General features: G+C 40.3%; 4 protein-coding genes across 4 annotated transcripts; all 4 read left to right on the top strand.

Annotated features, from left to right (window-relative positions):
• Positions 1 to 15,261: 15,261 nt before the first annotated feature.
• LOC308678565 (olfactory receptor 6X1-like) lies at positions 15,262 to 16,128 on the top strand (the record flags this gene model as incomplete). The annotated part of the gene is made up of 1 exon (XM_081345793.1): positions 15,262 to 16,128. One exon carries the CDS (start codon positions 15,262 to 15,264, stop codon positions 16,126 to 16,128), a length of 867 nt encoding a protein of 288 aa, XP_081201919.1.
• Positions 16,129 to 22,278: 6,150 nt separating this feature from the next.
• LOC308678564 (olfactory receptor 6X1-like) lies at positions 22,279 to 23,145 on the top strand (the record flags this gene model as incomplete). The annotated part of the gene is made up of 1 exon (XM_081345792.1): positions 22,279 to 23,145. One exon carries the CDS (start codon positions 22,279 to 22,281, stop codon positions 23,143 to 23,145), a length of 867 nt encoding a protein of 288 aa, XP_081201918.1.
• Positions 23,146 to 33,331: 10,186 nt separating this feature from the next.
• Positions 33,332 to 34,204, top strand: LOC308678563 (olfactory receptor 6X1-like; the record flags this gene model as incomplete). Its single annotated transcript, XM_081345791.1, has 1 exon — positions 33,332 to 34,204. One exon carries the CDS (start codon positions 33,332 to 33,334, stop codon positions 34,202 to 34,204), a length of 873 nt encoding a protein of 290 aa, XP_081201917.1.
• A 6,347-nt stretch (positions 34,205 to 40,551) lies between these two features.
• Positions 40,552 to 43,870, top strand: LOC308678562 (olfactory receptor 6X1-like; the record flags this gene model as incomplete). The annotated part of the gene is made up of 2 exons (XM_081345790.1): positions 40,552 to 41,103; positions 43,376 to 43,870. 2 exons carry the CDS (start codon positions 40,552 to 40,554, stop codon positions 43,868 to 43,870), a joined length of 1,047 nt encoding a protein of 348 aa, XP_081201916.1.
• Between the last annotated feature and the right edge of the window lie 28,219 nt (positions 43,871 to 72,089).

The following is a 72,089-nucleotide window of genomic DNA, read 5'->3' as shown; positions in this document are numbered from 1 at the left end:
TGTTGTGTTTAATTAAAGGCATAATAATTATTATTTTTGATAAGTAAGGCCAAAATGTCTGGATAGTGGCATCACAATACTTGGAGCAGAAGAGAAGACAAAGAGCTGAGCAAACCACAAAATTCAAAGACCTGCAAATAGAAGTAGAATGACAGTGGAAAAAGAAAGCAAAAAAAATAATAATAATAGTAATGATAGATGCCTTGGGTCCAATCCCAAAACATTTGGAGCATTATTTGAATGCCATTGACATTGACTAAATCCACATTAATCAACTACAAAAGGCAGATTTACTTGGAAGAGCTGAGATCCTGCAACAATACCTTTAATATTATTAAACAACAACATCTGTCTATCCCAGGTCCTTGAGATGGACTCAATAGATGGACAAAAATGCCAAATCCAGTCTAAACATCTGGATGACTGAGTGAACATCCATAAAAAGTTTTTTTTTTACCTCCAAACGATAGGACTATGAACTCTTATCTATTAGAGGAGGCATTATTAGTTTTTGATTGCTGATGTGTTTACACTGAACTTTTTTTTAAGGATGTATAAATGCTGCAGTGAATCAGTTCAAAATGCATGATTAAAACAAGGGCCAACAAGGGGTGGGATAAAAAAAAAGCTGTTTGCTTGCTTTTTGTGTTGACATCTCATTCAACACAACATAACAAAAGAACAGAGCTTAGATTGTATCAGTAGGGGCACCATATTGACTTTTTGACCTCCATTTTGAACAGGCCTGAATTAAAGCATGATTAAAAATTTCATAGAGAGATGGTTTGCTGTAGGGCTTAAGGCATCAGGTTAGAAAGTAGATTTTGCCAGTCAGTTTTCTCAGCCCTAGGAAAGAAGCAATGGCAAAAAAAACCCAAAAACATTCCTGGAATACTTGGTGAAGAAAACTGGAAGCTCTGGGCAGTCTCCAAAAATCAGACATGATTCAACAGAAGAAAAAGAAAAAGAAAAAGAAAAAGAAGAAGAAGAAGAAGAAGAAGAAGAAGAAGAAGAAGAAGAAGAAGAAGAAGAAGAAGAAGAAGAAGAAGAAGAAGAAGAAGAAGAAGAAGAAGAAGAAGATAATATTAACAGCATGTCAAAAATCCAACTGAGCAAAACACATATATTCATCGTTGCCTCAGTTTCATTTAGCCCCAACTTTTAAGACAATTTTGCATGGACATTTCCAGATGATAACCAGGAGTTCAGCTCAACTTGAATGAGAGTACAGAGAAGAGCAACTAAGATGATCAGGGGACTGGAGGTTAAACATTTAAGGAACGGTTGCTGGAATGTCTAGTTTAATGAAGAGAAGGACGAGGGGTGACATGATTGCAGTGTTCCAATATCTCAGGGGCTGCCTCAAAGAAGAGGGAATCAAGCTATTCTCCAAAGTACTTGAGGGCAGGACAAGAAGCAACAGATGGAAACTAATCAAAGAGAGAAGCAACCTAGAACTAAGGAGAAACTTCCTGACAGTGAGAACAATCAATCAGTGGAACAACCTGCCTCCAGAAGCGGTGAATGCTCCAACACTGGAAGTTTATAAGAAGAGACTGGACAGCCATTTGTCTGAAATGGCATAGGGTTTCCTGTCTGAGCATGGGCTTGGACTAGATGACCTCCAAGGTCCCTTCCCACTTTATTATTATTATAGATTGTACAGGTATTCCTCAACTTACCACAGTTACCATTCAAAGTTATAATGGCACTGAAAAAAGTGACTGTTTTCCACATATATGACCATTACCACATCCCCATGATCACATGATTAAAATTCAGATGCTTGGCAACTGACTCATATTTTTTGACGGTGGCAGTATTACAGAGTAATCTCCCTTTGTGACTCTCTGACAAGCAAATTCAATGGGGAAGCCAGATTCATTTAGCAACCGTGTTACTTTACAATTGCAGTGATTCACTCAACAACTTTGTCAAGAAAGATTGTAAAATGGGGCAAAATTCACTTAACAACTCTCGCGCTGAACAGCAGAAATTTTGGGCTCAACTGTAGCCATAAGTCGAGGCTACCAAAAAAGCCAACACAGTGCTAGGCTGCATTAACAGAGGGATAAAATCAAGATCAAGTGAAGTACTAATACCACCTTACAATGCTTTGGTAAGGCCACACCTGGAATACTGCATCCAGTTTTGGTCACCACGATGTAAAAAAGATGTCGAGACTCTAGAAAGGGTACAGAGAAGAGCAACAAGGATGATTGGGGGCCTGGAGACTAAAACGTATAGGGAATGGTTGCTGGAATTGGGTATGTGTAGTTTAACGAAGAGAAGGGTGAGGGGTGACATGATAGCAGTGTTCCAATATCTCAGGGGCTGCCACAAAGAAGAGGGAGTCAAGCTATTCTCCAAAGTACCTGAAAGCAGGACAAGAAGCAATGGATGGGAACTAGTCAAGGAGAGAAGCAACCTAGAACTAAGGAAAAACTTCCTGACAGTTAGAACAATTAACCAGTGGAACAACCTGCCTCCAGAAGTAGTGAATGCTCCAACACTGGAGGTTTTTAAGAAGAGAATGGACAGCCATTTGCCTGAAATGGTATAGGGTTTCCTGCCTGAGCAGGGGGTTGGACTAGATGACCTCCAAGGTCCCTTCCAACTTCTTCTTCTTCTTCTTCTTCTTCTTCTTCTTCTTCTTCTTCTTCTTCTTCTTCTTCTTCTTCTTCTTCTTCTTCTTCTTCTTCTTCTTCTTCTTCTTCTTCTTCTTCTTCTTCTTCTTCTTCTTCTTATTATTATTATTATTATTATTATTATTATTATTATTATTATTATTATTACTATTAGGAATTACTGGACCTAAATAATACAGGGATGACCATCAAGAAATCTCTATGCAACATGAAGAAGACTCCCTCTACGCACACATAAAGAGGCAGTTCTAGAAAAAGGCAAAACCAAACCAGTAACCTAACATTGCTAGGAGATATCCACGAAATCACCAAGACCTAAAGTCAACATGAGGGACACTTCTCCTTTTTTAAAAAAATAACAGAAAAACAACACATGAGGAATTTGCTCCAATCATGAACACCAAACCATCATAATCTGCTGCACTGATGATGTTATCCAGTTTGGTAATGAAACGTCTGCAAGCAAACAACCAAGGTCAGAAATCACCAAGGATCCCACAGTCACAATATATTGTATTGTGTTGTGTTGTGTTGTGTTGTGTTGTATTGTATTGTATTGCATTGCATTGCATTGCATTGCATTGTAGTATCTTTATTATACTAAAGTAAATTATATTTATTATACACTATATTATATCACAATATAGTATAGTATAGTATAGTATATTTATTATATCTTATCATATTATATCACATCATATCAATTATATTATATTATATTTGTTATATTGTATTATATTATATTAATTGTAGTGTAGTGTAGTGTAGTATAGTATTATATTAATAATATTACTATGTATTTAAATATTTTTATTTTTTTATATTTCATACTTCTTAGCCTGCCATCTCCCTCAAATATTATACAGATATCATTACTATTTGAGGCCTAAATACATCATCCTTTATGCATATGATGTTTCAGGATTTCTTCATTCAGAAAGAGGGAAAAGTTTAAATTATGGACTCAGGTGGAGACAAATTAAAGAAATCACTAGTTAATATTTCAAAACCTTTTGACTTCTAGATCTGTAGACATCTTAGCTCCCAGCTATTGACCATGCTGGAGAGGAATACTTTTTTTTTGTAAGTCTGGAAGATCTAGCAGGGAAAACTACATTATCATTCAATAGTTTCACTTTGGGTAGCCTAGATTTAAAACAAGAAAATTTAAAACAAAACCCCAAGCAAGTGGGCCCAGAATTTTCAGGAGGTTATAACAATGGATACTTGGGAAAAGATCTGGGTTAGAAATGTAAAATTTACACAGGCCCAAAATTTAAGAGAGAATTTTTATAAAATGTTTTATAGGTGGCACTTAGACCCTAAAAAACTAGCAAGTATGTATCCGAACTGCCAGCCCAAATGTTGGAGGTGTGTCTGTGAGGATGCAACGTATTTTCACATATGGTGGACTTGTAAAAAAGTCAAAGTTTTTTGGATTAAAATCTGGTGGAATATGCAGAAGATATTTAAGAAAAAAATAAGGTTTTCTCCGCAGTTGTTTTTGTTGGGTATTATTACAGATTTTACTGTTATAGATACTAAATTGATGTTGAACTTAATCACAGCAGCGAGACTTTTAGTAGCGCAATATTGGAAGAAGGAGGAACTGCCGACTATAGAAGAATGGACTTTAAAAGTTTCTAATTTGGCGGAAATGGCAAAGATTTCAGCATATTTGAAAGAACAATCGCAACAGAGATATATTGTGGAATGGAGAAGATGGATTGAATATATTCAGAATAAATATGGGACTAAAAAGTTTCATTTAGCATTTGAATAAGTAGTGGTTTTGTATGACGTATTATTAGTTATTTGTTATTTGTTAGTAATATAGTTATGATTATGGAGAGTTAAAGTGAGATAGAATTTAATGTTTTATTTTTGTTGTTAGCATATTTTAGCTTAACTTTGTAAAGTTTATACCCTGTATTCAGCTCTGGGAAGTCGGGGGGGGGGAGAGGTGGAGGGAGTTTTTTCTATTTAAAAAATGGATTGTAAAACTTTTCAATAAAAAAAAAACCAAGCAAGGAATGAAATTTAAACTGTTGAAGTTCTCTGGAAGTTGAGGCACCACTTTGTAACAATAGAAAGCATAACTATCAATTCATAATTATAGTAGGTGGCGGTTGGGCTAAACCACCACTTTTATGCTCTATTAGTCTGGATACATTCTCAGAATTCAACATCTGGGACTTTCAAGGTGCTGCTCGTACTTTGAAAGTCTCCGTGAAAACCAACGACATGCTATTTTGGAGTTACGAGAAAGCAGAAGCATGGGGAATTTGGGGAGAACATTGAAACCAAAAGCTTTGAACTTTGAGGGTAATTCAGAAACAGCAAAACTCTTGCGACAAATGTTCTTTCAAGGCACAAATGCTTTTTCTTGAGGATGAAAAAAAAATCTTAATGATTTATTTTCCCTTGATTAAAATGCAGGTGAAATGGGGAAAGAAGTATGTTCAGGTCAAAAAAGTCAAGATGGAAGCTATAACCATGTGATAGAAACTCTGCACATTTTTAACAGATGTGGCTTGAGCAATGCACATGAAAGGAGCAAGAATTTGATTAATTGCATGGTTGGGGCCACCATTTTGAATTTTTGGATTCCCTCATGGATAAGCCCACTCTGTACCTTAACGAAGTTGAACATGTTGCTCTAGTATATATGTTTGTGTTCCTATGTGTGTTTGTACTTTGTTCAGTATTTAAGCTGTTAACTTATATTAAAAACAACACATATAAAGACAATATCTCAGGGGCTGCCACAAAAAAGAAGGAGTCAACCTATTCTCCAAAGCACCTGAAGGCAGGACAAGAAGTAATGGATGGGAGCTTATCAAGAACTTATCAAGCTAATCAAGCTTATCAAGCATATCAAGAAGCAACCTAGAACTAAGGAGAAATTTCCTGACAGAGCACTTAACCAATGGAAAAACTTGCTTTCAGAAGCTCCAATTCTGGAGATTTTTAAGAGATTGGACAACCATTTGTCTGAAACAATATAGGGTTTCCTGGTTTGAGCAGGGGGTTGGACTAGAAGACCTCCAAGGTCCCTTCCAACTCTGTTATTCTGTTACATTTAGGCAGGAAAACTCAAATGCACATGTATAGTATAGGTGGTACCTTGCTCGATAGTAGCAACTGTTAGAGGGATCTCAGAGTCCTAGTGGACAATCACTTCAATATGAGCCAGCAGTGTGCTGCAGCTGCCAAAAAAGCCAACACAGTGCTAGGCTGCATTAACAGAGGAATAGAATCAAGATCAAGTGAAGTACTAATACCACTTTACAATGCTTTGGTAAGGCCACACCTGGAATACTGCATCCAGTTTTGGTCATCACGATGTAAAAAAGATGTCGAGACTCTAGAAAGGGTACAGAGAAGAGCAACCAAGATGATTAGGGGGCTGGAGGCTAAAACATATACGGAACGGTTGCTGGAATTGGGTATGTGTAGTTTAATGAAGAGAAGGACGAGGGGGGATATGATAGCAGTGTTCCAATATCTCAGGGGCCGCCACAAAGAAGAGGGAGCCAAGCTATTCTCCAAAGCACCTGAAAGCAGGACAAGAAGCAACGGATGGAAACTAGTCAAGGAGAGAAGCAACCTAGAACGAAGGAGGAACTTCCTGACAGTTAGAACAATTAACCAGTGGAACAACCTGCCTCCAGAGGTGGTGAATGCTCCAACACGGGAGGTTTTTAAGAAGAGACTGGACAGCCATTTGCCTGAAATGGTATAGGGTTTCCTGCCTGAGCAGGGGGTTGGACTAGATGACCTCCAAGGTCCCTTCCAACTTTATATTATTATTATTATTATTACATAAAAATCAAACCTAAAAACACTAGGCCACTCAAATTGTACTACCAATTAATCCTCTTAGTATCATCTCATAAGAAATTCAAAACAAATGTTAAAAAATAAAGGAAAGATTAAAAAAGAGGTATGTTTTGTGGAAGGTATTTTGGAGTTGGTTAAGGCATACAAATAGTTTAAGATATACTGTAGTACTGCACAGGACATACTAGTGCTACTAATAATTTCTCTCTGGTACAGTGATTGAACACATGAAGGAAGTCATGGATTCACATTCCCATCGTTCTTGCTCTTATTGTTGATATAATTATTGTTATTAGGGATTTCTGAGGTGATCACCACCTTGTGTGTGTGTGTGTGTATCTTAATGGAAACAACTCGTGATAGATGTGCATGGAATTTTGTGCAGTGATGGACATATATCTTAATTTTAGAGGTGCTGATGGTGGATGGGATAGTTATGTGGTGGAATCTAAAGCAGGAAAGGGCAATAAATACTCAAAGAAACAGCAGTGGACCCATTTCCGTAGCCCTCAGTTCCTCCTATAATCATCCTGGAAGCCAGGATTCATGATTCATCTCCTCATTTAGTGAGATGGGAAAGAAATGAAAAAAAGTAATGGAAGTTGCAAAGTTGGCATATCACTGTTTAAACATTGCATTAAGTGTTTGACCTCCCTGAGAAACTCTGCCCCAGTCATACGCATCATATACAGGTAGTCCCCAATTGTTATACCTCAAGGACTACTTGTAATGTACTCTCTTTGTAGTCTCTGTCCCTCTAAAAGAGTGTTACTCAACCTTAACAATTTTAGGATTGGTGAGCTTCAACCCCCAGAAATCCCTGGAGGTCAGGGAATTCTGGGAGTTGAAGTCCACCCATCTTAAACTTGCCAAAGTAAGTTGAGAAAGACTGCTCTAAAATGGAAGACTTCACAATCGGTCTGTGCCCAATTCCATGTGTATCATATGGATCAGAACCTCTGTGGTGTTATCCACATCACTGAGAGCAATTGGTAATATATTGACATTTGACACTGGGATGTACAAATTTTAGAAGCTTAATCAGCTTCCTTTTTTGTCTTAGGAAAAAAGCTGGTGAAGGTAATGGTCCATTTGTGCCAACAGATCCTGACAAAATATCTGGTACAATAAACCAGTTCTCCAAACATTTAAGTGTGTTACTTCTCTGTGGCTGGATCTTCTTTTACCATATTTCAAACTGCTCAGTGACCAAAGTCATCTATTCACCTATCCACCTATCCAGCTATCCAGCTACCCACCTATCCACCTATTCAGCTACCTGGCTATCCACCTATTCCATATATCCACCTATCCACCTACCTACCTATTCCATCTGTCCATCTGTCCACCTATCCAGCTATTCCATCTATCCATCTATTTGAGGGAAATATTATAGGATTTCCTGCTTGAGCAGGAAGTTGGATAAGAAGATCTCCAAGGTTCCTTCCAAATCTGTTATCTATCTATCTATCTATCTATCTATCTATCTATCTATCTATCTATCTATCTATCTATCTATCTATCTATCTATCTATCTATCTATCTATCTATCTATCTATCTATCTCTGTCTCTGTCTCTGTCTCTGTCTGTCTGTCTGTCTGTCTGTCTGTCTGTCTGTCTGTCTGTCTGTCTGTCTGTCTATCTATCTATCTATCTATCTATCTATCTATCTATCTATCTATCTATCTATCTATCTATCTCTGTCTCTGTCTCTGCCTCTGCCTCTGTCTGTCTGTCTGTCTGTCTATCTATCTATCTATCTATCTATCTATCTATCTATCTATCTATCTATCTATCTATCTATCTATCTATCTATCTATCTGAGGGATTTTGTACAACTTCTTCATTCATTCCAAACCCATGCCACCTAGAAGTGTTGGGCATGCAAAACTAATACTTTGTGGGAGCCACCAAGTTCCAGAAGATGACATTAGATAAATATTAGCTTTGTCAATTTTGAGGTGGGGGGGAAGTGAAGGAAGAACCTGCAGTTAATATGATAGTTTTGGGGAGTTTTAAGAACTTATTTCTCCAAATAAAAGTTTTTAATAGGAAACGATATTTGTTCTCTTAAAGTCAAGAGTAAGAAATGGCTATCTGCTAAGCCCCATCACAAGGAAGAATCAGGTGGTCTTCTCAGTTTCAGGAAGAGAACTAACATTTTAGATTTTAAGTTTCAGTTCAAGTACAGTTATCTGAAAATGAGAATTCATGTTGAAACTGTTCATGTCCAAAAGTGATTGACGAACAATCATGCTTTTAGTTCAGCCCTGCAGGAATAGGTGATATTTTGTTCATCATTCCAGATCTTTAACTCTTTGTTGATAATTTTTAAGCAGTGATCTCTAATATGTTATGGCATAATTTACAACAAACTCCTACCTTTGTATTTTGTGTGTATTTTTGTGTGTGTATATATGTGAATATGTTCATTCCTGTTCATTCACAGGAATACTCACACATACACACAAACAAACACACTACAGTACAGCATGTGATATTAAAAACAACAAAGTAGAATGAGCGATTAAAGGGTAATAATGTCATTTTTCTTTGTAGTGCTTTGCCTTGCATTTTTCAGTCTGCATAATTTTTAGGGTCCTTCATTTTATTCATGCCCACCCAGTCTTATTCCTAAATCACTGTTGAAGAAAATACTCATTTCCAGGTCATAGAACATAGAATAACAGAATTGGAAGGGACCTTGGAGGTCATCTAGTCCAACTCCTTGCACAAGCAGGAGAGTCTATACCATTTCAGACAAGTGGCTGTCCAGTCTCTTCTTAAAAACGTCCAGTGATGCAGCAGCCACAACTTCTGAAGGCAAGCCATTCCACTGGTTAATTGTCCTCACTGTTAGCAAGTTTCCCCTTAATTCCAGGTTGCTTCTCTCCTTGGTTAGTTTCCATCCATTGTTTCTTGCTTGCTTTCTGGTGCCTTTGTAAATAGTTTGCCCCCTCTTCTTTGCGGCAGACCCTCAAATACTGGAACAATGCTATCATATCACCCCTAGTCCTTCTTTTCACTAGGCTGAGACATACCTATTCCAATTCCTGCAACTGTTCTTCATGTCTTTTAGCCTACAGTCCCCTAAACAATTTTGTTGCTCTTTTCTGCACTCTTTCTAGAGTTCCAACATCTTTTTTTTAATATTGTGGTGATCAAAACTTTGTAAAGTGGTACAAATACTTCATGTGATCTTGATTCTATTCCTCTAATGCAGGGGTCTTCAAACTTGGCCCTTTTATGACTTGTGGACTTCAACTTCCAGAATTCCTCTGCCAGCATGCCTGGCTGAGGAATTCTGGGAGTTGAAGTCCACAAGTCATAAAAGAGCCAAGTTTGAAGGCCCCTGCTCTAATGTCAAATGAACAAGTTTTGACTTGACTCAGATGAACAGTGCAAGAATGTTGTCCTTCTCACATTCTGATTTTATTACTGAGTTCCCATAGTTTATTGCAGGTCATTTGCAGACTTCAGTGATCAATGAGAAAGAAACTTCCATTACATGATGAAGTTGTAGACTTGATTAGATATTACAAGATTTGAGAGAAGTTAAAACATTAAGTAACTTACTAGTGACATTATGGATAAAATTCCAGAAGGACAAAATCAGATAGGAGTAATTTTCCATGTCTCCTGGGAAATTGTCCAAAAGGATTTTTTTAAAAAATTGGGGGGGGAAATGTTTAAACCTTAAAACTCCTAACTTTTAACCTACTTCATGACTATCAAACAAGAATCTCAGAATGCCATCAATGATTAACTAGGTGGGGGATAGAAAAGAAAAGAAAGAGAATGAGTTTATGGAAAAGTGGATGCCCACTTATATATGAGCCAGCACTGTGTGGCAGCAGCCAAAAAAGCTAATACAATTCTTAGTTGCATAAACAGAGGCATAGAATCAAAATCACATGAAGTATGAGTACTGCTTTATAAAACCTTAGTAAGGCCAAACCTGGAATACTGCATCTAGTTTTTATCACCACATTACAAAAAAAGATGTTGAGACATTGTAAAAAGTGCAAAGAAGAGCAACTAAGATGATTACAGGCCTGGAGGCATATACATATGAAGCATGGTTTCAGGAATTGAGTATGGCTAGGCTAGAGCCTTGGTGGAGCAGTGGGCTAATGCCTCCTTAAGTAACACCAGCTGCCTGCAATTAGTGCAGGTTCGCATCCCACCAGGCTCAAGGTTGACTCAGCCTTCCATCCTTCCGAGGTAGGTAAAATGAGGACCCAGATTGTTGGGGGCAATAAGCTGACTTTGTAATAATGCCGCTTGGGGGGGCGGGCGAAAGCCCTAATAAGCAGGCATATACATAGAATGAAGGCTACTGCTAAGTTTGTAAGCCGCCCTGAGTCTTCGGAGAAGGGTGGGATATAAATGGAATTAAAATAAAAAAAAATAAAAAATAGAGAAAAGAAGAAATATGAGTGATATGAGTGATATGATAGAAACATTTCCAGTATTTGAGGGCCTGCCACGAAGTTGCATCTGAACTGTATCTAGGTCATAAAAAAAGCAGATGGCTTTCATCATCAGAAGTGTACATGGATAAATATTCCATTATACAAGCATTTCTTGAATATGATGACAACCAAAACAGGAATGTTGCTCCTTCAAGTGATGTGGTCATTAAATGAATCATCATGTGACCAGATCCAGTTTTTTTTAACCTGGTGTTAAGTAAATCATAAGGTCATTAAGCAAGCAAATTCAACCTCCCCCATTGACTTTGCTTGTCAAAAGTCATCTAGGAAGGTTGAAAATCACAATCAGGTGACTGAAAGATATTGCAACCATCACAAATGCAAGCTAATTGCCAAGTGCCCAAATTGTGAACACATGACTACAGGTGTCATAACTATGAGAACAAATTAGGGTTAGGGTTAGTCATGCAGCAGTCATAAGTGTGAAAAATGGCCATTAGTCATTCTACTCTACTCTACTCTACTCTACTCTACTCTACTCTACTCTACTCTACTCTACTCTACTCTATTCTATTCTAATTCCACTCCATGCCATATCTTCTCTTCTCTTCTCTTCTCTTCTCTTCTCTTCTCTTCTCTTCTCTTCTCTTCTCTTCTCTTCTCTTCTCTTCTCTTCTCTTCTCTTCTCTTCTCTTCTCTTCTCTTCCCTTCCCTTCCCTTCTCTTCTCTTCTCTTCTCTTCTCTTCTCTTCTACTCCACTCCACTCCACTCCACTCCACTCCACTCCACTCCACTCCCTTCCCTTCCCTTCCCTTCCCTTCCCTTCCCTTCCCTTCCCTTCCCTTCCCTTCCCTTCCCTTCCCTTCCCTTCTCTTCTCTTCTCTTCTCTTCTCTTCTCTTCTCTTCTCTTCTCTTCTCTTCTCTTCTCTTCTCGTCCAGTCCAGTCCAGTCCAGTCCAGTCCAGTCTAGTCTACTCTGTTCTACTCTGTTCTGTTCTGTTATGTTACATCATGTTACATTATGTTACATTACATAACTTTTTTCAGTGCTGTTGTGTAACTTTAAACAGTCACTAAGTTGAATTGTTGTAAGTTGAGGACCACTTGTAGAGTTAGTTAGAGGGCTACATATCCATTGAAACACTGGGAGTTAAAACAATCCAGATGGTGCTTTCAGGTTCATTTTAAACATTAAGTTTCAGTACAAGTGCAGACTTTTGAAAGTGAGAACAGGGACAAATGATCAATGTCCGAAAATATTACCACAGAGCCAGATGTGGATGTACAGGAACAAGAAAACTTTTAAATTTAGCACCTTGGCAACAGTGAATTATTTTATTTTTATTTTTTAATTCTGTCACGCTATCAGGTTATTTTTGGAATAAATTAAAGTATTTCTACATCCATGTATGTGTTATTATGCCTGTTTTCCTGTTTTTGCTAGTGCCTAAGTTCAGTCTTTCACAACTGGGGACACTTTTAGTTTTTTCAAGTGTCAAAAACGTTGGTATGCATTTTGATGCACGCTTTACTACACAGATACATTTTTGTCTGCAAACTCATATGTGAACAATTTTCACATATTATCTCTAACTGAATGCACTTATTGTTATGAATTTGTGACTTTTATAAAGATGCTTCCTTTAAGGCTACCCTCTTCATTAACTTTTCAAATTCATTACAAATTCAATTTTGAATAATTTAATTAAAGATCTACGTTCATTCAAAAAGGCAATATTAAAAAAAATTCACATTGAATTTGTATATCTAATCCCCCAAGAATGTTCAATAGCCCTTCTCCTTCCCTCCCTTCTTCCTTTATTCCTTCCTTCCTTCCATCTTTCTCTCCTTCCTTCCTTCTCCTTCCTATGTCCTTCCTTCCCTCTCATTCCCATCTCCCTCACTTCCTTCCTTTCTTCCTTCTTCTCATTCCCATCTCCTTCCTTCCTTCCTTCCTTCCTTCCTTCCTTCCTTCCTTCCTTCCTTCCTTCCTTCCTTCCTTCCTTCCTTCTCATTGCCATCTCCCTCCCTTCATTGCCTTCCCTTCCTTTCTCTTCCCTTCACATCCCATCTCATCCCATCCCATCCCATCCCATCCCATCCCATCCTATGCTATCCTACCCCATCCCATCCCATCCCGTAGAAAATAGGATTGGTAGCTTTTTTCTGCCCAAAATTAAACCCAGCCAAGAATTTTTAACTGAACAGTAACACTTTTAGTTCCCTAGGATCCCACCTTCAGCTTTTTTTAAAACAAACGAACAAACAAAAACCCTCAGCAATGTGAGCTCTGAACCTACTATGGGTATTTTTTTTTCCTTTTCACTTCCATGGAAAAAGAGAAAATTCCATAAGAAAAGTAGTACGGAAAGAAAAACATTATGTGGAGGAACCACAAATTATTTAATTTATTGAGCCTTCAAGACGGCATAATTAATCATATATACCCAGTACATAACAAATCATGGAGCAAAGGTTAATATTTGATATCACATGTTATGGTGATTCAAAATATTATTTTCTTAGCATCATGTCTGGATTCACATGGGAAATTAGAAGCAGACACCTCTGGAGATGTTATCCCAAGTGTCTATGAAAAATCACTCCATAACTTCTCATTTTTATAAACTAATGTCCAGAAAAGGCTTTAGTGCTAGGTAAAACATGTTTTTTTACCAGAGTGGATAACATGTTTCTTTGAAATCCACTGAAACCAGAATACCATGTTTGCAGCTCCAGAATCTCCATGAGAACTTGTAAAAAGAGGTTTTTTGTTATTACGTCTTATTCTTAATAATATTTGGATATGTGCGTGTGGAAATATGTTACTTGTGTTCTTCCAGTGGGTTAGGATGCAACCAAGATTACACAAGGAGAGGAAGAAACTTACTACATATTCATTTACAAGAATCTGTGTAGATGTCTACAAATTATTCCAAAGTTGCTTTTTCAAGAAGCAACTGGACCTTCTTTGTTTTTTTCCTTGAAGACCTTTCAGTTGAAGAAGATACTTGGATGAGATGTGAAACAACTTCAAGGAAAAACAAAGAAAGTCTAGTTGCCTCTGAAAAAGCATCTTTGGGACAACCACCATCTGGAAGACTGAGAATCTCCATAAAATGTCTATGAGCTAATGACCATGAATGTTATTATTTATTTGGTGGGACATTCTGCACTGATTTTGTTTAATATCTCAACATATTTCCTATTTGCAGAATATCATAATTTTCTACCTTACTTTCATAACTGCTTATCCAGTCATCATCTACATTTTCTTTCTTTCAGCAACACATTTGTGTTCCATATACAGATGAGTTTCCATTTACAAATGTTCTCCTGCTATTCTCAACATCTTCCATCAAACTCTGGATTTTGTTCATCAGTATTTTCTATCTACAGAAGATACAAAAGCTTTAAATGAAAGTCCTGAAATTCCAATAAATTAAATCTTGGCAATACTACAAGTGCATTTATCGTACTAAATGTGCTACTAGGTAATCCATCTGGTCCTGGTGATTTGAACTCGTCTAGGCTGAATAGGTGCTCACTTACCATTTTCTTGCCTATATTAACTTATAGATGATGATGATGATGATGATGATGATGATGATGATGATAATAATAATAATAATAATAATAATAATAATAATAATAATAATAATAATAATAATAATAATAATAAGTTGGAAGGGACCTTGGAGGTCATCTAGTCCAACCCCCTGTTCAGGCAGGAAACCCTATACCATTTCAGACAAATGGCTGGCCAGTCTCTTCTTAAAAACTTCCAGTGTTGGAGCATTCACCACTTCTGGAGGCAGGTTGTTCCACTGGTTAATTGTTCTAACTGTCAGGAAGTATCTCCTTAGGTTGCTTCTCTCCTTGACTAGTTTCCATCCGTTGCTTCTTGTCCTGCTTTCAGGTGCTTTGGAGAATAGCTTGGCTCCCTCTTCTTTGTGGCAGCCCCTGAGATATTGGAACACTGCTATCATGTCACCCCTCACCCTTCTCTTCGTTAAACTACACATACCCAATTCCAGCAACCGTGCCCTATATGTTTTAGCCTCCAGCCCCCTAATCATCTTTGTTGCTCTTCTCTGTACCCTTTCTAGAGTCTCGAGAACTTTTTTACATCATGGTGACCAAAGAAAGGTTTTACATGTTGCAAACACAACAGTAACTCATGAAAACTGTGTTTAGAAATTTACTTAAAGAGTAACTCAGTGAAGATCTCTTATTTTCCCACCTTATAGGAGAACATGAATTTGACCAACTGTACGAGAGCAGTAGAGTTTATCCTGGTTGGACTTCCAACCATAGAGCGAATGGAAAGTGCGATGCATGCTGGCATCTTTCTGCTCTACCTTCTTTGTCTGATGGGCAACGGACTCATCATTGTCATGGTAATTTTGGACCCCCATCTCCAGAAACCCATGTATTTCTTCCTTAGCAACCTGTCTTGCATTGACATTGGACACACCACAGCCTTTATTCCTAAACTGCTGGTCAACTATCTCTCTGCAAACAATTCCATCTGTTTCTACTGCTGTATCACACAACTGTTCTTTTACTTCTTCTTTGGCATTACAGAATTTTTCATCATCAGTTTGATATCTTTGGACAGATACGTAGCCATTTGCTTTCCTTTGAGATACACCACCATCATGACTTCTGGGGCTTGCTTTAAGCTGTCGATGTCCGCCTGGTTTGTGGTTCTTGTCTACACGATTTCTCAAGTAATAATGGTAGCTAACCTACCCTTTTGCACATTCAACATTATCGATCACTTCTTTTGTGATGCTGGACCTGTGTTAAAGATTGCAGGAGGAGATACACATCTCATTGAAGCCCTGGCTTTGCTTTCTACTGTAGTTGTGGTGATGTCTTCCCTGCTTTTCACCCTCATTTCTTACCTCTTCATCATCTTCACCATTCTCCGAATGTCTTCAACCGCCAGTCAGCAGAGGGCCTTTTCTACCTGCGCTTCCCACCTGGTTGTAGTTTGCATTTTGTATGGGTCAGTCTTTTTTGTCTACTTAAGACCAACTGTCAAGAACTCTTCCTTCAGTATAATCCGTTCTGTTTCTGTGGTGCATACTACCGTTGCTCCAGTGCTCAATCCATTTGTTTATACTATTAGGAACAATGAAGTGAAAGAAGCCATTTGGAAAGTGTTAAGAAAAAAAGACTCCAGCTTTCCCTAAAATCTAATCCTAGACTTCTTTGAGGGAGCAATCTCAATTATGCAAGAGGAGGAGTGGGTAAACTATCCACCAGCAATATCATACCATAACTTTACTCAAGGTAAGATTGAAGCAGCAACAGGTCAACATCCATAATCCAGAATTTGAAACTATGGTGATTCTAGCATCCATGGCTTCAATCCAAGTTGAATCGCAGGAAGAATTCACAATGGAAAGATAGATTTTGAATGTTCTTCAATCGTGACAAAAGTGATGTCAGTTTTCTTATGAACAGTAATATTGATCTGCTCTCTGGATTTGACTTGGGAATCCCTTTGGATTTTGTGGTGCAGTTTAATGAAGGAAGAACATTGGAATTAACAATAGAATTCTTTATTGGTCAAGGGTGAATAGACACACAAAGAATTTGTCTGCTGTGCATAAGCTCTCAGCATACATACAAGCAACAATTGATAAATCATGACCATAATCATAACACATAATCATAATCATCATAAATCCTAAGATTCAAACTCAGTGATAGTCATAAGATACCAAATAAGCAAACAACTTAAATCATAATGGGATACTAAATAAAGACAAGCAACATAAATCAGGAGATACAAGCAACCATGTTATAGTCATAAGAAACTAAGGAAATAGGAAATAGGAAAAATGAAGAGATGAGAAGGATAATAGGCAAGACAGCCCTACTAGGTGGTTTAACATCCTAGGGCATAAGACAGTGTTGTGGGAATTAGTTGTTTAGCAGAGTTATAGCATGGGGGCGGGGGTGGGAAAGTGTCTTTGTGCCTGATTGTTTTGGCATGCCATAGCATCATCTTGAGGAAAGAAGTTGAAACAGTGTAAGACCGGGATGTGAGGGTCTGTGGATATTTTCACAGCCCTCTTACTGTCTTTTGCAGTATACAGGTCCTCAATGGAAGGCAGGCATGTTGCAATTATTGTTTCTGCAATTCTAACTATCCATTAAAGTCTGTGTTCATCACTGGAGGTCTTTAAGAAGAGACTGGACAGGCACTTGTCTGAACTGGTATAAAGTCTCCTGTCTGAAAAGGGAGTTGGACTAAGATCCTTTCCAGCTCTATTCTGATTGGAGATTCAAAGAAAAGTTATCTACATTTTCTGATTACTCATTCCTTTTTCCAAGTGTTCCACAAACTAGAAATTCACACACATATAGAGGCACACAAGTACATAAAGCTCTTCTTCTATTTGCTTAGCTTAAATATAGGAATCTGGGACAAGGTCATTAAAACATATCATTTTATAATTGAAAAAAAACATTTTTTTCAGAAATGGGAAGATGCTTCTGTTCTCCTTTCCCATTGTGATTGCATCCTGGATTAAAATAGTTCCTCTTCCACTATCTGTTATTCCATCCATTTATCTCTAATTGATAAATTAATTATTTAAAACTTTAAATGTTCTTCTGGTCCAAAAATCCAGATATCTCTGACATGGGAACTGCAACTAGGTCATTAAAAAAAAAGCAGATGGCCTTCATCATCAGAAGAGTACATGGATAAATATTCCATTATACAAGTATTTCTTATGACCAAACCGAAACAGGAATTTTGCTCCTTTAAGTGATGTGGTCATTAAATGAATCATCATGTGACCAGAAACAGTTTTTTAACTTGGTTGTTGAGTGAATCACAAGGTCATTAAGCAAGCAATTTCAACTTCCCCCATTGACTTTGCTTGTCAAAAGTCATCTAGCAAGGTTGAAAATCATGATCAGGTGACTGAAGGATATTGCAACCATCACAAACACAAGCCAGGTGCCAAATGCCCAAATTGTGAAGACATGACCACAGGTGTCATAACTCCGAGAACAAGTTAGGGTTAGGATTAGTCACTTTCTCATCACTATCATAACTTTGAACCATCCAATATATACAGGTAGTCCTTGATTTATGATCATTAGTTTAACTAATGAGCATAAGTAAAGGATTACCTGTACTGTATATATTAAATTCATTTTTAACTGCCAAACCCCCTTTTAACTACAGAAGTAGTTCTATATAGGGTAAGAATATAGAGAAATTGGTGGCTAAGTGAATCTGGCTTCTACCAGACTTTGCTAATCAGTAGGTCATAAAATGTGATCACATGAGCTCAGGATATTACAATCATAAGTATGAGTCACCTGCCAAGGTTGTCAGTTTTGATCACATGATCATGCAGCAGTCATAAGTGTGAAAAATGTTCATAGGTCATTCCACTCTTCTCTTCTCTTCTCTTCTCTTCTCTTCTCTTCTCTTCTCTTCTCTTCTCTTCTCTTCTCTTCTCTTCTCTTCTCTTCTCTTCTCTTCTCTTCTCTTCTCCTCTCCTCTCCTCTCCTCTCCTCTCCTCTCCTCTCCTCTCCTCTCCTCTCTTCTCTTCTCTTCTCTTCTCTTCTCTTCTCTTCTCTTCTCTTCTCTTCTCTTCTATTCCACTCCATTCCATATCTTGATAGCAGTGTCCCAATATCTCAGGGGCTGCCACAAAGAGGAGGGAGTCAAGCTATTCTCCAAAGTGCCCAAAGGCAGGACAAGAAGCAATGAATGGAAACTAATCAAGGAGAGAAACAACCTAGAACTAAGGAGAAACTTCCTGGCAGTTAGAACAATTAACCAGTAGAAGAACCTGCCTCCAGAAGCTGTGAATGCTGACTGGACAGCTATTTGTCCGAAATGGTATAGGGTTTCCTGGCAGAGAGAGGGGTTTGGACTAGATGACCTCCAAGGTCCCTTTCAACTGTATTATTATAAAACTTTTACTCATAAAACATGAAACACAGTCAACTGAACACTCAAATTGACTGGCACTAATGGTTGACACGGGTTGCTGCCAGTATCCTAGGTATCAGCCAGGTATCTCCTTAAAATGTAAGATGTTCCGAGTAGTGCAGCTTTTTGTAGCTTTGCTGGAGTTATTGTAGGAAGCTGCAATTTCTTGATGTATTTTGCAAAGGTTTTGGACATCGTTCCCAGTGCCCCGATGACAATGGGTATCACTGTTATATGTTTCATCCATAATTGCGCAGATTCGATGGCCAGGTCACGGTATTTCATAATTTTTTCCAATTCTTTTTCTTCAACTCTGGCATCTCCTGGTACAGCGATATGAATCAACTGTATGCTTCGGTTCTTTATGACTGAGATATGTGGCGTGTTGTGTTCCAAATGGTGATCTGTCTATATTCAGAAGTCCCACAAGATGATGATGATGATGATGATGATGATGATGATGATGATGATGATGATGATGATTATCTTCTCTTCTCTTCCATTCTGTTCTGTTATGTACGTTACGTTCTTTACATTATGTTACATTACATTGCATTACGTTACATTACATCACTTTTTTCTAACTTTGAACAGTCACTAAGTTGAATTGTTGTAAGTTGAGGACCACCTGTAGAGCTAGTTAGAGGGCTACATATCCATTGAAACACTGGGAGTTAAAACAATCCAGATGGTGCTTTCAGGTTCATTTTAAACATTAAGTTTCAGTACAAGTGCAGACTTTTGAAAGTGAGAATAGGGACAAATGATCAATGTCCGAAAATATTCACACCGAGCCAGATGTGGATGTACAGGAACAAGAAAACTTTTAAGTTTAGCACCTTGGCTACAGTGAATTTTTTTTTTATTTTTTTTAATTCTGTCACGCTATAAGGTTATTTTTGGAATAAATTAAAGTATTTCTCCATCCATGTATGTTTTATTATGCCTATTATTTTATGCCTATTGTATCATATATTATATTAGTAATATAACAATCAAAAAGGGTTTGCTCTGTCATTTTTGTTTGTTTGTTTGTTTTCCTGTTTTTGCTAGTGCCTAAGTTCAGTTTCTCACGCTTGGGGACAGTTTTAGTTTTTTCAAGTTTCAAAAAAGTTGGTATGCATTTTGATGGACGCTTTTCTAAACAGATACATTTTTGTCTGCAAACTCATATGTGAACAATTTTCATATACGATCTCTAACTGAATGCACTTGGGATATTATTGTTATGAATTTATGACTTTTATACAGATGCTTCCTTTAAGGATACTCTCTTCATTACTTATCAAATTCATTACAAATTCAATTTTGAATGATTTAATTAAAGATCTCCGTGCATTCAAAAAGGCAATATTAGAAAAAATCATGTTGAATTTGCATATCTAATGCCCCATGAATGTTCAATAGCCCTTCTCTCTCCCTCCATTCTTCCTTTTTTCCTTTCTTCCTTCCTTTCTTCTTCCCTCCCTCCCACCCACCCCTCTCCCTCCCTCCCTTCTCATTCCCATCTCCTTCTTTCCTTCTCATTCCCATCTCCTTCCTTCCTTCCTTCCTTCCTTCCTTCCTTCCTTCCTTCCTTCCTTCCTTCCTTCTCATTCCCATTTCCCTCCCTTCATTCCCATCCCATCCCATCCCATCCCATCCCATCCCATCCCATCCCATCCCATCCCATCCCATCCCATCCCATCCTATCCTATCCTATCCTATCCTATCCTATCCTATCCTATCCTATCCTATCCTATCCTATCCTATCCTATCCTATCCTATCCTATAAAAATAGGATTGGCAGCTTTTTCCTGCCAGCCAAGAATTCTTAACTGAACAGTAATACTTTTATTTCCCAAGGATCCTACCTTCACCTTCTATAAATAAATAAATAAATAAATAAATAAATAAATAAATAAATACATACATACATACATACATACATACATACATACATACATACATAAATAAATAAATAACCTCAGAAATGTGAGTTCTGAAGCTACTATGGGTATTTTCCCCTCCTTTCACTTCCATTAAAAAAGAGAAAATTCCATAAGAAAAATAGTATGAAAAGAAAAAAAACATTATGTAGAAGAACCACAAATTATTGAATTTTCTAAGCCTTCAAGGCTCTGCAGAATTAATCATGTATACCCAGAAGATGACAAATCTTGGAGCAAAGGTTAATATTTGATCCATCCTTACATCAAGTTCATGCCATGGTGATTCAAAATATTGTTTTTTTAGCATCATGTCTGGATTCACATGGGAAATTAGAAACAGACTCCTCTGGAGATGATATCCCAAGTGTTTATGAAAAATCACTCCATAACGTCTCATTTCTATGATCTAATGTCCAGAAAAGGCTCTAAATACTAGGTAAAACTTTCAAAACCAATGAAACCAGAATATCATCTTTGCAGCTTGAAAATCTCCATGAGAACTTGTAAAAAGAGGGTTTTTTAAAATTATTACTTCTTATTCTTAAGAATGCTTAGATATGTGCATGTGGAAATATGTTACTTGTGTTCTTCCAGTGGGTTAGGATGCAACCAAGATTACACAAGGAGAGGGAGAGATTTACTAAATATTCATTTACAAGAATCTGTGTGGACGTCTACAAATTATTCCGAAGTTGCTTTTTCAAGAGGCAACTGGAGTTCCTTTGTTTTTCCTTGAAGACCTTTCAGTTGAAGAAGCTACTTGGATGAGATGTGAAATAACTTCAAGGAAAAACAAAGAAAATCTAGTTGCCTCTGAAAAAGTATCTTTGGGACAACCACCATCTGGAAGACTGAGAATCTCCATAAAATGTCTAGGAGCTAATGACCATGAATGTTATTATTTATTTCGTGGGACATTCTGCACTGATTTTGTTTAATATCTCAACATATTTCCTATTTGCAGAATATCATAATTTTCTATCTTACTTTCATAACTGCTTATCCATTCACCCTCTTCATTTTCTTTCTCTCTGCAACACATTTATGTTCTGTATCCAGATGACTTTCCATCTACAAATGTTCTCCTACTATTCTCAACATCTTCCATCAAACTCTGGATTTTGTTCATCAATATTTTTATGTACAGAAGATACAAAAGCTGGAAAGATGAATGTTAGTTTAAATGAAAGTCCTGAAATTCCAATAAATGAAGTCTTGGCAATAATACAAGCACAATTACTGTACTAAATGTGCTACTAGGTTTTACATGTTGCAAACACAACAGTAACTCATGAAAACTGTGTTTAGAAATTTGCTTAAAGAGTAACTCAGTGAAGATCTCTTATTTTCCCACCTTATAGGAGAACATGAATTTGACCAACTGTACGAGAGCAGTAGAGTTTATCCTGGTTGGACTTCCAACCATAGAGCGAATGGAAAGTGCGATGCATGCTGGCATCTTTCTGCTCTACCTTCTTTGTCTGATGGGCAACGGACTCATCATTGTCATGGTAATTTTGGACCCCCATCTCCAGAAACCCATGTATTTCTTCCTTAGCAACCTGTCTTGCATTGACATTGGACACACCACAGCCTTTATTCCTAAACTGCTGGTCAACTATCTCTCTGCAAACAATTCCATCTGTTTCTACTGCTGTATCACACAACTGTTCTTTTACTTCTTCTTTGGCATTACAGAATTTTTCATCATCACTTTGATATCTTTGGACAGATACGTAGCCATTTGCCATCCTTTGAGATATGCCACCATCATGACTTCTGGGGTTTGCTTTAAGCTGTCGATGTCCGCCTGGCTTGTGGTTCTTGTCTACATGATTTGTCAAGTGATAATGATAGCTAATCTACCCTACTGCACGTTCAACATTATCAATCATTTCTTTTGTGATGTTGGACCTTTATTAAAGATTTCAGGAGGAGATACACATCTTATTGAAGCCCTGGGCTTCCTTATTACTGTAGTTGTGGTGATGTCCTCCCTGCTCTTCACTCTCATTTCTTACCTCTTCATCATCTTCACCATTCTCCGAATGTCTTCAACCACCGGACAGCAGAGGGCCTTTTCTACCTGCGCTTCCCACCTGGTTGTAGTCTGCATTTTGTATGGGTCAGTCTTTTTTGTCTACTTAAGACCAACTGTCAAGAACTCTTCCTTCAGTATAATCCGCTCTGTTTCTGTGGTGCATACGACCGTTGCTCCAGTGCTCAATCCATTTGTTTATACTATTAGGAACAATGAAGTGAAAGAAGCCATTTGGAAAGCATTAAGAAGAAAAGACTCCAGCTTTCCCTAAAATCTAATCCTAGACTTCTTTGAAGAAGCAATCCTAATTTTTCAAGAGGAGGAGTGGGTAAACTATCCACCAGCAATATCATACCATAACTTTACTCAAGGTAAGATTGAAGGAGCAACAGGTCAACATCCATAATCCAGAATTTGAAACTATGGTGGTGGTAGCATCCATGGCTTCAATCCAAGTTGAATCCCAGGAAGAATTTATAATGGAAAGATAGATTTTCAATGTTCTTCAATCGTGACAAAACTGATGTCAGTTTTCTTATGAACAGTAATATTGATCTGCTCTCTGGATTTGACTTGGGAATCCCTTTGGATTTCCTGGTGCAGTTTAATGAAGGAAGAACATTGGAATTAACAATAGAATTCTTTATTGGTCAAGTGTGAAAAGATACACAAAGAATTTGTCTGCTGTGCATAAGCTCTCAGCATACATACAAGCAACAAGTGATAAATCATGATCATAATCATAAAACACAATCATCATAAATCCTAAGATTCAAACTCAGTGTTAGTCATAGGATACCAAATAAGCAAACAACTTAAATCATAATGGGATACTAAATAAAGACAAGCAACAATTATTGTTTCTGCAATCCTAACTATCTGTTGAAGTCTCTATCTATGTGGTTTGTGTGCTGTGCCAAACCAGTTAGTTATAGAGGTGCAAATGACAGACTCAATATTTCCCCTGTAGAGCTATACCAACAGCTCCTTGATTCATGATGTTTTAAGGAGAAACCATGAAATTAATAATAATAATAATAATAATAATAATAATAATAATAATAATAATAATAATAATAATAATAACAACAACAACAACAACAACAACAACAACAACAACTTTATTGTCACTTTGAATGTACACCAATTGGCATGCATCAAAATGAAATTTAGCTGCATACAGCTCTCAAAGGGTCACCACCTTTGATATAAAGTAAAGGTAAGGGTTCTCCTGCACATGCGTGCTAGTCGTTTCTGACTCTAGGGGCCGGTGCTCATCTCTGTTTCAAAGCCGAAGAGCCAGCGCTTGTCCGAGGACGTCTCCGTGGTCATGTGGCCGGCATGACTAGATGCCAAAGGCGCACGGAACACTGTTACCTTCCCACCATAGTGGTGATATACACTCCGATATATAGTGGTTGGGAAAATGCAAGAGATAGGTCTTGGTGCTGCCCATGGTTCAGAATACCTTTCAGATAGTGGTCTGGAATTAAAAGATTGTGACCTGGCATAAAAAAACTGACTTTCTAAGGCTTTTGATGGTCTTCTTCTTTCCTTACCAACCGTTCTTCCATTCACATCAGATCTACTACAGCTTTCTTCCTTATCTTTCCTGGTAAGAAAGACAAAGCTTCAATTTTGGAGGTGTTACGCAAGAAAGTATCATTTCTTAGAAACAGATGACAGAATTTGACAACTATCAAAATTCTACAATTTTTCCTGAGTGGAGATAATTAGGGGCTTCTAAGTGTCTGGGAACCTGTTCAGATAGCTGCCTTATTGAGGTGGCCTTTTAAAAAATTCTTCCTCTTCTATGGATTGTATTATCGCTTTTATGATGTTTATTAATAACTTTTTTTAATATTGTACATTTTTTGCTTTTATTTATTGTTCATGTTGATTCTTGTTTGCCACCCAGAATTGCTTTTGGTGAGATGGCTGTATAAATTTGATGAATAAAATAACTAACTAAATAAACTAATGTGTATCTCATTTGCAGCTTTTTACATTTACAAATATTTCTATCTGATTAAACTTCCTCCCCCCTCCCCTTTTAATTTCATTTTATATTTAAATCAACCTTCCCATCTGGTGTCAGGCTGGGGCCTCCCCAAAATCAGAGGCCTGTGATTGCCATAATTTTATGCCAGCATGGATAAATATTCCTAGAACAATCTTCCAGTAAAATTTGGGGGTTTTTTCTCCCAAGGTAGCCTTTTGTCATTTTTTTGTTTTCATGCTTGTGTTCATTTTAAATCAGTTTTGTTGGACTTGAGAATTATTTTATAAATGATGCGCTCAGGTTTATAAGAATCCAGGCACATCTTTCCTAAAATATATGCCTTGTTCATTAGGTTAATAATAATATTTTTCTTTCTGATTCCCTTAAATGAATGTATCCATACATATGATACAGGTAGTCCTCAACATATGACCACAATTTCTGTTGCTAAGTGAGACATTTGTTAAGTGAGTTTTTACCCCCTTTTAGGACCTTTCTTGCCACAGTTGTTAAGTGAATCACTGCAGTTGTTAAGTCAGTAACATGGTTGTTAAGTGAATCTGGCTTCCCCATTATCTTTGCTTGTCAGAAGGTGACAAAAGGGGATCACATGGTCCCGGGATGCTGAGACTGTCATAAATATGAATCAGTTGCCAAATGTCTGAATTTTGATGACATGACCACCAGGATGTTGCAATGGTCATAAGTGTGAAAAATGGTCATAAGTCACTTTTTTCAGTGCTGTTGTAACTTTGAACAGTCATTAACTGAACTGTTCTATGTCAAGAACTTGATTCATGACCTTAATAGAGCCTGCATATTACAGTCACAACTCTTCATAGTCATTACGTAAGACAGCCATGTCATCACCTTGCTCAACAACCTCCATTCCTCTTCTCCCTGATATGGTTGTTAAACAGAGCATGGGTTGCCTTAGGGTTGGGGGATGCCTTAAGAGTCTGAGAACAAGCACCAGGCCCACCAGCTCCATGTCTCTCAAGGCTTTTCCCAATCCCTGAAGCAACCCATGTTCCACTTCTCTTCCCTCAGGGACCCCCATGGGCCTTAGAATAGAATAGAATAGAATAGAATAGAATAGAATAGAATAGAATAGAATAGAATAGAATAGAATAGAATAGAATAGAATAGAATAGAATAGAATAGAATAGAATAGAAGAGTTGGAAGGGACCTTGGAGGTCTTCTAGTCCATCCCCCTGCTCAGGCAGAAAACCCTATACCATTTCAGACAAATGGATGTCCAGTCTCTTCTTAAAAACTTCCAGTGTTGGAGCATTCACAACTTCTGGAGGCAGGTTGTTCCACTGATGAATTGTTCTAACTGTCAGAAAATTTCTCCTTAGTTCTAGGTTGCTTCTCTCCTTGATTAGTTTCCATCCATTGCTCCTTATCCTACCTTCAGGTGCTTTGGAGAATAGCTTGACTCCCAACCCCTGAGATATTGGAAGACTGCTATCATGTCACCCCTAGTCCTTCTTTTCATTAAATTGGATATCCCTGATCCCAGCAACCGTTCTTTATATGTTTTAGCCTCCAGTCCCCTGATCATCTTTGCTGCTCTTCTCTGCACTCTTTCTAGGGTCTCAACATCTTTTTTATATCATGGTGACCAAAACTGGATGCAGTATTCCAAGTGTGGCCTTACCAAGGCATTGTAAAGTGGTTTTAACACTTCACATGATATATTGAAACTTTTGGAAAGGCTTGAAATGATTTTAATATATGGCTTAAAATCCCTTTAAGTCTATGGGCTAAAGTTAATCTTATTAAAATGAACATTGTCCCTCGCATGACTTATATTCTTAGAGGTATTCCTGGGTTAATATTGAATCAATATTTCCTTTCAACTGATAAGTTATTCAAGGCAGTTACTTGGGAAAGTGGATCACCAAGGTTCTCCTTAGCTAACTTGAGATTAGCATTTGAGGACAGAAGCTTTAATTTATCTGATCTGTAAAAATATCATTATATTTTATCAGCCCCTTGCTATTGGAATGAAAATGTAGTGGAATATTACCCTGCATGGGCTAAATTGGAATTATTATCAATTTCCTTTGTGATCTTGGAAAGTGATTCGAACAATCTATAGCACAAGTGTGTGTGTGTGTGTGTGTGTGTGTTTGAGCAAAGTATGAGCAGCGAGAAATCCTTGGGCCACATTCAAATGTAAATTAAGTTTGAAGAAAAAGACAAGAGCAAAGTGCAAATTAAAATACCCCTCAAAGAAATGCAAACTCTCTAGTCTCCACATAAATACAACTAGGAATGAGGAGACCATCACCTTCAATGAATAATAAATTAAGCCGGGGCGTGGTGGGGTAGGGGAGTTAACACTGAATATATCATGATCTCATACAAAATGTGTGACATACACAAACAATTGTGTACTACACAGCATTGGATGCAGAGGCCATGATTTTGATGTCCTCATAACAACAACTAGATATACAGGTTGAGGATTTCTGGGAGTTGTAGTCCACACATCCTAAGGCTGCCAAGACTGGGGGGAAAATTCACAAAAGTGTAAAGTTTCTGATTTATTCCACTCCCCCTCACCTGAGTGGGGTTTCTAATCTGTGAGTCCTGAGGATACTACGGTGGAAACCTTCAGCTTGAATGCTACGGAATACTGAATAGGGAAAAAAAAGGAAAATGGGAAGAAAATTATTCTTCTACAGCGTCATCTCCAAGCAGTTTTCTCCCCCTTTTATTGGAGACTTTAAAAAGTCTTTGAAGATTTAATAATAAATAGAAGACTCCATTTCTGAGAATGGCCCTTAGAATTTGATCCAAATAAAACCAGACATGAGTCATACTGATTCCATGCCATCTGCATGCCATTGCCTCCAGAAGTTGTGAATGCTCCAAGTTTTTAAGAAGAGATTGGACAAACATTTGTCAGAAATGATATAGGGTTTCCTGCCTGAGCAGGAAGCTGGCCCCTTCCTATTCTATTCTATTCTATTCTATTCTATTCTATTCTATTCTATTCTATTCTATTCTATTCTATTCTATTCTATTCTATTCTACTCTACTCTACTCTACTCTACTCTACTCTACTCTACTCTACTCTACTCTACTCTACTCTATTCTATTCTATTCTATTCTATTCTATTCTATTCTATTCCAGCGACGGAGGCGGTTATGGCGACGGCGTCTTCGGGCTGCTCTGGGCGGTGGAGAGGACGACCATGGCGACAGCGACTCGTTTGGTTCCGGCTGCTTGAGGTGATGCCGGCGACGGTGATGGCGATGATGGCGTCTTCGAGGCCCGCTGGCCTGTTTTACCGGCAGCGACGATGGCTGTGGCAACGGCGGCGACATAGCGGACTACCAACTTATTTATTAACTTATTAATTCTCCAGCTGCCTCCTTTTTTCCCCTTTGGACTGGGACGGACCTGGGTACAAGCCACAGTGGGAGAGTGGCTTGTTTTACATCGGCAGCCCCATAGAGGTGGGAGCTCTATGGGTGCTGCCCCACCCAGGGTGTGCATCTTGGACCATCCCCGGGAGCAGGCTCGCGCCCCGTTGTGAGAGGACGGGTTGTGGGCTGCCCCTGGGAGCATCCAACCGAGTGGCAGTAGGTTGGTGGATGGCCCAAATGTTCCACTCCTTACCTTTGAACCTCCTGTTGGACTTTTTAACTATTGGACTGCCCTCTCTGGATTTGCTCGGACTGTATGTACCGATATTCCGATACGGACTTGCTCGCCCTCAGGGGTGCCCCCCTCTCCTGGGTGCGTCCCGCCCTCTTTTCTATCCCCAGTCTCGATGAAGGGCCCAATTATTGGGACCCTGAGAGATGGCCGGGTAAGGCCAGGGGCTCTCGATATAAATTTAATAAGAGGCCCCTGGTTAATTTTTTAGTCAAATTTTTTAGGGGGTTGGGGAGGGGGGTGGGGGGTAATGGTTGTCTGGCTGTGGGGGGTGGCCATACAACCGTGTTGCAGGCCAGGCCTGGGTCTGACGGCATTCGGGGGGAGCGGGTTGTGGTTACATCTGGGGCTCAGGAGCGGGTCGTGGGATTACCGATTCCCACGACACTGGGGTATGGCAGCAGGTGTATGGACAGAGGGCCGTATCATTACCGGGAGGGCCGTCTCCGCTGTTTGCAAGCGGTGAGGCGCTCCGACCCTCTGGTTCTTCCCCGAGGTGCCGGGAGCGAAGATGTGCAGCCTCCTGAGCTCTGGCTGGTGTACCTGAATGCCAGGTCCGTGGTTAATAAGGCTCCCCTTGTGCGGGATCTGGTGGAGGGTGAGCATGCGGACCTGGCTTGTATCACCGAGACCTGGTTGGGTCCAGAGGGTGGGGTCCCTTTGGTTGACATTTGCCCACCAGGTTTCCGAGCGTTACACCGGCCTCGGGCTCAAGGTAGGGGCGGGGGAGTGGCGGTTGTTATTAGGAAGACCTTATGTCCGCGGGAGACCACCGTTCTTCAGATAGTCAGGTGTGAGTCTCTCTTTTTGAGGTTTGGTTCGGGGGCGCAGTTGGGCTTGCTGCTGGTGTACGTTTCGCCTAGTCACACAGCGGCAGCCCTGCCCGTACTACTCGATGTCCTCTCCGGTTTGGTGATTGAGTTCCCCAAACTTCTAGTTTTGGGTGACTTCAATCTGCCATCCCTGGGAGGGTCATCTGAGTTAGCCCGGGAGTTCATGGCTTCCATGACGGCCATGGACCTGACGCAGGTAATTTCTGAACCAACTCATGAGGGAGGCCACACCCTTGACTTGGCTTTTTTATCTGGACGGTGGTTGGATGATCTTGGTGGGGGCTCTCCATTTATTATGCCCCTGTCATGGACCGATCATCACCTCCTGCAGCTGGTCTTCCGTCTTGCCACCCCCCACCGTGGGGATGTGGAACCAACTAGATGGTACCGCCCCAGACGCTTAATGGACCCTCTCGGGTTCCAGGCAGCGCTGGGATCCCCACCTGCCTCCGTCGCTCACAGCTCGGCGGATGCCTTAGTGGAAGCCTGGGAAAGGGCAGCCACTGAGGCACTGGACCAAGTTGTACCCCTGCGGCCCCTGACCCGGTGCAGATCCCATCGAGCTCCATGGTTCTCCGCGGAGCTCCGGGAGATGAAGCGTCGGAAACGGGGCCTAGAGAGCTGCTGGAGGTCCAGCCGATCCGAATCCGACCGGTTGCGGTTAAGAACCTATATTAGGTCTTATCTCGCAGCGATGAGGGCAGCGAGGTGTAATTACTTCTCCGCCCTCATCGCGTCCGCAGATAATCGCCCGGCCGCCCTGTTTAGGGTGACTCGCTCCCTCCTTAATCAGGAGGTGAGGGAGGATCCCTTGCAGGGTCGTGCCGAGGAGTTTGGTCAACATCTGTCGGATAAAATCGCTCGGATTCGGACCGGTTTGGACTCCAGCTGGGCAGAGTCTGACGATCAGGACACGGGCGGTCTTGTCAATGTTATCTGGGAAGAGTTTGATTCTGTGACCCCTGATGAAGTGGACAGGATTATGGGGAGGTTGAGCTCCACCACATGTTTATTGGATCCGTGCCCTTCCTGGCTGGTTTATGCAGCCAGGGAGAGGACACGAGGCTGGTTCCAGGCGGTGATATCTGCTTCCTTGAGTGAGGGTAATTTCCCCACCGTCTTGAAGGAGGCGGTGGTGAGACCTCTCCTCAAGAAGCCTGCCTTGGACCCAGCTGTCTTGAACAACTTTCGTCCAGTCTCCAACCTTCGCTTTCTTGCGAAGGTTGTTGAGAGTGTGGTGGCGCATCAGCTCCCTCTGGTCCTGGATGAAGCGGATTATCTGGACCCGTACCAATCGGGTTTCAGGCCCGGGTACAGCACGGAGACGGCATTGGTCGCTCTGGTGAATGATCTCTGGAGGGCCCGGGATAGGGGATATTCCTCTGTCCTGGTCCTATTAGACCTCTCGGCGGCTTTCGATACCATCGACCATGGTATCCTGCTGCGGCGTCTCAGGGGATTGGGAGTGGGAGGCACAGTTCTTCGGTGGTTCTCCTCCTATCTCCTGGGACATTCACAGTCGGTGTTGGCAGGGGGGCAGAGATCGGCCCCTAGGTCTCTCGTTTGTGGAGTTCCTCAGGGTTCGGTTCTCTCGCCTCTCCTGTTCAACATCTACATGAAACCGCTGGGTGAGATCATTCGTGGTTTTGGAGTTGGGTATCATCAATATGCTGATGATACCCAACTTTTCATTTCAACCCCAAACCACCCCAGTGATGCCCTCGCTGTGATGTCCCGTTGCCTGGAGGCGGTTCGGGTCTGGATGGGGAGGAACAGACTTCAACTCAACCCTGACAAGACTGAGTGGCTGTACATTCCGGCATCCCGAGACATTCAAAACGTTCCACCACTTTCTATGGGGGGTGAGTTTTTACCCCCCGTAGATAGGGCTCGCAACTTGGGAGTCCTCCTGGATGCACGGCTTACCTTAGAAGATCATGTAGTAGCCGTGACCAGGGGGGCTTTCGCACAGGTTCGCCTGGTGCGGCAGTTGCGGCCCTATCTAGACCGGGATGCCCTGTGTACGGTCACTCATGCGCTCGTGACCTCTCGTCTTGACTATTGCAATGCTCTCTACATGGGGCTTCCCTTGAAGACCACTCGGAGGCTCCAACTGGTACAGAATGCGGCCGCGAGAGTTGTCTTGGGAGTTTCCCGGTACTCCCATGTTACACCTTTGCTCCGCGAGCTGCATTGGTTACCAGTTGTCTTCCGGGTGAGGTTCAAGGTCTTAGTGATGGTTTTTAAGTCCTTACATGGCATGGGTCCGGAATACCTCGGGGACCACCTGCTGCTGGCGTCGACTCCCCTCCGCCCCGTGCGTTCCCACAGAGAGGGCCTCCTCAGGGTGCCTCCAGTCAGAGAATGTCGACTGGTGGCCCCCAGGGGGAGGGCCTTCTCTGTGGGCGCTCCGGCTTTGTGGAATCAGCTGCCGGTTGAGCTCCGGATGGCACCGGATCTCCGCTCCTTCCGGCGCGGGTTAAAGACCCATTTATTTGAACAAGCTGGCCTGGCCTGATGGGGAATTACTTAGGGTTTTAATATTTATATATATATTTTATTGTTTTTATTGTGGGCAATAATTTAATTCTTTTTTAACTTTTGTACTTTTGTAGTTTTAAGATATGCCCTGTTCACCGCCCTGAGTCCTTCGGGAGAAGGGCGGTATAAAAATTTAATTAATTAAATAAATAAATAAATAAATATTCTATTCTATTCTATTCTATTCTATTCTAAACATAGTCTATGGATTTTTATGGGAATTTAAAGAAAAAATATATCTACAAATGGTGTCTTAGGTTTCCGAAGAAAATAAACCACTGCATTAGTGAAAGTTTTAAATTTTCAGTTTCTGCAGCTGAAATGAAATGGGAATTAAACCAACTATAAAAGAGTTTATCTTTGCACAGTTTATTCTTGCTGGTGTGCCTCCAGAGTGCCTCCAGAAAACCTCCTATCTTGGGATGGCACTTGAAGTTTGCCTCCAAAATGATATCAGCCTTGAATATATTGTAGGTGTAGTGCATGGATACTCATGGGAAATTAAAGCAAACATCCTTAGACACTGTCTCCCAAGTTCCTGTAGAGAATCAGTAAATAAACTTTCTATGATGAAATCTGCTAAATATTTTTAGCAATGTTCCAGTATCTCAGGGGTTGCCCCAAAGAAGAAGGAGTCAAGCTATTCTCCAAAGCAGCTGAGGGCAGGACAAGAAGCAACAGATGGAAACTAATCAAGGAGATAAGCAACCTAGAATCTAAGAAGAAATTTCTGACGCAATGATTAATCAGTGGAATAACTTGCCTCCAGAAGTTGTGAGGGCTCCATCACTGGAGGTTTATTAAAAAAAAAAAAAGATTGGACACCATTTATCTTAAATGGTAAAAGGTCTCCTGCTTGAGCACAGGTTTGGACTAGAAGAACTGCAATATCCTTTCTAACGCTGTTACTTTGTTATTTTCTTTAAAAGTTATAGAAAATATTTCTCAGTAAGACTACCATTTCACCCTCCACTTATGTATTATTTTCTATGGTCTCTTCAAAACACTGTCTTTCTAAATGGATGTAGAAATGGAATGAAAAGTATTTGTAGAAGACAAGGCAGGTAATGAAGGAAGAACAATTCAAGAGATGGGTGGAGAGCTTTTTAGGCACCTGTTGTGTAGAATGAGGATGCTCGGTGAGGCGACCTAGTGGTGAAGACACTCACCTCCCACTTGGAAGGTTGAAAGTTCAATATCCTAAGCAGTGGCAGATGTTGCTCTCCTAGGATGCAAAGAAACGGCAAACTCTGTGAACTGAAATCCACAAGTTATCAGCTGACAAGCTCAGCATCTTAACACTGAGCCACCACAACACAAGGAAACATGAATCTGACCAACTGTACAAGAACACCTGAATTTATTCTTGTTGGACTGCCAAGTATTTGGGGAATGGAAAGGGTGATGTATGCCAATGTCTTTCTGCTTTATCTCCTTTGTCTGATGGGCAATGGGCTCATTATTATAATAGTAAGCATAGATCACCATCTCCAGAAACCCATGTATTTCTTCCTTAGCAACCTTTCTTTAATTGACATTGGGCATACCACAGCCTTCATACCTAAGTTGTTGATCAATTATATCTCTGGTAGTAATTCCATATGTTTTTATTGCTGCATCATACAGATGTGCTTCTATTTCCTTTTTGGGGTCACTGAATTTTTCATCATCACTTTGATATCCTTGGACAGATACTTAGCCATCTGCCATCCTTTGAGATATGCCATTATCATGACTTCGGGGGTCTGCCTTAAACTGGCAATAACCGCCTGGTTTGTAGGTTTTTCCTCCATAATTTACCAGGTAGTAATGATTGCAAACCTTCCCTTCTGTGCCTCCAACATTATAGATCATTTCTTCTGCGATGTTGGACCCCTGTTACAAATCGCAGGTGGAGATATAGATGTCATTGAAGTTCTTGGCTTCCTTGTTACTATGCTTGTGGTGATGTCCTCCCTGCTTTTCACCCTCATTTCTTACCTCTTCATCATTTGCACCATTCTCCGAATGCCTTCAACCACCAGTCAGCAGAGGGCTTTCTCTACCTGCGCTTCCCACCTGGTTGTAGTCTGCATTTTCTACGGATCAGTCTTTTTTGTCTACTTAAGACCAACCGTCAAGAATTCTTCCTTTGGTGTAATCAAGTCTGTTTCTGTGGTGAACGCCATAGTCGCTCCAGTGTTAAATCCTTTCATTTACACCATTAGGAACAATGAAGTGAAGGAAGCAGTTTGCAAAGCATTACGAAAAAGGATTCCAGCTTTCCCTAAAACGTAGATCTCTTTGGAGAAGCAATCCTATGCTTCAGAGGACTGGAGGCTAAAACACATAAAGAACGATTGCTGGAATTGGGTTTGTCTAGTTTAATGAAAAGAAGGACCAGGGGTGACATGATAGCCATACTCCAATATCTCAGGAGTTGCCACAAAGAAAAGAGAGTCAAGCTCCAAAGCACCTGAAGGCAGGACAAGAAGCAATGGATGGAAACTAATCAAGGAGAGAAGCAACCTAGAACTAAGGACAAATGTCCTGACAGTGAGAACAATAATCAGTGGAACAATCTGCCTCCAGAAGTTGTGAATGCTCCAACACTGCAAGTTTTTAAGAAGAGACTGGACAGCCATTTGTCTGAAATGGTATAGGATTTCCTGCCTTAACAGGGGGTTGGACTAGATGACCTCCAAGGTCCCTTCCATCTTCTTCTTCTTCTTCTTCTTCTTCTTCTTCTTCTTCTTCTTCTTCTTCTTCTTCTTCTTCTTCTTCTTCTTCTTCTTCTTCTTCTTCTTATTATTATTATTATTATTATTATTATTATTATTATTATTATTATTATTATTATTATTATTATTATTATTATTATTATTATTATTATTATTATTATTATTATTATTATACTTTTTAGATGCCAGCCTTGGCCTAAAAGATCATGATTTGACTTGAAAAGTGACTTTCTAAAGCATTTGGTAGTCTCCATCTTTCATGCTAGGAAACATGAAGCTTCAAACTCCTGTTGATTTTGAAGATGGTAGGGAAGAAAGTGGTGTTTCTCATAAATGTATGATAAAAGATGGCAACTACTAAAATTCAACAAATTTCATGAATATAGAGCTAATTAGAATTAAACATCCACGGCTGCCTATCTTGTTTGCAACATTTTATCATTTCTGTCTGGTAGAATTCCCTCTCCCTTTTTTAAAAAAATTAGCTTTACATTTAAATCAACCACCCCAATTTGGTTCCATCCCAATTTCAGACGTCTATAACATCCATAATCTTTGCGAGACTCCTGGACCTACCTCTTTCTAGTAAAATTATGTTTTCTTTTGTCCTAATTGGATTCTCTCGCTTCCAATCTGCCTTATTGGACCTGAGAATTATTTTTTTAAACAATGAAGTCATGTTTAGAAGAATTCTGGGACATCTTTCTACATATTCAATATCCCTTTGTTCATTGGGTTAATAATATACTTTCTGTTTCTGATTTCCTTAAATGAATTTATCCTTCTATATGATATCCCTGAATTGTCCCAAATCTCATAGCATAGGATTTTGTTGAGAAGTTAGGAAGAACAACTCTATTCACAATCCATTTCCAATGATAACATGCAGGTATTCTCTGACAAGCTTACTTTAGCGAAGGTGGAGAAATCAATGGGCAACAGGGTAGGTGACAAGCAGAAGTTTTTGTTCTTTTCATGTGCAATTATGTGATAATCCTGTGATAAAAGGATTGTAGGAGAGCTACTGTGGTTTAGTACTATAAGCATAAAATAGGGAATATAGTGAATGACCCCTGATCATGTATTTGGAATTACAGCTTTTGAATTCAATTCAATCTTGATTAGGTAACTATTGATGAAGATTGGAGTGTGAGTTTTTCCATACCAATTAGGTTATTGCATTTATAATAATGCATTGATTCTGTATCTTGATATGTTCAATAAAATATGTTCTGTAAGCTGCTTGCTTAGATTGGAATTCTTGGATATGCTGTACACCAGGGGTGTCAAACTCAATTTCATTGAGGGCCGCATCAGCATTGCGGTTGCCCTCAAGGGGCTGGGTGGGTGTGGCCAGGGTGGGTGTGGCCTACTGGGTAGGCGTGGTTAGAGTGCATATGGCCTACTGGGTGGGTGTGGCCAGCTCTAGGTCATTCGCATCAAGGGTGCCTATGGGGGCCTGGGCAGGAGTGGGACAGATCTGAGGGTCTCTGGCAGGAGGAGGGTCTCTGGGCCAGGGCCAAGGCAGCGGGGGCCGTTCCCTCACTGTTTCCAGGATGGCTTCGCGGGCTGCATGAAACCACTTCACGGGCCGGATCGGGCCCCCGGGCCTTGTGTCTGCTGTACACTAACACAATATGGTACATTGGTTGTCATGTTGGGCTAGGAATAGAAACACAGATGTTCACGTCCTCCTTTGTCATGGAAACTGTTGAGTGATCTTGGGTCAGTCACAAACCTTTATCTTTATCTTTATTAGACTTATATACCGCCCTTTTCCCGTAGGACTCAGGGCGGTATATAATGACCACTTATTGTGGAGAAATATTGGAAGGATATCAAGGAGAGAGGAAGAAAATAATTCTTAAGATTCTTGTCCACCTATTCCCTGAGTAGTATCATTTACACACAGAGCAGTATACCTGCGGAATTTTCCAAATGTTACAAACGCACACATTTTCTATTAGAAGAATAAATGGAAATCAGAAAATCAGAAGGAGTGGAGAAATCAGAAATTAGAAAATGGAAATCAGAAACCTCTTGTTGGCTGCAGAACAGAAAAAAGTTTCCTGGAGCAGAGTGTGAACTTTGACCCCTAAAAAGGATCTTTCTATGTGTAACACTTTTTCAGGTCTAGGCATGTTACCATTTTATTGAACATTTGAACTTATTTACTGTGACCGTTCAAATCCCATATTTTGGAACTTCTTCTCTTGAGAAATATTCTACTGCCATATAGAATGATATCTAGTCAGTTAGCTAAATTATCACAAAATCCCAGAACTGGCTGAGGAATTCTGGGAGTTGAAGTCCACAAGTCATAAAAGGGCCAAGTTTGGAGACCCACTGGTCTATGGATTCTTATGATAATTGAGAGATAAATATCTCTAGAGATGGTTTCACAACCTTCTAGAAAATGAAGTGTTGCATCAGAAAAGGCATTACATTTCCCTTTTTATTTTGTAGTTGTGTGGGAGCGTGAATTAGACCAACTATAAATGAGTTGCAGTTTATCCTTATTGGATTGGCTCGAGAGGACCTCCTGTCTTGGGATGGCACATGAAGTTTGATCCAAGGGATTTCAGCCTTCAGTATATTCCAGGTATCGTGCATGGATCCTCAAGGGAAATTAAAGGCAAATATCCTTAGAGACTGTCTCCCAAGCTTCTTTATAGAATCACTAAAGAAAGATTCTGTGATGCAATCTGCTGTAGGTTCTTTAAATGTCAAAGAAAATATTTTTTCAAAAAGTCTACCATTTCCCCTTCAACACATAGTGTATCATATTTTGTGGTTCTTGAAGACATAGTCTTGATGAATGAATAGAGATAATAATAATAATAATAATAATAATAATAATAATAATAATAATAATAATAATAATAATAATAATAATAATAATAATAATAATAATAATAATAATAATAATAAGAAGAAGAAGAAGAAGAAGAAGAAGAAGAAGAAGAAGAAGAAGAAGAAGAAGAAGAAGAAGAAGAAGAAGAAGAAGAAGAAGAAGTTGGAAGGGACCTTGGAGGTCATCTAGTCCAACCCCCTGCTCTGGCAGGAAACCTATACCATTTCAGACAAATGGCTGTCCAGTCTCTTCTTAAAAACTTCCAGTGTTGGAGCATTCACCACTTCTGGAGGCAGGTTGTTCCACTGGTTAATTGTTCTAACTGTCAGGAAGTTTCTCCTTAGTTCTAGGTTGCTTCTCTCCTTGACTAGTTTCCATTCATTGCTTCTTGTCTTACTTTCAGGTGCTTTGGAGAATAGCTTGGCTCCCTTTTCTTTGTGGCAGCCCCTGAGATATTGGAACACTGCTAACATGTCACCCCTCACCCTTCTCTTCATTAAACTACACATACCCATCTCCAGCAACCGTTCCCTATATGTTTTAGCCTCCAGTCCCCCAATCATCTTTGTTGCCCTTCTCTGTACCCTTTCTAGAGTCTCAATATAATTTTTACATCGTGGTGACCGAAACTGGATGCAGTATTCCAGGTGTGGCCTTACCAAGGCATTGTAAAGTGGTATTAGTACTTCACGTGATCTTGATTCTATCCCTCTGTTAATGCAGCCTAGCACTGTGTTGGCTTTTTTGGCCGCTGCAGCACACCGCTGGCTTATTTTGTAATGATTGTCTACTAGGACTCCGAGATCCCTCTCACAGTTACTGCTATTGAGCAAGCTACCACCTATACTATACCTGTGCATTTGATTTTTCCTGCCTAAGTGTAGAACCTTACTTTTTTCACCACTGAATTTCATTGTGTTAGATAGCGCCCAATATTCGAGTCTGGACAGATCCTCCTGGACAGATGAAGTGAAGCCCACAAAACAGGTAATGGAACAAAAAGTCAAGGTAAAACTGGAGAGATCTTTAGGTCCATGTTTTATAGAACAAATACCTGGAACAGAATTTCACAAATTTTTTTCTGTGGTTCTTCAAAACATTGTCTTGATGAATGAATAGAGAGCTGGAGTGAAAGATATTTGGGGACAACAAAGCAGACAATAAAGAAAGAACAAGTCAAGGTAAGGATGGAGAGATCTTTAGATCCATAGAAGAAGCATATGGAACAGAATTACACCAGGAAAGTAAGGATTAGTTTCTAGCATATACACAAAACTAACTGCCCACAGAGGGAAACATCTTGGTTTTCATGTTTCTATAAACATTTATTTACCTTTATCTCCATTATCTAAATTTTCAATCTCTTTCCATTGGTGGATGCATTTGTGGACCATATATGAATCCCATTCTCTCTATCAGGTGACTTTACATTCTCATTTGTTGAGAATCTCTGATAATATTCACCTTATTGCACAATGTAATCTTCCATACTTTCATAACTTTCTCCCTGTACTTGTATTCATTCACCTAAATACATTTTCTCTCAGCCAGCTGTCAGTGTCTCCATGTCATCCGTAGAGATTCTTCTTCTTTTTCATAATTTTTCTATCACTTCCCTTATTTTGTTTTTCAGTATTTTACTACTCTCTTCCAAAATATCAGCATGTATTTAAGAATCTGGAAATAACAAATGCAAATTTCAGACACCACATTGAGCCCTAATAGTATTTTTGTTTTTTGGGCCTCATAAGTTTTGGATTCCAGTGATGGAGATTTAGAAGTCATAACTCGTATTCTAAAATTTATATTAAAATGTCTCATTTAAAATCCTAAGTATGCACAACTGTCCTTAACTTGATTTGAAAATAAAATCTTACAGGATATAGAATAACAGAGTTGGAAGGCACCTTGGAGGTCTTCTAGTCCAACCCCCTGCTCAGGCAGGAAATCCTATACCATTTCAGACAAATGGTTGTCCAATCTCTTCTTAAAAACCTCCAGTGATGGAGCACCCACAACTTCTGGAGGCAGGTTGTTTCACTGATTAATTGCTCTCATTGTCAGGAAATTTCTTCTTAGTTCTAGGATAGATCTCTCCTTGAAAATTTTCCATCCGTTACTTCTTGTCCTGTCCTCCAAGTGCTTTGGAGAAACGATCTACCTTCTCTTCTCTATGACAGCCCTTCAATATTGGAAGACTACCTGTCATCATGGCACCTGTCATCCTTTTCTTCATTGGACTAGAAATAGCCTTGGTGGAGCAGTGGGCTAATGCCTCCTTAAGTAACACCAGCTGCCTGCAATTAGTGCAGGTTCGCATCCCACCAGGCTCAAGGTTGACTCAGCCTTCCACCCTTCCGAGGTAGGTAAAATGAGGACCCAGATTGTTGGGGGCAATAAGCTGACTTTGTAATAATGCCGCTTGGGGTGTGTGTGAAAGCCCTAATAAGCAGGCATATACATAGAATGAAGGCTACTGCTAAGCTCGTAAGCCGCCCTGAGTCTTCGGAGAAGGGCGGGATATAAATGGAATTAAAATAAAATAAAAATAATAAAATATGATTTTGTCTCCAGTCCCCTAATCAACTTTGTGTCTCTTATATTCTCTGAGTTGTTATGCTGTGTTATGTTATGTCAGTCATGTCATGTCATGTTACGTTTTATCAATGAAGGAGACTATTTGTAGCTCAGGGTTGAAATGCTCTCTGAGCTTGCTTGTTTTTTTGCAGATGTTCCTTTACCCCAACTAGGTAACATCATCAGTGCTAGCAACACTCTAACACTGCTGATGTTATCTAGTTAGGGTAATGAAAGATTTGTAAGAAAACAAGCATGCTCAGAGAGCACCCAGGACCCCTCATGTTACATTCTCTTTTCTAATTTCCAATTGCAACAGCAATGTCTCAAAAGTGTTTTTTGAAATGTAACTAAATGTTGTTTTGAGGAAGGTTTCATATTTTGTCTCTTTGTAACAGAAGGGGAACATGAACTTGACCAACTGTTCCAGAATAACTGAATTTTTTCTTGTTGGATTGCCATGTGTTTGGGGAATGGAAAATGTGATGTATGCAAGCATCTTTCTGATCTACATCCTGTGTCTGATAGGCAGCAGGCTCATCATTGTCATGGTAATTGTGGACCACCGTCTCCAGAAGCCCATGTATTTCTTCCTTAGCAACCTTTCTTGCATTGACATTGGACACACCACAACCTTTATCCCTAAATTGCTGGTCAACTATCTCTCGGCAAAGAATTCCATCTGTTTCAACTGTTGCATTACTCAGCTGTATTTTTACTTCTTTTTTGGAGTCACGGAATATTTTATCATCACTTTTATATCCTTGGACAGATACTTAGCCATTTGCCATCCTTTGAGATATGCCACCATCATGACCTCTGGGGTCTGCCTGAAACTATCAATAGCAGCCTGGTTTGGAAGCTTTTTCTCCACTCTTTATCAGAAAATCAGGGTTCCAAACCTACCCTACTGTACATCCAACATTATCAATCACTTCTACTGTGAGGTGAGACCAGTGTTGAAGATTGCAGGAGGAGATATTAGAGTCATTGAAGCCCTGGGGTTCTTAATTATGGTGATGGTGGTAATGTCCTCCCTTTTCTTACAAAGCCCTACATGGCATGGGTCCGGATTACCTATGGCAACACCTGCGACCAGCGTCAACTTCCCTCTGTCCAGTGCGCTCCCACAGAGAGGGCCTCCTCAGGGTGCCTCCGATCAAAGAATGTCGATTGGTGGCCCCCAGGGGGAGGGTGTTCTCTGTGGGCGCGCCAGACCTGTGGAACCGCTTGCCGGTTGAGCTCCGGATGGCCCCCGACCTTTGCTCCTTCCAGCGCGATCTAAAAACTTATTTATTCGAGCAATCTGACCTGGTTTGATGGGTTAGGATTGGGGTTTTAATATGTCTTTTAATTATTGTTTTATATTCGGGCATAATATTTAATTGTTTTTTAACTTTTGTATTTCGTTTTTATATTTATTGCCCTGTACACCGCCCTGAGTCCTTCGGGAGAAGGGCGGTATAAAAATATAATAAATATAAATATAAATATAAATATATATATTTTGACCATCCTCCGAATGCCTTCAGCCACCAGACAGCAAAGAGCTTTCTCTACCTGTGCTTCCCAACTGGTTGTAGTCTGCATGTTGTATGGGTCAGTCTGTTTTGTCTATTTAATACCTACAGTCAAGAACTCTTCTTTCAGTAGCATGAAGGTTGTTTCTGTGGTGAATACTATAGTTGTCCCAATGCTGAATCCTTTAATTTACACCGTTAGGAACAGCGAAGTGAAAGAAGCAGTTTGGAAAGCATTAAGAAAAAAATCTCTGGCTTTTCCTAAAATATAAATGCAGACAGAAGTAAAGTGAACATTTTTTGCTGGACTTGGGTATGTCTAATTTAATGAAAAGAAGGACTAGGGGTGGGATGATAGCAGTGTTCCAAAATCTCAGGGGTTGCCCCAAAGAAGAGGGAGTCAAGCTATTCTCCAAAGCACCTGAATGCAGCACAAGAAGCAACAGATGGAAACTAATCAAGGAGAGAAGCCACCCAGAACTAAGAAGAAATTTCCTGACAGTTAGAATAATTAATCAGTGGAAAGACTTGCCTCCAGGAGGTGTGAATGCTCCAACATGGGACGTTTTTAAGAAGAGACTGAATAGCCACCTGTCTGAAATGGTATAGGGCTGTGGTGGCGAACCTATGGCACATGTTCCACAGGTGGCACGCAGAGCCCTCTCTGTGGGCACACGCGCCATCGCCCCAGTCCTAGGCCTTCAGCTGGGTTTTACAAAGCCTTTTTACTTTAGGCCTCCGCCGCCCTGTGCAAAAAAAAAAAAAGTTTCAATCCATCAATCAATCAATTTCAACTTCTCATGGGAAAAAAAAAGATCTTGCAAAGTTGGAATCAATTGAACTTTTAGTCCCACATAGCAGCAGAGGAAGTGACATGTTAGAGCTGGAAGAGAAGATGCCATGTGGGGTGGGGGGAGCAGCAGGAGTAGGGTGCTCCATGTGAGGCGTGGGGCGGGTCCTGTGAATGGGGTGGAGAAGCAACGCAGCGGTACTACCATGGTGGTAGACCAGTTGCTTCCCTCCCCCTGCCAGACACCTGCCAAAGCTGTACACGGTAGGTTGCTGCTTCCCCAGATGCCCTCGCCTCCCCCAAATGTTTTTTTTACTAACTTGCCTTTCAGCTGCATTCCATTTTTCCATTCACTTCTCAGCCTTTGCCACGTGTTTGTAGGACTATCAATTTAAAATAAGTTCCATGAGACTTTCTAACTTCTCACGAGATCTCAAGAAGTTAGAAAGTCTGATGGAACTTTTTTTTTTACCAATAGTCCCACAGACACAAGACAAAGACTGAGAAATGAATGGAGAACAGAATGCAGCTGAAAGGCAGGTTAGTAAAAAGAAGAGGCAAGGGCATCTGGGTGGGGATGGGGGTGGCAACCTTACCCTGCATGGTGGCAGGAGGGTGGGGGACGTGTCCTTCCCATGCCAGGCCAGCGCCTCCCTGAACCTCCAGAACTTCACCTGCTGCTTTGGTGGCTCTATAGGCAAGAGCTGCAAAGTTTTCTTCTCTGTCAGAGAATTTCACAGCTCTGCCTACAGAGCCACCAAAACTGTACTAAATGGGCAGGTGAGGGGAGAACCTGCTCCACTTGTTCCACGGCCTCATGGAAGCGGCATTGCACAGGAGGCGACAAATGGCCAGTTTTGGCTTGGCGTGGCTATTTGCTGCCTCGCGTATTGTGCCCAATGCTGCTGCAATAACGCTCAGGTGAAAGCGGCTGTGGAACAAGTGGGGCAGGTTTCCCCCTCAACTACAGCTTTGGTGGCTCTGTAGGCAGTGCTGCAAAGTTCTCTGGCAAAGAAGAGAACTTTGCAGCTCTGCCTACAGAGCCACCAAAGCAGCAGGTACCGGGCCAGGGAGGGTCCAAATTTGCCCGCCGGGGCTGTCCCAGAAATGGCAAGGGACTGGCTCCTGCCGCCCAGCCCTGACCCACCCAACCTGGCTGGGCACCCTCCCAGTGTACGGACAGGAAACGGCGAGTGCTCTGGGCCTGGTGGTTTGCAGCAGCAGCTGCAACTCATTTGCCTCACCCTGCCCCCCTACCCCTCCAGCCTTGCTTGTCACACCCGGCCATTCCCCACCTTGCCGGGCCTCTCCTTGTCCGGTTTTGTTGCACCATGCCTTTCCTCATTTGGGACTTGGCATTCTGTAAGCCTAGTGCCCCAGGGCACACCTGGCCCATGGAATGAAAGGTGCAGAGATGGGAGTGTGCAGTGGCACAAGCTGAGCATCAGCCGGTTCCCATTTGCCCTATCCACCACGTTGTAGGGCAGTCATGCAGAGCTTCAGCCGGCAACTTGTGGTGACTGGAGAGAAAGGGTGAGAAGGAGGAGAAAGCAGGAAGGGTTTTTCTGTGTGTGTGTCTCTGTCTCTCTGTGTGTATGTGTGTATGTGTGTGAAAGAGAGAGAGAGAGAGAGCAAGAGAGAGAGAGAGAGCCATGAGGGGAAGAGGAGGAGGAAGAAGCTGAGGTGTTACAAAAAAGGGGAGCCTCCCCCTTTCTTCCCCTCTTCTCTTTAACCTACTCCCACTCCATTCAGGTGCAGCTGGGAAAGAAGGGGGAGAAAGCAAGGGGAGTTTTTTGTGTGTGAGGGAGAGAGAGAAAGAGAGATTGAGCCAGCAGGGAAGCGAAAGTGTGGGGAAAAGGAAAGTGTTGCAGAGTAAGCAAACATACAAAAAGGGGATCTCTCTCTGTCTCTCTCTCTCACTCACTCACACACTTCCCCCATCCCCTTTAATATCATCTCTTCCCCACCCCCTTCAATATCATCTCTTTCCCCCTTTAATATCATTTCTTCCCCACCCCAATATCATCTCTTCCCCCACCCCTTCAATATCATCTTTCCCCACCCCTTTTAATATCATCTCTTCCCCCACCCCCTTTAATACCATCTCTTTCCCCCTTTAATATATCTCTTCCCCACCCCTTCAATATCATCTCTTCCCCCACCCCCTTTAATATCATCTCTGTCCCCCTTTAATATCATCTCTTCCCTACCCCCTTCAATATCATCTCTTTCCCCACCTTCAATATCATCTTTCCCCACCCCTTTTAATATCATCTCTTCCCCCACCCCCTTTAATATCATCTCTTTCCCCCTTTAATATATCTCTTCCCCACCCCCTTCAATATCATCTCTTCCCCCACCCCCTTTAATATCATCTCTTTCTCCCTTTAATATCATCTCTTCCCCACCCCCTTCAATATCATCTCTTTCCCCCTTTAATATATCTCTTCCCCCACCCCTTCAATATCATCTTTCCCCACCCCTTTTAATATCATCTCTTCCCCCACCCCCTTTAATATCATCTCTTTCCCCCTTTAATATCATCTCTTCCCCACCCCTTCAATATCATCTCTTCCCCCACCCCTTCAATATCATCTCTTCCCCCACCCCCTTTAATATCATCTCTTTCCCCCTTTAATATCATCTCTTCCCCACCCCTTCAATATCAGCTCTTCCCCCACCTTCAATATCATCTTTCCCCACGCCTTTTAATATCATCTCTTCCCCCACCCCCTTTAATATCATCTCTTTCCCCCTTTAATATATCTCTTCCCCACCCCTTCAATATCATCTCTTCCCCCACCCCCTTTAATATCATCTCTGTCCCCCTTTAATATCATCTCTTCCCTACCCCCTTCAATATCATCTCTTTCCCCCTTTAATATATCTCTTCCCCCACCCCTTCAATATCATCTTTCCCCACCCCTTTTAATATCATCTCTTCCCCCACCCCCTTTAATATCATCTCTTTCCCCCTTTAATATCATCTCTTCCCCCACCCCCTTTAATATCATCTCTTTCCTCCTTTAATATCATCTCTTCCCCACCCCTTCAATATCATCTCTTCACCCATCCCTTCAATATCTTCTTTCTCCACCTTCAATATCATCTCTTCCCCCACCCCCTTTAACATCATCTCTTTCCCCCTTTAATATCATCTCTTCCCCACCCCCTTCAATATCATCTCTTCCCCAATCCCATCAATATAATCTCTTCCCCCACCCCTTCAATATCATCTCTTCCCCCACCCCTTCAATATCATCTCTTCCCCCATACCATTTAATAACATCTCTTCCTTCACCCCCTTTAATATCATCTCTTCTGTCTCCTTCAGCAGGACCCAGGCAATGCCTCTCACAGCTCCAGCTGAATCTCTGCCTGAAGACTGTGCGAGGCTGCCTGCCACCCCCAGTCAGCTGGAGCTGCATATGCTGATCTTGGGCTCTCAGCAGGACTCAGGCAACATGCAGTTACAGCTGACTTTCCCACAAGCCTGTGCAGCACTGCTGCCGCTTCACCTCACCCACTTTTACACTTTTTTTTACATATTTTTTTTACAGTGCTGTTCAACCCATCGTATGTATGGCCAATGTATCACCCGTCAAAAAGCCCTGTCATGGACCACAGTTCACATAATCTTGCGGCTATGCTGGCTAGAAATGTAATGCCTTATTTTCTCTGCAGTCTGCGCCTAGGAGACAGTAGGTCTGTGGGATTTAGATGTTTTTAAACATTTGTTTCTTCTGCCTAATTTATTAAATCAACATCTAATTCGAAATTAAATGTTTCTGAGAAATCCAAGTTAGTTTACAAAAAAAAAACCCTTAAAGACAGCTATTGTAAAGCATCACCAGCACTGCTTAAAACAATATTAAAATGTGTATTTTAAGAAAGAAAAAAATAGTAGTAATTTACTTAGTGCTGTTTGACAGTAAAATGTGGTGTTGTTCTATATATGCCAGGCTGAACAGTGTTTGGAGTTGCCTCTAAATGGGTGAGGGATGCACTGTTCATATTTTCCTTGGAAAAAAGTTCTATAATTGGGGTGCTGTCTCTGAGAAGGCTCTGCTCATGGCCACTATTCTATAAACCAAACCAGGGGGACAATCTGGTCTAAATGGATGGTTAGCATAGATGATTAGAGGGCTGGAAGCTAAAACATATGACAAATGTTTGTGGGAATTGGGTTTGTCTAGCTTAGTTAAAAGGACTAGGGGTAGTGACATGATAAAAGGTAAAGGTAAAGTTTCCCCCGCACATGCGTGCTAGTCGTTCCCGACTCTAGGGGCCGGTGCTCATCTCCGTTTCAAAGCGGAAGAGCCAGTGCTTGTCCGAGGACATCTCCGTGGTCATATGGCCGGCATGACTAGACGCCAAAGGCACACGGAACGCTGTTACCTTCCCACCATAGTAGTCCCTATTTTTCTACTTGCATTTTTACGTGCTTTCGAACTGCTAGGTTGACAGAAGCTGGGACGAGTAACAGGCGCTCAGTCTGTTACATGATAGCAATGTTCTAATATTTGATGGCTGCCACAAAGAAAAAGGGGTCAACCTATTTTCCAAAGCATCAGAAGGCAATAATAGATGGAAACTAATCAAGAAGAAAACCAGCCTAGAACTAAGGACTTGTGAAAACAACTATCCAGTGGAACGGCTTGCCTTCAGAAGTTGTGGATGCTCCATCACTGGAGGCTTTTAAGTAGAGATTGGATATTCCATTGTCTGCAATGGTATAGGTCCCCTGCTTGATCAGGGGCTTGGACTAAAGACCACAAAGGTCTCTTCCAACACTCTTTGAGAGAAGCACTGCCAATCTCTCCTTCTCCCCTCGTCCCTTCCTGGGCAGGGAGAGAGGGAGGGAAGGAAGGAAGGAAGGAGGGGAGGGAAGCAGGAAGAAAGAAAGGTTAGGAAAGAAAGAAGGAGATGGGAATGAAAAGGAGGGAGGCAGGGAAGGAGGGGAGGGAGGGAGAGAGGGAGGGAGAGTGGAAGGAGATTGGAATAAGAGGGAGGGAGGATTTGAGGGATGTCCTGCCTTAGCACTTGGCCACCAGCAGCCCTGTTGCCCTTTCGCCATTTCCTTGTGGTCTCCCATCCTATTGCTGAGGATGCTTTGGTTACAAAGCCAGGTCTCCTTGCATGGAGAGGGAGTGGGCCTCCCTCTGACCCATGAACTTTGCCCTCCTGCACCCACTGTGAGCAACCTGGCCAAGGAGAGTGAGCACAGAAGCAGTAGCCCTGAGGATGAGGTAAATGCAGCTGGGAACCCCCTTGGGGAAGTACAGCTAGGGTAACCGGGCCTCTGGGGTCCTGGTGCCATGGGAGCTCAAGGGCCAGATTGGACACTTGACCTCCACTGCTCAGGTCTCCAGGCAGTCTATGCCACCACCCAGGGGCCCCCTGCATGGCCTGAGGATCAGTGAGCCTCTTCCAGTGAACCATGCTCTGGCACTTGCCCCGCTTCCACTCCCCTCCCCTGGAGACCCTCAGATCGGCCCTCTAAAAGATTTGCCATCACTGGTATAGGCATTGATTAAAAAAAAGTTCCATGAGACTTTCTAACTTCCTGAGATCTCATGAGAAGTTAGAAAGTCTCATGGAACTTTTTTTTTTACCAATAGTCCCACAAACACGTGGTGAAGGCTGAGAAGCGAATGGAGAAATGGAATACAGCAGAAAGGTAGGTTAGCAAAGAAAAAATGCTTGGGGAAGATGAGGGCATCTGGGTAGGGATGGGGTGAGAACCTAACCTGTGCAGCTTCAGCAGGTATCTGGCAGGGGGAGGGAAGCAACTGGTCTACCACCATGGTAGCACTGCCGCATTGCTTCTCCATCATATGCACAGGCCCTGCCCCACCTCTCACATGGAGTGCCCTACTCCTGCTGCTCCACCCACCCCCATGTGGCACCTTTTTTCCAGCTCCAACACATCACTTCCTCCACCACTGTGTAGGACTAAAAGTTCAATTGATTCCAACTTTGTGAGGTCTTTTTTTTCCTGCGAGGTTGAAATTGATTGATTGAGTGAAAGTTGATTTTTTTTGAAACAGGGCGTTGGAGGCCTAAAGTGAAAAGGCTTTATAAAACCAAGATGAAGGCCTAGGACTGGGAAGACGGCACATGTGCCCACAGAGAGGGCTCTACGTGCCAAAGGTTTGCCACCATGGGCCTATACCTATGCCTACATTTACATCTCTATTTTGGTTTATGGATCCCAAGATTTTACTTTTCCCTTGTAGCTCATTCCTTTTTGCCTCAGGAGGCTTTCCGATGGTTTTAACTTGTTTACATAGGTGACAGTGTCACTATCATAGTGAAATTAGCTTGTTTGTCTCTTCCAAATCCTATGGGTCCCTTTGGAAAAAGGAGGAACTGACCCTGAAGGATGTCATTTGTTGTTCCCATGATATTCCTTCCCATGGATGGAAAACCCAATGCTTTGTAAGTTGATCTGATAGTATGTTACACTCCATTTCTCTTTGAAAAACATCTCAAGAATACAGGGCAAACTGATCTACTTCAAAGATCTTGTTGCAAACAGAGGCATTCGCTCACAAAAAGAAGACACTCATGATAGATGTTATTATTCATTGAGTTACTGTTAATAGTAATGCCTCAAGTGATGTGCAAGGATCCTAGCCTTCAGTGTGGCTTTCATAAGCCTGTTCCTATTTACCACACATATCATCAGCATGAAGATGTTAACATTGCTGGCATTATTTCTGTATTTTTAACATTTTCTAAACCCATTGATTTCAGTCAAAATCCTTCTCAGGGATTGCACGATGGACTAATGTAAGTACAACATCATTTCATTGTCAGATTCTGGACATTGCTGTTAAATGACATGAGGCTTCAAGTCTTTTTCTTTAATGACAAAAGATTTGGAAAGAAGCATCTTAAACAGGATGCTAGATTTATTCCATGTGAAAATATATTCTGCTTCAGTTTCCACGTAAAGTTGAAATACGACCAAATCTCCATTTATATATATATATATAATATCCCATCTAAATATATATAAATATAGAGTGATGTATGTCTTCATTTATGAAGATAGCAATATCACTTAAACTCATACACTCCTCTACAGTGCATTACTGCACTGTCTGAGCAGTTTATAACATCAGCATATTTTCCCCAAAAAATTAGGTCCTCATTTTACTCACCTTGGAAAGATGGAAGGATGAGTCAACCTTGAGATGATCAGGATAAAATTCCTGGCAGTTGGCAAGAACTCCAGCTCCTAGGAGGGTATATATGTACTATATAGTATTTTGCTTTGCATTTTTGAGGATCTTAGATGAATAATAAAAACACATTCCACAAACATGTTGTACTGAAAAATTTGAAATGCTGTAATAAGAAACAAACGACTCTCAATGCATTTTTAATTGTGATGTTTTTGGTTTTACAGAGTATTTTTTCAGAATTACCAGCATATCCTGGCCTTAGTGTTTGCTGTACAACAAATTAATGAAAACTCCCAGCTTCTACCCAATGTAACACTGGGCTTTCAGATTTTTAACAGCCATTTTAGTCCAGGCTGGACTTACTTTGCCTCACTGTTGTTGCCGTTCACTCAGGGGAAATTCATGCCTAACTACAAGTGTGGGACCCCAAGAACTTTGGCTGCAGTCATTGGGACACCTGACATTGCTCTTCACATGGCAACTATATTGTCCATCTACAAAGTTCCTCAGGTATGATGTAAGGAAGATATATATTATCATTCTGCCATATCTCCCCAGACACCTGTATATATTTCTCTGTAAAAAGAGGAGAACTTTCAGATTCCTAGTTATTATTTTCTTCTTGGTAGGATCACCATAGCAGCATCAATAACTGTAACTCTGATCAGACATTGGGGATATTTGGCCTAGCAAATTGTTCTCCAATTCTAGAAAGTGAACTAAGGTTCATATCTGAAATATTCACAATAAGATTACTTCCATGGAAAGACATTTAGTGATACCTTAAAAGTGACATCCTGATTGATATTTCAAAATAAAAATGACTAGTACTTCATTATGTAAAATCAACGGTAGTCAAAGACTCAAATGAAAAATTACGTTTTCTGAGGCTCACATAGAATCTAGGAATTGCATATGTTTATCTTTCAATAGTTGACCTATGGCTCAGCTCAAGTCATGGATGGAAAGACTCAATCAATTTTCTTGCAACAAATGTTTCCAGATGAATCCCACCAACATAACGGCCTTCTGCAGTTATTGCTATATTTTAGATGGATCTGGATTGGAATTCTTGTAGTAAAGGATGAAAAAGGAGAGAAATTTATCGAGAAGATGCGCCCAATATTTTATGAGCATGGCATCTGCATTGAATTCATAGCAGAGTTTCCAAAGGTATCTTTCTACAGCGATTTTACTGATACCATGGATGAAGGATTACATATATACCATGTTCTCATGAACAGCACAGCTAATGTGATCATTTTATATGGTAACATTTACTCCTTATCAGTTCTGAGGAGTTTCCTCCAGTTTTCAGAAATGGAGGATCTACCAAGGAAGGAAAAGATTTGGCTTATTACTGCTCAGACAGATTATATTTCAACTTCCTTTCAAAAATTTTGGGATATCCATTTCCTACATGGTGCTTTATCCTTTGCAGTTCACTCAAAGAACTTCCAAGACTTCCAGGAATTTCTTCAGAACTTAAGTCCAAACAACAACCCTCAAGATCATTTTTGGAAAGATTTTTGGGAACAGGCATTTGATTGTTTCTTTGCAAACTCAAAAATGGAGAAGTCTGAGAAGAAATGTAGTGGAGCGGAGAGGCTTGAGAGCCTTCCCATATCTGTGTTTGAAACACGCATGAGTGGTCAGAGTTACAATATTTACAATGCAGTCCATGTTGTGGCACATGCTTTGCAATCTCTTTATTTATCCAAATCCAAGGAAAAAGCAATAGTGAAAAAAGGAAGGAAACAGTTTCACAATCAAATGTGGTGGGAGGTAAGTCTGTCATTAGTGTAGTGTAGAAACCAAAATATCTGTAGTTGCAACATCTGTTGGCAAACTCTAGCAAATATTCTCTGGGAATATTGATATTGCCTAAAAGCTGTACAGTTCAGTTGAAAATGTAACTGACATCTTTTACAGGGAAAAATAACAATAAACATATAGAATAATTTTGTTGCATAAGTGTGCAAACGTTCTTTTAAGTAGGGATATATCTGCATTCAGAATTAACCAATCACATTCAAACTGATGGAAACTAGTAGTCAGTAGACACCTGCATTAATTTAAATGTCTCAAATCTAGCTTGTATAAAGTAGAGCTGGTCTAGTAGGATTTTTGATATTTACTCAGTTGCCTCTTACAGCAAAAGCCATGATCTACAAGGAGCAGAGAAAATATCAAGGGCTCTCATTGTAGGAATCTACCAGGCAGAAGAAGTGTACAAAATAATTTCTGAGGTATTGAATATATTATAGAACACAGTGAAGATAGTCATCAACAAGTGGAGATAAGATGGCACAACATTGACATTACCAACAATTAAATGTCCCTCCAAAATTAAAGAAAAAAGGAAAACTGGTCGAAGAGCTGCCAAGAGCCTACAACAACATTATAGGAGCTACAGGAATTTCTGACAAGAAAAAACTTACAAGCCTGGCTACATTTTGTAAAAAAACATGTGTTAGGTCTGACAAAAGCATGTGGGACAATGTATTATGGTCTGATAATTCTAACATTGAAATTTTGGCCATCAAATTAAAAGCAGAATTTGAAACACAAGCAGAAAAATAACACTGTGCATCACCAAAGGCATAGCAAAGTCGTAGTGAAACGTGGTGGGAGCACTATGCTTTAGGAATGCTTGTCTTCAGCAGGAACTTTCAATTCAAGTGATATTTTTGAATGATTGTTATGTTAGTTTTTTGGTATTGGCTCACAACTAAAAAATGTTTTATATATTCTTCATGTAAAGAGGCATCCATATATATGTTTTGAACAAATGAATTATTTTTGCCTCCCTCTCTTCTCTCTTTGTCTCTCCCTCCGTGTTGATGTATTTCAGGTTCATTCCTATCTGAAAAGTGTCAGATTCAATAACAGTGTTGGTGAAAAGATCTCCTTTGATAAAAATGGAGAATTCATTGGTGGATATGATATTATCAACTGGATCACATTCCCAAACCAGTCTTTTATAAGGGTCAAAGTAGGAATGGTAGATCCCACAGTTCCAGCAGACAAGTTCTTCAAGATTTCTGCACATTCCATCACATGGCCAGTCAGCTTTAATCAGGTTAGCTGTTTGAATCTACATTGGTCTGTCTTCATTTATATAGTATAAAAATATTATTAACTAAAGTCTCAGAGCATCATATCTGAATAGAGTTTGTACTAAGTGGAAATGTACTGGAGAAAGAAAACATTATCTGTAAGAATGTTTACTTTTCTGATTGTTGGTAAACCTATGGACAAAGGTTTTCATGGTTTAGAAATAAACAATAAAATCCAGTGTACTTCATTTCACCTGTCTGTTGACTTCACATTCAGAATCTGAGAAAACCATCTTTAACTAATACAGAAATTGTGTTTGAAAAATTGGAATGATAGTTATGAAAGGCCACAGATTCTAATAAAGAGAAATATTTAATGAATTATTATTTCAGACCCATTCCATTTCAAAATGGTGTCATCACATAAGTTCTGTTTGCCAGTCTATTTTTTTTCTGTTGTTTCTACATTACCAGTATCTCTCCAAGGACTTCCTTTCTTCTCTGTATCTTAAAATACATAATGACAACAACAACAACAACAACAATAACAACAATAATAATAATAAAAAAATTGGGAGGGACCTTGGAGGTCATTTAGTCCAACCCCTTCAACGTGTAGGAAGCGCTATACCATTTCAGACAAATGGCTGTCCAGTCTCTTCTTAAAAACTTTGAGTGATGTAGCATTCACAACTGCTGGAAGCAGGTTGTTCCACTGATTAATTGTTCTAACTGGTACGAAATTTCTCCTTAGTTCTAGGTTGCTTCTCTCTTTTATTAGTTTCCATCTGGTGCTTCTTGTCCGACTTTCAGGCCCTTTGGAGAATAGCTTGACTCCCTCTTCTTTGTGGCAGCCCCTGAGATATTGGAACATTGCTATCATGTCACCCCTAGTCCTCTTCATTGAACTAGACATACCCAATTCCAGCAGCCGTTCCTCATGTGTTTCACCCTCCAGTCTCCTAATCATTTTTGTTGCTATTTTCTGTACTATTTCTAGAGTCTCAATATATTTTTTACATTGTGGTGACCAAAACTGGTTGCAGTATTCCAAGTGGCCTTTCCAAGCCATTGTAAAGTGGTATTAACTATGTGATCTTAATAATAATAATAATAATAATAATAATAATAATAATAATAATAATAATAATAATAATAATAATAATAATAATAAGAATTTGGAAGGGACCTTGGAGGTCATCTAGTCCAACCCCCTGCTAAGGCAGGGAACCCTATACCATTTCAGACAAATGGCTGTCCAGTCTCTTCTTAAAAACTTCCAGTGTTGGAGCATTCACCACTTCTGGAGGCAGGTTGTTCCACTGGTTAGTTGTTCTAACTGTCAGGAGGTTTCTCCTTAATTCTAGGTTGCTTCTCTCCTTGACTAGTTTCCATCCATTGCTTCTTGTCCTGCTTTCAGGTGCTTTGGAGAATAGCTTGGCTCCCTCTTCTTTGTGGCAGCCCCTGAGATATTGGAAGACTGCTAACATGTCACCCCTCACCCTTCTCTTCATTAAACTACACATACCCAAGTCCAGCAACCGTTCCCAATATCTTTTAGCCTCCAGTCCCCCAATTGTTGCTCTTCTCTGTATTCTTTCTAGAGTCTCGACATCTTTTTTACATCGTGGTGACCAAAACTGGATGCAGTATTCCAGGTGTGGCCTTACCAAGGCATTGTAAAGTGGTATTAGTACTTCACTTGATCTTGATTCTATCCCTCTGTTAATGCAGCCTAGCACTGTGTTGGCTTTTTTGGCAGCTGCAGCACACTGCTGGCTTATATTGAAGTGATTGTCTACTAAGACTCTCTCACAGTTACTACTATCGAGCAAGGTACCACCTATACTATACCTGTGCATTTGATTTTTCCTGCCTAAATGTAGAACCTTACTTTTTTCACAATTGAATTTCATTTTGTTAGATATTGCCCAGTGTTCGAGTCTGTCCAGATCCTCCTGTATCTTAAGCTTATCTTCTGGAGTATTGGCTATTCCTGCCAGCTTGGTGTCATCTGCAAATTTGATGAGTTCCCCATCTATCCCCTCATCCAAATCGTTGATGAAGATGTTGAAGAGCACTGGGCCCAGAACAGAGCCCTGGGGCACCCCACTACACACTTTTTTCCATGTAGATGCAGTTCCATTGAGGACCACACGCTGAGTACAGCCTGTCAGCCAGCTACGAATCCATCTGGTGGTGATGCTATCTAACCCACATTTTTCTATTTTATCAAGTAGTAGGTTGTGATCTACTTTGTCAAATGCCTTACTGAAGTCCAAGTAAATTATATCTACAACATTCCTCTGGTCCACTAGTTTGGTCACTTGGTCAAAGAATGCAATAAGGTTTGTCTGGCATGATCTGTTTTTGACAAACCCATGTTGACTTTTAGTGATGACTTTGTTTGCATCAAGGTGTTCGCTGATTTGTTGTTTGATTATCTTTTCCAGAATCTTCCCAGGTATTGAGGTCAGGCTGATAAGTCTGTAGTTTCCTGGATCTGTTTTTTTTTCCCTTTTTTGAATATGGGAACTACATCAGCTCTCTTCCAGTCCTCTGGTAGTTCCCCAGTGCTCCAGGATCTATGAAAAATATAGTTCAGTGGTTCTGAGATCACATCTGCCAGTTCCTTGAGAACCTTGGGGTGTAATCCATCTGGTCCTGGTGATTTGAACTCGTCTAGGCTGGACAGGTGCTCACTTACCATTTTCTTGCCTATCTTAACTTGCGTTTCTATTCTGTTTTTTATGGCACTGGTTTTGGTAGGTTGGACTGTTTTTTCCCTTTGTGTAAAGACAGATGCAAAAAACGAGTTAAATAGTTCTGCTTTCTCCCTGTTGCTTGTCACCTTTTTGCCACTTTCCCCCACTAATGGACCAATCATTTCCTTAACTTTTTTCTTGTTTCTTATATGTTGAAAGAAGCTTTTTTTGTTATTTTTGACTTTGGTCACAAGCCTTAGTTCATTTTGAGCCTTAGCTTCCCTCACTTCATCTTTGCAGGCACGGGCTGTTTGCTGATATTCTGCCTTAGTTATGTGCCCCTCTTTCGAATTCTTATACTTGTCCTTTTTATCTTTCAATTTATCAGAGAGTTCTTTATGCAGCCATGCTGGTTTCTTTTGAAAGCTATTATTTTTCTTCTTTGTTGGTATTGTACTAGACTGGGCCTTTATTATCTCACTTTTCAAAATTTCCCAAGCTTCTTGAGTTATTTTCCCCTTTAGGATTCTCATCCATGGAATTCTTCCCAAGGTCTCTCTAAATTTATTGAAATTAGCTCTTTTAAAGTCAAAGACTCTAGTTTGGCTGTATTCTATTGCTTGTGCTTCCATAATGTTGAATTCCAATATTCCATGATCACTTCCCCCCAAGGTTCTTGTGGCTTTGACACTTTCTATCATTTCATCTCTGTTAGTGAGAATTAAATCCAATATGGCTAATCCCCTAGTTCCCTTCTCTACTTTTTGGGAGAGAAAGTTGTCTGCTAGGTTTGTCAGGAATCTGTTAGATCTTCCACTTGGTGCAGAATTTGTCTCCCAGTTGATATCTTGATTATATCCTTCTGATAAGGCAGCATAGCATTGTGTTATTGTCATTTTTTGTCAACTGCAGTACATTGATGGCTCATGTTTAAGTGGTCTTCCACTAGGATTCCGAGATCCCTCTCATAGTTACTACTATTGAGCAAGGAGCCACCTATATTGTACCTGTGCTTTTGTTTTTTCTTGCCTAAATGTAAAACCTTCCTTTTTCATCATTGACTTTCATTTTGTTAGATAGCCCACAATGTTCAAGTCTATCAAGAACCTTCTGTATCTTAAGCCAGTCTTCTTCTCATCTATCCCGTCATCCAATTCATTGATGAAGATGTTGAAGAGCTCTATGCCCAGAACAAAGCCCTTGGGCACCCCTCCATGCAGATGCTGTTCCATTGAGGATGCTGACTATGGCTGGTCAGCCAGCTATGAATCCATCTGCTGGTGATGCTGTCTAACCCTAACTTCTTCATTCATTGATAGGCACTGCCTCTGTCTTTGTGTAACGATCCTTGTGAGACAGGATACAGCAAGGCCAAGAAAGAAGGGAAGTTATTTTGCTGCTATGATTGCCATCTGTGTCCAGAGGGGAAAATTTCAAAGGAGAAGGGTAGGACATTTCCAAATATAATGGGAGTAAGCCCCATACCCAAGGTATATGAGCATATAACACTGTCTATAATCAACTGTAACTATTCCACTGTGTTCTTTTTCAGACAAGGATGATTGTTCTCCATGTCCCGAAGATCAATATCCCAATTCTGAGAAAAATATGTGCATTCCAAAGCGGATCACCTTTTTATCCTATGAAGAACCCTTGGGGATCAGTCTGACTGCTCTTTCTCTTTGCTTTGCTTTAATGACAATTTTGGTAATAAAAATTTTCATGAAACATAAAGACACTCCTATCGTCAAAGCCAACAACCGGAATCTCACTTACACTCTCTTAGTTTCCCTTCTCCTCTCCTTCCTTTGTGTCTTTCTATTTATTGGGAGACCTGAAAAGATTGTGTGTCTGCTTCGACAATCAGCTTTTGGCCTCATCTTTTCTGTGGCAGTTTCTTCTGTATTGGCCAAAACCTTTGTTGTGGTTCTAGCATTCATGGCCACCAAACCTGGTTCCAGATTGAGGAAATGGGTGGGGGGAAGAATGGTCAGTTTCATTCTTCTATCCTGCGTCGTTGTTCAAATTTGTTTTTGTGTTGCATGGCTGATCACCTGTCCACCATTCCCAGATACTGATATGCAGTCAATGTCTGAAGAGGTCATCGTGGAGTGCAAAGAGGAATCGGTTATGTTCTATTGTGTTTTGGGTTTTATGGGTTTTCTTGGTTTGGTTAGCTTCTCTGCTGCTTTTCTAGGTAGGAATTTACCTGACAGTTTCAATGAAGCCAAATTCATCACCTTCAGCATGTTGGTCTTCTGTAGTGTTTGGCTGTGCTTTATTCCAACCTATCTAAGCACAAGGGGAAAATATGTGCTGGCCGTGGAGATCTTCTCCATGATCTCCTCCAGTGCTGGATTATTGGTGTGCATCTTTTTCCCCAAGTGCTTTATCATTGTGATGAGACCTGAACTGAACAATAAACATCAGCTTATGAAAAGAAAGTTTTAAGAAATCTTTTTGTTTCACTGATATTCTTGATATGTACATGTTGAAGAAGTTGGACATTTAACCCAAAAAGCAATGTGCAAATAGATTGGTATTCCATGTTGACTGTCCCCTGAGATTTGGATATCTCAGAACAAATTATATAAATAAACCAACAATAGCAGTACTTTATTTATTGACATATATCAGTGTATAGTAGGGCTAATGATTGCAAATATTCTGACTTCTCTTTACAGAACAATGAGAATTGTTCCTCCTTATTTGATTTGGTTATAATTTTATTATGAATAACAGTCTAATACTAAATATATAGATTTCATGTGAATTATTAAATTGTCTTTATTGGTCATCTTAACTTAAATGGAGGATAGAATGTGTGAAAAGAAGTTGAGATTAAATGCAAATGAGTCTTTGGTTAAACAGGGAGGTCCTATGAATTGTGTCTGAAGTAATCAAAACTTACGGATCCTCTGGTACACACCATATTTATTATTTATTTATTTATTTTATTCATTATTTGGATTTATATACCACCCCTCTCCTGAAGGATTTGGGGCGGTGTACAGGGCAATTAAAACACTATATACAACACATAATATACAAAAAATTAAAATAAATTAAACCAAGTAGCCCTAAACAATAAAACACGTTCTAAAATTTAAAATTTGAAATCTAAAACCCCAGTCCCTCAATCCAGGCCAGCAAGTTCAAATAGCCAAGTCTTCAGGTCGCAGCGAAAAGAACGAAGGTCAGGAGCCATGTGGAGCTCCACAGGGAGATGATTCCAGAGGGCAGGCGTGCCCACAGAGAATGCTCTCCCCCTGGGGGCCACCAGTCGACATTCCCTGACCGACGGCACCCTGAGGAGGCCCTCTCTGTGGGAGCGCACAGGACAATGGGAAGTTAACACCGGCAAAAGGTACTCCCATAAATAATCTGGGCCCATGCCATTTAGGGCTTCATAGGTCATCACCAGCACGTTGAATCTCACCCGGAAGACAACTGGAAGCCAATGCAGCTCGTGGAGCAGAGGTGTTACATGGGAGTATCGGGAGACCCCCATTACAACTCGCGTGGCCACATTCTGCACCAGCTGGAGCCTCCGAGTGGTATTCAAGGGCAGCCCCATGTAGAGAGCATTGCAGTAGTCTATCTGAGAGGTCATGAACGCATGAGTGACTGTGCATAGGGCATCTCGGTCCAAATAGGGCTGCAACTGGCGCACCAGGCAAACCTGGGCAAAATCCCCCCTGGTCACAGCTCCTATATGATCTTCTAAACTGAGCTGTGAGTCAAGGAGGACACCCAAGTTGCGAGCCCTATCTACAGGGGGTAACAGCTCACCCCCTATAGATAAAGATGGAATAGAGTGGACAACCCAAGATGCCGGTATGCACAGCCACTCGGTCTTGTCGGGATTTAGATGAAGCCTGTTCCTCCCCATCCAGACCCTCACTGCCTCCAGGCAACGGGACATCACAGTGAGGGCATCACCAGGTTGATCTGGGGTGGAAATAAAAAGCTGGGTATCATCAGCGTACTGATGATACCCCACCCCAAAACCACGAATGATCTCACCCAGCGGCTTCATATAGAAGTTGAACAGAAGGGGTGAGAGGACCGACCCCTGAGGGACTCCACAAACGAGAGGCCTCGAGGCCGACCTCTGCCCCCCTGCCAACACCGACTGCGAACGTCCCAGGAGGTAGGAGGAGAACCACTGTAAAACTGTGCCACCCACTCCCAACCCCCTGAGGTGCTGCAGTAGGATACCATGGTCGATGGTATCAAAAGCCGCTGAGAGGTCTAATAGAACTAGGACAGAGGAGCAACCCCTGTCCTGAGCCCACCAGAGATCATTCACCAGTGCGACCAATGCCGTTTCCGTGCTGTACCTGGGCCTAAAGCCCGATTGGTAGGGGTCCAGATAATCAGTTTCCTCCAGGAACAGAGGAAGCTGATGTGCCACCCGCTCTCAACAACCTTCGCTAAAAAGCGAATGTTGGAGACGGGACGATAGTTGTTCAAAATGGCTGGGTCCAGGGCAGTCTTCTTGAGGAGGGGCCTCACCACCGCCTCCTTCAAGGTGGCAGGGAAGCTACCCTGTCTCAAAGAAGCAGTTATTACCTCTCTCAAAGAAGCAGTCATTACCGCCTGGAGCCAGCCTCGTGTCTCCTCCCGAACTGCATAAACCAGCCAGGAGGGGCACGGGTCCAATAAACACGTGGTGGAACTAAGCCTCCCCATGATCCTGTCCACTTCTTCCGGAGTCACAGGATCAAATTCTTCCCAAGTATGTAGTGGTAATCAATGAAAAGTGGGGTAAATTCAAAAGCTCTTACAGTTGGCCATATGTCTTCTCCTTTGTAGCAAAGGCAGTTAAAATCTCTGGGGGGAAAACAAGAACAACACAATTCTGGCAAATCTAAATAAATACCACTAGAAGTACCATACATGCTAGTATCCTATTTACACAATGGTCTTTTTCTATGAGATTGAGTAATCTCTGTATCGAGTGTGTTCGCTGTATAAAAGAGCATGATCCATGATCATAGTTCTGGAGTACAGAGAGTGTTGCATCAGTTGACTGAAAGGCACAACATGATTCTAAATACCAGGTTATGAAATCATGCTGGTTTCTACGGTTACCTAATGGCTCACATTTGCAGAGTCTTTGGAACATCTCTTTTTTGTGGCTGTAGTAGAAGAGGTAAAGTGTAGTGTTGTATAGAAATGAGATTTAAATATGCAGAGATTGTAGTATTTGCCACTAAACTGTACTGCTTTGACAAGAATTCCTTTTATAAGTTTGCTGCTAGGAAAGACTGTGATGCATCTTTTCTAGGGACAGAGAGGCATTGGGTATGTCGAGTCTAATTAAAAGAAAGGCTAGGGGAGATATGATAGCAGTCTTCCAATATTTGAGGATCTCCCACAAAGATGAGTGGGTCAAACCAAAAGGCAAGAAACAATGGATGGAAACTTAGAAAGGAGAGAAGTAATGGTGAACAAAGGATAACTTACCTAATGGTGAGAAGAATCACCCAGTAGAATATATTGCTTTCTGAAATTGTGGGTGCTCTATCACTAAAGGCTTTCAGAAACAGACTGGACAATCATTTATATGAGATGGTATAGGGTCCCCAGCAAAACTTAGGGATTGGACTGGAAGATCTTCAAGGTCCTTTCCAACTCCGTTATTCTATGTTCTATGAGTTCAGATTTCCACAGCTCTGTAATGAAACTGAAACTTTGAATGTGCAGTTGAGTCCAGTGTAGCTTCTGCAAACTGAAAAGGATTCTATTGGTAAGAATAAGAAAAATGTCCAAATATTAATTTGTAGTTCCAAGGTGGAATATACTATTTCATTGTTTAGAAACTATGCAAGATGTAGTTAATTTGAATTTAATAGAGCACGCTTTTCTTGCCATGTGTCCATCTTGTCACATTAGGAGGGCATGAAAGAGGGATAATCAGGGATTTTAGTCAGCAAAATCATTCAGGAGTAAAAAGAAAATAGAAAAGCAAAATTACAAGGAATGTTTCTATAGCAACACCAACTTTCAGAAAAGAGCAGAAAGAAAAAAAAGGTAGGTGGGGCAGGGGTGATCTTTGAGCAAACAGGATCCTCCCACAGTGCTGAAAATAATTCTGATTGGTAGGTTACAGTTTTGCTTTTAACCAAGACCTTCCCTAAATGTCTACTTTTTAAAAAAAGCTCATAAATGACCTACTGAATGATTGGCATGACTTATGATTATAATTCTGATATGAATTAAAGTTACACTGTATGTTAAGGGCTTCCTTTAAGTAGAATGTTATATGAAGACATTACGACATAGGTCATATGTTTGATTAGTGGAGAATAGAATAGAATAGAATCAACAGTAGCTATAATCAATCCCTATATTTACATCTCTATTTTGGTTTATACATCCCAAGATTTTACTTTTGTCTTGTGGCTGATTCCTTTTTGCCTCAGGAGGCTTTCAGATGGTTTTAAGTTGTTTACATAGGTGACAGTGTCACTATCATACTGAAATTAGCTTGTTTGTCTCTTCCAAATCCTATGGGTCCCTTTGGAAAAAGTAGGAACTGACCCTGAAGGATGTTATTTGTTGTTCCCGTGATATTCCTCACGATGGATGGAAGTGTGGAAGCTTTGTGAGTTGATATGATAGTATGTTACACTCTCTATTTTTCTTTGAAAAACATCTCAAGAATACAGGGCAAACTGATCTACTTCAAAGATCTTGTTGGAGACAGAGGCATTTGCCCACAAAAAGAAGACACTCATGGTACATCTTAGTATTCATCGAGTTACTGTTAATAGTAATGCCTCAAGTGGTTTGCAAGGATACGAGCCTTCAGTGTGGCTTTCATGAGCCTGTTCCTATTTACCACACATATCACCAGCATGGAGATGTTAACATTGCTGGCATTATTTCTGTGTTTTTTACATTTTCTAAACCCATTGATTTCAGTCAAAATCCTTCTCAGGGATTGCATGATGGACTAATGTAAGTACAACATCATTTCATTGTCAGATTCTGGACATTGCTGTTAAATGACATGAGGCTTTAAGTGTTTTTCTTTAATGACAAAAGATTTGCAAAGAAGTATCTTAAGCAGGATGCTAGATTTATTTTATGTGAAAATATATTCTGCTTCAGTTTCCATGTAAAGTTGAAAAACGGCTAAATCTCCATTTATATATAAAAAATCCCATCTAAATATATATAAATATAGAGTGATGTATGTCTTCATTTATGAAGATAGCAATAGCACTTAAACTCATACACTCCTCTATAGTGTTTTACTGCACTCTCTGAGCAGTTTATAACATCAGCATATTTCTAAAAAACTGTACTGAAACACATTCCACAAAACATGTTGTACTGAAAAATTTGAAATGCTGTAATAAGAAACAAACGACTCTTAATGCATTTTTAATTGTGATGTTTTTGGTTTTACAGAGTACTTTTTCAGAATTACCAGCATATCCTGGCCTTAGTGTTTGCTGTACAACAGATTAATGAAAACTCCCAACTTCTACCCAATGTAACACTGGGCTTTCAGATTTTTAACAGCCATTTTAGTCCAGGCTGGACTTACTTTGCCTCACTGTTGTTGCCGTTCACTCAGGGGAAATTCATGCCTAACTACAAGTGTGGGACCCCAAGAACTTTGGCTGCAGTCATTGGGACACCTGACATTGCTGTTCACATGGCAATTATATTGTCCATCTACAAAGTACCTCAGGTATGATGTAAGGAAGATATACATTATCATTCTGCCATATCTCCCCAGACATCTGTATATATTTCTCTCTAAAAAGAGGAGAACTTTCAGATTCCTAGTTATTATTTTCTGCTTGGTAGGATCACCAGAGCAGCATCAATAACTGTAACTCTGATCAGACATTGGGGATATTTGGCCTAGCAAATTGTTCTCCAATTCTAGAAAGTTAACTAAGGTTCTAATCTGAAATATTCACAATGAGATTACGTCCAGGCAAAGACATTTAGTGATACCTTAAAAGTGACATCCTGATTGATATTTCAAAATAAAAATGACTAGTATTTCATTATGTAAACTCAACGGTAGTCAAAGACTCAAATGAAAAATTACGTTTTCAGAGGCTCACATAGAATCTAGGAATTGCATATGTTTATCTTTCAATAGTTGACCTATGGCTCAGCTCATGTCATGGATGGAAAGACTCAATCAATTTTCTTGAAACAAATGTTTCCAAGTGAATCCCACCAATGGAACGGCCTTCTGCAGTTATTGCTTTATTTTAGATGGTTCTGGATTGGAATTCTTGTAGTAAAGGATGAAAAAGGAGAGAAATTTATCGAGAACATGCGCCCAACATTTTTTGAGCATGGTATCTGCATTGAATTCATAGCAGAGTTCCCAAATGTATCTTTCTACAGCGATTTTACTGATACCATGGATGAAGGATTACATATATACCATGTTCTCATGTACAGCACAGCTAATGTGATCATCTTATATGGTGAAAGTCAGTCCATGTCATTTCTGAGGAGTTTCCTCCAGTTTTCAGAAGTGGAGGATCTACCAAGGAAGGAAAAGATTTGGCTTATTACTGTTCAAACAGATTATATTTCAACTTCCTTTCAAAAATCTTGGGATATCCATTTCCTACATGGTGCTTTATCCTTTGCAGTTCACTCAAAGAACTTCCAACACTTCCAGGAATTTCTTCAGAACTTAAGTCCAAACAACAACCCTCAAGATCATTTTTGGAAAGATTTTTGGGAACAGGCATTTGATTGTTTCTTTGCAAACTCAAAAATGGAGAAGTCTGAGAAGAAATGTAGTGGAACGGAGGGGCTTGAGAGCCTTCCCATATCTGTGTTTGAAACACGCATGAGTGGTCAGAGTTACAATATTTACAATGCAGTCCATGTTGTGGCACATGCTTTGCAATCTCTTTATTTATCCAAATCCAAGGAAAAAGCAATAGTGAAAAAAGGAAGGAAACAGTTTCACAATCAAATGTGGTGGGAGGTAAGTCTGTCATTAGTGTAGTGTAGAAACCAAAATATCTGTAGTTGCAACATCTGTTGGCAAACTCTAGCAAATATTCTCTGGGAATATTGATATTGCCTAAAAGCTGTACAGTTCAGTTGAAAATGTAACTGACATCTTTTACAGGGAAAAATAACAATAAACATATAGAATAATTTTGTTGCATAAGTGTGCAAACGTTCTTTTAAGTAGGGATATAGCTGCATTCAGAATTAACCAATCACATTCAAACTGATGGAAACTAGTAGTCAGTAGACACCTGCATTAATTTAAATGTCTCTAATCTAGCTTGTGTAAAGTAGAGCTGGTCTAGTAGGATTTTTGATATTTACTCAGTTGCCTCTTACAGCAAAAGCCATGATTTACAAAGAGCAGAGAAAATATCAAGGGCTCTCACTGTAGGAATCTACCAGGCAGAAGAAGGGTACAAAATAATTTCTGAGGTATTGAATATATTATAGAACACAGTGAAGATAGTCATCAACAAGTGGAGATAAGATGGCACAACATTGACATTGTTGTTGTTAGTTGCGAAGTCGTGTCCGACCCATCGCGACCCTATGGACAATGTTCCTCCAGGCCTTCCTGTCCTCTACCATCTTCTGGAGTCCATTTAAGCTCACGCCTACTGCTTCAGTGACTCCATCCAGCCACCTCATTCTCTGCCGTCCCCTTCTTCTCTTGCTTTCAATCTTTCCCAGCATTAGGCTCTTCTCCAGTGAATCCTTCCTTCTCATTAGGTGGCCAAAGTATTTCAATTTTAGCTTCAGGATCTGGCCTTCTAAAGAGCAGTCAGGGTTGATCTCCTCTAGGACTGACTGGTTTGATCGCCTTGCAGTCCAAGGGACTCGCAGGAGTCTTCTCCAGCACCATAGTTCAAAGGCCTCAATTCTTTGGCGCTCAGCCTTTCTTATGGTCCAATTTTCACTGCCATACATTGCAACTGGGAAGACCATAGCCTTGACTATACGCACTTTTGTTGACAGGGTGATGTCTCTGCTTTTTAGTGTGCTGTCTAGATTTGCCATGGCTTTCCTCCCCAGGAGCAAGCGTCTTTTAATTTCTTGGCTACAGTCCCCATCTGCAGTGATCTTGGAGCCCAGGAAAATAAAATCTGTCACTACCTCCATTTCTTCTCCATCTATTTGCCAGGAATTGAGAGGGCCGGATGCCATGATCTTGGTTTTCTTAATGTTTAGTTTCAACCCAAGTTTTGCACTCTCCTTCTTCACTCGCAACAAGAGGCTCTTTAGTTCCTCTTCACTTTCTGCCATTAGAGTGGTATCATCTGCATATCTTAGGTTGTTGATGTTTCTTCCGGCAATCTTAATTCCAATTTTTGATTCATCTAGCCCTGCCTTTCTCATGATGTGCTCTGCATATAAGTTAAAAAGGCAAGGCGACAGTATACAGCCTTGCCGGACTCCTTTCCCAATTTTGAACCAATCAGTGGTTCCGTGTCCAGTTCTCACTGTTGCTTCTTGGCCCGCATATAGGTTTCTCAAGAGACAAATAAGATGGTCTGGTATGCCCATCTCTTTAAGGACTTGCCAGAGTTTGTTATGATCCACACAATCAAAGGCTTTAGCATAGTCAATGAAGCAGAAGTAGATGTTTTTCTGGAACTCTCTAGCTTTCTCCATGATCCAGCGTATGTTAGCAATTTGATCTCTTGTTCCTCTGCCTCTTCGAAATCCTGCCTGTACTTCTGGTAGTTCTTGATCCACACACTGCTGGAGTCTAGCTTGTAGGATTTTAAGCATAACTTTACTAGCGTGAGAAATGAGTGCAATGGTGCAATAGTTTGAACATTCTTTGGCACTGCCTTTCTTTGGAATTGGAATGTAAACTGATCTTTTCCAATCCTGTGGCCACTGTTGAGTTTTCCAAATTTGCTGGCAAATTGAGTGTAGCACTTTTACTGCATCATCTTTTAAGATTTTGAATAGCTCAGCTGGAATACTGTCACCTCCACTAGCTTTGTTGTTGCTCAGCTTTTCTAAGGCCCACTTCACTTCACATTCTAGGATGGCTGGCTCGAGGTCAGTGACCACCTCATTGTGATTATCAGGGACGTTAAGCTCATTCTTGTATAGTTCTTCTGTGTAATTTTGCCACCTCTTCTTAATCTCTTCTGCCTCTGTTAGGTCCCTGCCATTTTGGTCCTTTATCATGCCCATTTTTGCATGAAACGTTCCTTTCATCTCTCCAATTTTCTTGAAAAGATCTCTGGTCCTCCCTATTCTATTGTTTTCTTCTATTTCTTTGCATTGTTCATTTAAGAAGGCATTCTTATCTCTTCTAGCTATTCTTTGGAATTCTGCATTTAATTGGGAATATCTTTCTTTTTCTCCCTTGCCTTTCGCTTCCCTCCTTTCCTCAGCTATTTGCAAAGCTTCCTCAGACAGCCATTTTGCTTTCTTGCATTTCTTTTTCTTTGGGATGGTTTTGGTTGCTACCTGTTGTACAATGTTGCGAACCTCTGTCCATAGTTCTTCAGGCACTCTGTCTATCAGATCTAATTCCTTAAATCTATTTGTCACCTCTACTGTATATTCAACAGGGATATGATTTAATTCATACCTGACTGGCCTAGCGCTTTTCCCTACTTTCTTTAATTTAAGCCTAAACTTTGCAACAAGAAGCTCATGGTCTGAGCCACAGTCAGCTCCTGGTCTTGTTTTTACTGACTGTATAGAGCTTCTCCATCTTTGGCTGCAGAGCATATAGTCAATCTGATTTCTGTGTTGACCGTCTGGTGATGTCCATGTGTAAAGCCGTCTCTTGGGTTGTTGGAAAAGAGTGTTTGCTATGACCATCGTATTCTCTTGACAAAATTCTATCAGCCTGTGCCCTGCTTCATTTTGTACTCCAAGGCCAAACTTGCCTGTTATTCCAGTTATCTTTTGGCTTCCTACTTTAGCATTCCAATCCCCCATGATGATAAGGACATCATTTTTGGGTGTTAGTTCTATAAGGTGCTGTAGAGCTTCATAGAACCGGTCAATTTCATTGACATTACCAACAATTAAATGTCCCTCCAAAATTAATGAAAAAAGGAAAACTGGTCCAAGAGCTGCCAAGAGCCTACAACAACATTATAGGAGCTATAGAAATTTCTGACAAGAAAAAACTTACAAGCCTGGGTACATTTTGCAAAAAAAACCATGCGTTAGGTCTGACAAAAGCATGTGGGACAATGTATTATGGTCTGATAATTCCAACGTTGAAATTTTGGCCATCAAATTAAAAGCAGAATTTGAAACACAAGCACAAAAATAACACTGTGCATCACCAAAGGGACAGCAAAGCCGTAGTGAAACGTGGTGGGAGCACTATGCTTTGGGAATGCTTGTCTTCAGCAGGAACTTTCAATTCAAGTGATATTTTTGAATGATTGTTATGTTAGTTTTTTGGTATTGGCTCACAAGTAAAAAAAGTTTTATATATTCTTTATGTAAAGAGGCATCCATATATATGTTTTGAACAAATGAATCATTTTTGCCTCCCTCTATTCTCTCTTTGTCTCTCTCTCCGTGTTGATGTATTTCAGGTTCATTCCTATCTGAAAAGTGTCAGATTCAATAACAGTGTTGGTGAAAAGATTTCCTTTGATAAAAATGGAGAATTCATTGGTGGATATGATATTATCAACTGGATCACATTCCCAAACCAGTCTTTTATAAGGGTCAAAGTAGGAATGGTAGATCCCACAGTTCCAGCAGACAAGTTCTTCAAGATTTCTGCACATTCCATCACATGGCCAGTCAGCTTTAATCAGGTTAGCTGTTTGAATCTACATTGGTCTGTCTTCATTTATATACTATAAAAATATTATTAACTAAAGTCTCAGAGCATCATATCTGAATAGAGTTTGTACTGAGTGGAAATGTACTGGAGAAATAAAACATTATCTGTAAGAATGTTTACTTTTCTGATAGTTGGTAAACAGCATTGTAGCCTTTATTCTGGGTCCCTGTTAATTATGGACAAAGGTTTTCATGGTTTAGAAATAAACAATAAAATCCAGTGTACTTCATTTCATCAGTCTGTTGAGTTCAAATTCAGAATCTGAGAAAACCATCTTTAACTAACAAATACAGAAATTGTGTTTGAAAAATAGGGATGATAGTTATGAAAGGCCACAGATTCTAATAAAGAGAAATATTTAATGAATTATTATTTCAGACCCATTCCATTTCAAAATGGTGTCATCACATAAGTTCTGTTTATCAGTCTATTTTTTTCTGTTGATTCTAAATTACCAGTATCTCTCCAAGGACTTCCTTTCTTCTCTGTATCTTAAAATACATAATGACAACAACAACAACAACAACAACAACAACAACAACAACAACAACAACAACAACAACAACAATAATAATAATAATAATAATAATAATAATAATAATAATAATAATAAACGTTGGGAGGGACCTTGGAGGTTATTTAGTCCAACCCCCTCAACTTGTAGGAAGCACTCTATCATTTCAGACAAATGGCTGCCCAGTCTCTTCTTAAAAACTTTGAGTGCTGGAGCATTCACAACTTCTGGAAGCAGGTTGTTCCACTGATTAATTGTTCCAACTGTCACGAAATTTCTCCTTAGTTCTAATAATAATAATAATAAGTTATAAGGGACCTTGGAGGTCATCTAGTCCAACCCCTGCTCAGGCAGGAAACCCTATACCATTTCAGACAAGTGTCTTCTTAAAAACTTCCAGTGTTGGAGAATTCACCACTTCTGGGGGCAGGTTGTTCCACTGGTTAATTGTTCTAACTGTCAGGAAATTTCTCCTTAGTTCTAGGTTGCTTCTCTCTTTTATTAGTTTCCATCTAGTGCTTCTTGTCCGACTTTCAGGCCCTTTGGAGAATAGCTTGGCTCCCTCTTCTTTGTGGCAGTCCCTGAGATATTGGAACACTGCTATCATGTCACCCTTATTCCTCTTCATTGAACTAGACATACCCAATTCCAGCAGCCGTTCCTCATGTGTTTCACCCTCCAGTCCCCTAATCATTTTTGTTGCTCTTTTCTGTACTATTTCTAGAGTCTCAATATATTTTTTTACATTGTGGTGACCAAAACTGGATGTAGTATTCCAAGTGGCCTTTCTAAGGCATTTTAAAGTGGTATTAACTATGTGATCTTGATGATATCCCTCTGATAAGTCAGCGCAGCACTATGTTATTGTCGTTTTTTGTCAACTGCAGTACATTGATGGCTCATGTTTAAGTGATTTTCCACTAGGACTCCTAGATCCCTCTCATAGTTACTATTATTGAGCAAGGAGCCACTTGTATTGTACCTGTGCTTTTGTTTTTTCTTGCCTAAATGTAAAACCTTACTTTTTTCACCATTGACTTTCATTTTGTTAGTTAGCCCACAATGTTCAAGTCTATCAAGATCCTTCTGTATCTTAAGCAAGGCTTCAGGACGTTTGGCTATCCCTGTCAGCTTGGTGTCATGTGCAAATTTGATGAGTTCCTCATCTATCCCTTCATCCAATTCATTGATGAAGAGGTTGAAGAGCTCTATGCCCAGAACAAAGCACTTGGGCACACCTCCATGCAGATGCTATTCCATTGAGGATGCTGACTACGGCTGGTCAGCCAGCTATGAATCCACCTGCTGGTGATGCTGTCTAACCCTAACTTCTTCATTCATTGATAGGCACTGCCTCTGTCTTTGTGCAATGATCCTTGTGAGACAGGATACAGCAAGGCCAAGAAAGAAGGGAAGTCATTTTGCTGCTATGATTGCCATCTGTGTCCAGAGGGGAAAATTTCACAGGAGAAGGGTAGGACATGTCCAAATATAATGGGACCACGCCCCATAATACCCAAGGTATATGAGCACATAACACTGTCTATAATCAACTGTAACTATTCCACTGTGTTCTTTTTCAGACAAGGATGATTGTTCTCCATGTCCCGAAGATCAATATCCCAATTCTGAGAAAAATATGTGCATTCCAAAGCGGATCATCTTTTTGTCCTATGAAGAACCCTTGGGGATCAGTCTGACTGCTCTTTCTCTTTGCTTTGCTTTAATGACAATTTTGGTAATAAAAATTTTCATGAAACATAAAGACACTCCTATCGTCAAAGCCAATAACAGGAATCTCACTTACACTCTCTTAGTTTCCCTCCTCCTCTCCTTCCTTTGTGTCTTATTATTTATTGGGAGACCTGAAAAGATTGTGTGTCTGCTTCGACAATCAGCTTTTGGCCTCATCTTTTCTGTGGCAGTTTCTTCTGTATTGGCCAAAACCTTTGTTGTGGTTCTAGCATTCAATGCCACCAAACCTGGTTCCAAATTAAGGAAATGGGTGGGGGGAAGAATGGTCAGTTTTATTCTTCTATCCTGCATCCTTGTTCAAATTTGTTTTTGTGCTGCATGGCTGATGACCTCTCCACCATACCCAGATACTGATATGCAGTCAATGTCTGAAGAGGTCATCATGGAGTGCAAAGAGGAATCGGTTATGTTCTATTGTGTTTTGGGCTTTATGGGTTTTCTTGGTCTGGTTAGCTTCTCTGCTGCTTTTCTAGGTAGGAATTTACCTGACAGTTTCAATGAAGCCAAATTCATCACCTTCAGCATGTTAGTGTTCTGCAGTGTTTGGCTGTGCTTTATTCCAACCTATCTAAGCACAAGGGGAAAATACGTGCTGGCCGTGGAGATCTTTTCCATGATCTCCTCCAGTGCTGGATTATTGGTGTGCATCTTTTTGCCCAAGTGCTTTATCATTGTGATGAGACCTGAACTGAACATTAAACATCAGCTTATGAAAAGAAAGTTTTAATAAATCTGTTTCACTGATATTCTTGATATGTACGTGTTGAAGAAGTTGGACATTTAACCCAAAAAGCAATGTGCAAATAGATTGGTATTCCATGTTGACTGTCCCCTGAGATTTGGATATCTCAGAACAAATTATATAAATAAACCAACAATAGCAGTACTTTATTTATTAACATGTATCATTGTATAGTAGGGCTAATGATTGCAAATATTCTGACATCTCTTTACAGAACAATGAGAATTGTTCCTCCTTATTTGATTTGGTTATAATTTTATTATGAATAACAGTCTAATACTAAATATATAGATTTCATGTGAATTTTTAAATTGTCTTTATTGGTCATCTTAACTTAAATGGAGGATAGAATGTGTAAAAAGAAGTTGAGATTAAATACAAATGAGTCTTTGGTTAAACAGGGAGGTTCTATGAATTGTGTCTGAAGTAAGCAAACCTTACGGATCCTCTGGTACACACCATATTTATTATTTATTTATTTATTTTATTTATTATTTGGATTTATATATCGCCCCTCTCCTGAAGGATTTGGGGCGGTGTACAGGGCAATTAAAACACTATATACAACACATAATATACAAAAATTAAAATAAATTAAACCAAGTAGCCCTAAACAATAAAACACGTTCTAAAATTTAAAATTTAAAATTTAAAATCTAAAACCCCAGTCCCTCAGTCCAGGCCGGCAAGTTCAAATAACCAAGTCTTCAGGTCGCGGCGAAAAGAGCAAAGGTTGGGAGCCATCCGGAGCTCCACAGGGAGCTGATTCCAGAGGGCAGGCGCGCCCACAGAGAATGCTCTCCCCCTGGGGGCCTCCAGTTGACATTTCCTGACCGACGGCACCCTGAGGAGGCCCTCTCTGTTGGAGCGCACAGGATGATGGGAAGTTAATGCCGGCAAAAGGTACTCCTGTAAA

Source organism: Vipera berus (genome assembly GCF_964194415.1).
Source record: "Vipera berus genome assembly, chromosome: Z".
Classification (NCBI taxonomy): Eukaryota; Metazoa; Chordata; class Lepidosauria; order Squamata; family Viperidae; genus Vipera; species Vipera berus.
The sequence above is the reverse complement of the archived record's forward strand: the minus strand, read 5'-3'. Positions and strand labels throughout refer to the sequence as shown.